The sequence below is a fragment of the Saccopteryx leptura genome, chromosome 6, assembly GCF_036850995.1.
Source record: "Saccopteryx leptura isolate mSacLep1 chromosome 6, mSacLep1_pri_phased_curated, whole genome shotgun sequence".
Taxonomy (NCBI): domain Eukaryota; kingdom Metazoa; phylum Chordata; class Mammalia; order Chiroptera; family Emballonuridae; genus Saccopteryx; species Saccopteryx leptura.
Window position 1 is genome coordinate 172,896,278 of NC_089508.1, and position 65,511 is coordinate 172,961,788.

Genomic DNA, 65,511 nt, shown 5'->3' on the forward strand with positions numbered 1-65,511 from the left:
CTTTTTTTTTTTTTTTTTTTTTTTTGGTGGGCCATTTGCTTTAATCCTAGCTTGCACCCGGCGGGCAAGAAATACACACAGTGGGAAAACACTTCCCTTTCCATTCAGGGCTCCCAAAGCCACTGACTTATCTGAGTTTCCTAGAATAAGAGGTTTCTAGCTCACCAGACTTACTCACCTCTGTTCCCCATCTCCTTTTCCCTGCACAAACTGGCTTCTCCCTCAGCACTCCACCATCTTGGCTGCTTCTACTGGCCTCCTCCACGTGGACTTTCTCTGTTCTCCTCTCTAATGCTAATCTCAGGAACCGAGAGAGAGCAAGCTCCCAGTCTGCCCCACTTTATAGTGTAGAAATCAAAACCTTTAATCCAACATACAAACAAGGAAGTCTCTGATACAAAGTCACTTATCTGAGGCATAATGGGATTCCTCATGAGAGTGCACAACCTCACATCATGCAGTCAGTCCAGCGTGCGGGGAAAAGCTTAGTCTTAAAACTAAGCCTTAGGCTGTAACCACCCTGCCTGCTTACAGCCTGTCCCCACACCCAATGCAAACTATAAGTGAGCAAACATATATATCATATTTACAAACTTATTTGACCAACAACCTCTGTTCCCCATCTCCTTCTCTCTGCACAAACTGGCTTCTCCTTCAGCATTCTGCCATCTTGACTACTTCTCCTCTCCTCCACATGGCCCTTCTCTACTCTCTTTTCTCTGCTCTCTTCTAATGATAATCTCAGGAACCGAGAGAGAGCAAGCTCCCGGTCTGCCCCATTTTATAGTGTAGAAATCAAAACCTTTAATCCAATATACAAACAAGGAAGTCTCTGATATAAAGTCACTTATCTGAGGCATAATGGGATTCTTCATGAGAGTGCACCACCTCACATCATGCAATGAGTCAAGAGTGTGGGGTAAAGCTTAGTCTTAAAACTAAGACCCGGCCTGCTTACAGTCTGTCCCCCACACCCAATACAAACTATAAGCGAGCAAACATATATATCATATTTACAAACTTATTTTACCAACACCCCTTACCCAGTTTGAGTTGGGAATTTTGTTCTTTATGTCAGTGTTGTTTGGTTGCTGGTCGGCTGGCATCAGTTTGTAGACAAGCAGTTGAAAACCACCGCCTTAACTCAAGGATTACCCTCTTCCAAAGAATGCTCAGGGCAAGTCTGGTTTATAGCTTGATTTAACCACTCCACAGTCAATAAGGAAGGGCACCACGTTGCTATAAAAACACTGAACACTCAGTCTGGACGCATCCTTACCCTCCTCAGGTTAATCTAGATTTGTGAGCTTTGAAACAGAGTCAGTGGGATAGTGTCACTCTCTCCTCACGAAGGGTCATAATATATCCAATGCCAAGAGATTAAAATAGAGCCCTTCACTCTGAGAACCAATGGCTTTGAGGGCTTCCTTCTGTTGGAATCCATGGGAGCCCGGAATGACCAGAGTAACAGGCTTTATTGAAAGGAAGAAAGGAACCCTGCCAGACACTTCTCCAGGGAGAAGGACACCAGTACAGACTAGGGGGAAAATTTTTATAGGGTTTGGGAGAGCCTGAGGAGGTACTGAGTCAGAAGTTCTGGTATGTCCCCTCCTGTGGATTTATAGTTTCGGCTTTCTGGAACGCTCCTCCTTAGGGTGGTTGACCAGCTTCTTGGAACTCTTCCGCCTCCGGGGCGATTATCCAGTAGGTAAGGGTGAGGTCAGGCAGTCAGGCAGAACAACCAAAGGGCAGTTGGAGTTTCTGGTAAATTCATATATCTATCATTTCTCAACTCTTCTGGTCTGGCAGGGATTCAGGACAGGGTTAGACTGCCGGCCAGTCAACCTACAATTGCTTGTCCAGGCTTCATTTGGACAGCAAAGAGGGATCGTCCAGGCGGTTAGTACCCTGTCCCAGGTTTCGGCACCAAATGTTGGAATGCATGGGAGTCTGAAAAGACCAGAGTAACAGGCTTTATTGAAAGGAAGAAAGAAACCCTGCCAGGCACTTCTCCGGGGAGAAGGGCCTGTAAACCTACTTTTGCCCACTTTGTCCTTCAGAGTTTTTTTTGTTTATTTGTTTGTATTTTTCTGAAGTTGGAAACGGGGAGGCAGTCAGACAGACTCCCGCATGCGCCCGACCAGGATCCACCCGGTGCGTCGCTCTGTTGCATCCAGAGCCATTCTAGCGCCTGAGGCAGAGGCCACAGAGCCATCCTCAGCACCTGGGCCAACTTTGCTCCAATGGAGCCTTGGCTGCGGGAGGGGAAGAGAGAGACAGAGAGGAAGGAGAGGGGGAGGGGTGGAGAAGCAGATGGGCGCTTCTCCTGTGTGCCCTGGCCGGGAATTGAACCTGGGACTCCTGCACACCAGGCCAATGCTCTACCACTGAGCCAACTGGCCAGGGCCCCTTCAGAGTTTTTTTTTTTTTTTCCCTTCAGAGTTTTTATGAGGAGGAATGAAAAAACTATGCCTAGCACCATGCTGTCACGTATTGGTGTTTGATACATGCTATATTATTTGATATTATTTGGACTTGAAGTGTCGTCTCTTTCCTAAGCGACAGGAAGTGAGGGCTCCTATGTCTGCATAGGAGCAGCACAGTATGTGCTACAAAAAACCTCTCACGATGAGCTTTGACTGCAGATTACCACATTTTGTCATGGATCCCAAAACTCTCAACTACCTGAAAAGCTGTTTATACAGCATTATCTGGTGGTTTGCCTGAGCGAATGAAAAGTCCCAGCTTCTCAGGGGTTTCTGAGGAGGGCATACCCCCTTTCCTTGCTTGGGCTATACCCTGCTTCCTGGGCCAATAGGCAAAAGAATATGGACTTGAAATCAGGGAGTCCTGGGTTTTAGCCCTAGCTGTGTGACCTTGGGCAAGTTACTTAACCTCTCAGCCTGTGTCTGAGAAATGGGAAATAAGGTTGTTGTGAGCATTAAATGAGATAATCTTTATAGAGAACCTTAGCAAGTTGCCTGGGTCATGGTCAGCACTCCATAAAATGTAAGGACGTGCTGTGCTTGCTGTCCATGCCAAAGGAGGAAGAAATCCAATTAGGCGTGCCTTTCTAAGCCCTCAGAGGGTCTCTTTGGATCTTTGTAGGAGTTTTATATGGTAAGGAGCAAAAGGAGAAGAGCTTAGCAGTCTGGGAAGAAGACAGGTTAAAACTTGGATGCCTCATTTTCAAAATCCCTTGTATATCTAAAGGGGTAATTTGGTATTTCATTGTGTTTTAAAGATCAAAGTCTCCATATTTGTAGTTCTTCATATTGTTAATGGCAAATGGCACCAAATGTTAGATCTTGAGTTTTTTTTTAAACAGGGTTTTTATTTTTTATTTTTTTTATTTTTACAGAGACAGAGAGAGAGTCAGATAGGGACAGACAGGCAGGAATGAGAGAGATGAGAAGCATCAATCATCAGTTTTTTGTTGTGACACCTTAGTTGTTCATTGATTGCTTTCTCATATGTGCCTTGACCGTGGGGCTACAGCAGACCGAGTAATCCCTTGCTCAAGCCAGCGACCTTGGGTCCAAGCTGGCGAGCTTTTGCTCAAACCAGATGAATCTGCACTCAAGCTGGCGACCTCGGGGTCTCAAACCTGGGTCCTCTGCATCCCAGTCCAATGCTCTATCCACTACGCCACCACCTGGTCAGGCTAGACCAGGGGTCGGGAACCTATGGCTCACGAACCAGATGTAGCTCTTTTGATGGCTGCATCTGCTCACAGACAAATCTTTAATAAAAAAATAATGTTGCCTGACCAGGCGGTGGCGCAGTGAATAGAGCGTCAAACTGGGATGCGGAAGGACCCAGGTTCGAGATCCCGAGCTCTCCAGCTTGAGTGCGGACTCATCTGGTTTGAGCAAGGCTCACCAGCTTGAGCCCAAGGTCGCTGGCTTGAGCAAGGGGTCACTCGGTCTGCTGTAGCCCCGGTGGTCAAGGCACATATGAGAAAGCAATCAATGAACAACTAAGGAACCGCAACGAAGAATTGATGTTTCTCATCTCTCTCCCTTCCTGTCTGTCTGTCCCTATCTGTCCCTCTCTCTGTCTCTGAAAAAAAAAAAGAAAAAAAAAGGAAAAAAATAATGTTAAAAATATAAAACATTCTCATGTATTACAATCCATTCATTTCCTACTGCTCATGTTCATGGTTGCGGGTGACTGGAGCCAATCACAGCTGTCCTCCGGGACAACACCAAATTTTTATTGGATAATGCATAATGTACATGGGTCAGTCGTTGTATGGCTCTCACGAAATTATATTTTAAAATATGTGGCATTCATGGCTCTCTCAGCCAAAAGGTTTCCCAACCCCTGGGCTAGAGCTTGAGTTTTGGCTAAGAAAGAATTCAGAGCCAAGACTCAAATACAAGCGGAAGTTTATTTATAAAGTGACAGAGGTGGAAGAAGTGAACCATAGAAGAAGGGACCCAGTTGGGCTCTGAAGACTCAGAAAACAAGTAACAGAGGCAAAAGAAGGGCTCTTGGAAGGAGTGGGAAACACGCCGATGAGACAGAGAGAGTGAGAGCGCACGCATGTGCACTGGGCCTTCATCTTAAGGGCTTTTATCTGGAGGTCTCAGAGGAGACCTCCAGTTAAAACTTTCATCCACTTTCCAGGTGTGTCTCCTCAGGGTCGGGTCTCCACTGATTGGTTGGCACCAGGACAGCTGATCCTGATGTCAGCCGCGGCATCACCTCGAGGTCCCACCCTACAATTGTGTGTTACTAGGCACCCGGGGCTTTTTACCTTGGTGACCTTCTGTATCTGGCCTATCGTTCCTACTCTGCTCATGTTTAACTGCCTATTGTATCAATATCACTACTAAAATCTATATTTAACGTTGAATTTTATTTGAAAAATCGTACAGTATTGAAGAGTACAGAATGAAAACTAAGCCTTTCTTCTACCCAGGCCCAAGTTCTCCTCCTGGCCAGCAATCATTAACAGTTCTTTTTTTTTTTTTTGCAAGAGAGATAGAGACAGACAGGAAGGGAAAGAGATGAGAAGCATCAACTCTTAGTTCTGTCACTTTAGTTGTTCATTGATTGCTTCTCATATGTGCCTTGACTGGGGGCTCCAGCTGAGCCAGTGACCGACTCCTTGCTCAAGCCAGCCACCTTAGGCTTCAAGTCAGTAACCATGGAGTCATGTCTATAATCCCATGCTTAAGCCAGTGACTTTGGGATTTAGAACCTGGTCCTCAGTGACCCAGGATGACCCTCTGTCCATGTGTCACCACCTGGTTGGGCTACAGTTTCTTTCTTTCTTTCTTTTTTTTTTTTACCTTGTTGCTGTCTTCCAATCACCAGCTAAGGAGCAAGCAGGGAATGGAGTGGGTAGTGCTGCCAATCATGAACAGTGTCTTGTGATTCCGTTTAGACATAACCTGTGCATGTACCTCAGGACCATACAGGAATGTGTATAAGCAACTAGCAATACAGTATGTCAGAATAGAAATAACTGCCCCATGATATCCCTCCCGCTCTTTTACTCTTCCCATTATTCTGCACTTCGTTTACATTTATCAGTATTTCTTAGAGATCATTCCATAACTGTACACATGGATCTGCCTCATTTCCTCTATGGTTCATGATGGTCCACTGTAAGTGTGCACTCTGCTGTAGTATTGTATCTAACCAGTCCCATATAGCTTGACAGCCGGGTTGTTTCCTGGCTCTTTCTACAACAAGCAATGCTGCAATGAATATCACTCACTAGGTCTTTGTTCTTAAGTGGGAGTTTAATCATGAAAGTTACATACAGACACATATGTATATTTATAATCACCTGTCGTGAAGGATTAGCTATGTTTGGGAAGCTGATCTAGAAGATATCCTTAGAATAATTCCTTACCAAATATTTCTCACCACCCTCTACTCCCCCCCACCCCACTAGACTGTATTTTCTGGGGTTTTGGCCAGGTTTCTTCCCACTCTGATTTTCGGAACTTTGGGGAGAATTGGCAGAAAGAGAAGGGTGAACTAGCGTCCGGAGGAGTTGCAGAGCTTGGCAGTGGGAAGACCAAAGGAGGCGAGTGGGACTCTTCCTTAATGACTAAGATAACTAGAAGGTACTCTATTGATTTTTTGGCTAGATCATTGTTTGTCACATAGGGCTCTCCTGTATGTACCTAGCCTCTGCCAACCAGATGCAAATAGCCCCTCTATCAAGTTGTTGGCCATGTCTCTTGGGGCAGAATCTCCCCTGCTTCCCCTACCTTGAGAACCAGTGCTCCTGACAATTCGTTGGTGAATTACTTATTGAACATTCACTAAACATCGAACATTTGGATCGTGAGGGTTTACAATGTCAGTAGGGAAACGACCATAGGAAGATGTCAACTTGCTCTCTCCTGTGGAAGACAGCAACAGCCACCTGAGGTCTTGTTCACATTTTACCTCTGGGATTCCCTCTCTTCTTCCCATTCTTCCCTCCCTCCTTTTCTCTTCTTCCCATTAACCAACACAGTACTCTGAACAGTCTCATTGTAAAACTTGCAAATAATACATTATCCTTATTGCTTCCAGCCTAGGGGATTCCCTAGGTAGGGGGAATGACTGTTGTTTTAAATCTAGACTTCTTCCTATGCACTTAGATACTATTTTAACCTACAGACATCAGGAGGGTTTGTGTATGTGTGTGTGTGTGTGTGTGTGTGTGTATTGTATTTTTCTGAAGTGAGAAGTGGGGAGGCAGGCAGACAGACGCCTGCAAGTGCCTGACCGAGATCCACCTGGCAAGTCCACTAGGGGGCGATGCTCTGCCCATCTGTGGCATTGCTCCACTGCAACTGGAGCCACTTTTTTAGTGCCTGAGGTGGAGGCCATGGAGCCATCCTCAGCGCCTGGGACAGACTTTGCTCCAATGGAGCCTTGGCTGTGGGAGAGGAAGGAGAGGGGGAAGGGTGGAGAAGTAGATGGGCACTTCTCCTGTGTGCCCTGGCTGGGAATCGAACCTGGGATCTCCACACGCTAGTCCAATGCTCTACTGCTGAGCCAACCAGCCAAGGCCTTGTTTCAGTTTTTTTTTTTTTTTTTTTACAGAGAGAGAGTCAGAGAAAGGGATAGACAGGGACAGACAGACAGGAACGGAGAGATGAGACGTACCAATCATTAGTTTTTCGTTGCGCATTGCGACACCTTAGTTGTTCATTGATTGCTTTCTCATATGTGCCTTGACCGTGGGCCTTCAGCAGACCGAGTAACCCCTTGCTCGAGCCAATGACCTTGGGTCCAAGCTGGTGAGCTTTTTGCTCAAACCATATGAGCCCGCACACAAGCTGGAAACCTCGGAGTCTTGAACCTGGGTCCTCAGCATCCCAGTCCGACGGTCTATCCACTGTGCCACCGCCTGGTCAGACACCTTGTTTCAGTTTTTAACACGAATGAGGATTCACTATATTTTGTTGAATTTGATTTTTTTTTCAATTGACAATCCAATTAACAACTGGGGACCTATCCACCTCTGTACAATTCTCATTCTTTTAAAAACTGTTTCACTCCTGGAAAACGGGGCACGGCTGAAAAGGGGGCAGCCCCCTTGCCTGTCACGCAATGCACGTTCGTGGGGAACCTGGTGCTAAACCATTCGTAGACGACCTGCTTCTGGGTCGGGGTTTCGTACGTAGCAGAGGGAGGTAGCAGAGCAGCTCCCTTGCTGCGATCTATTGAAAGTCAGCCCTCGACACAAGGGTTTGTTTTTTTTAATAAAAACTGTTTCACGCATGACCTGTGGTGGCGCAGTGGATAAAGCATCGACCTGGAAATGCTGAGGTCGCTGGTTCGAAACCCTGGGCTTGCCTGGTCAAGGCACATATGGGAGTTGATGCTTCCAGCTCCTCCCCCCCTTCTCTCTCTCTGTCTCTCCTCTCTGTCTCTCCCTCTTCTCTCTAAAATGAATAAATAAAAATTAAAAAAAAAAAAAAACTGCTTCATAGTACTATATTAGGTTCATATCAACAGTTAGTTTGCAAAGCGATGAGCAATTACTCCTTCAGTTTAAATAGTCTTAACAAAGCTGACAATACTGTAATGTACACCCTGTACATGCTTCTTTTATATTAAAAAATATGGCTATCAACGAAGAAGTGGGGTATACACAATTTAGTAGAGATTGCCAAACAGCCTTACAATAAGAGCTGTAATCGCTTAAAATTAACTCCAAATGAAATTAACACTAGTCTTGACCCCTATCACAGGCCACTTGGGTTAAATTACCAACCTGTGACTTACTTTATTTATTTATTTATTTATTTTTAAAATTTGAGAGGGAAGGGAGGGAGGAGGAGGAGTGGGAAGCATCAACTTCTAGTGGTTGCTTCTCTTCTATGCCTTGCCCAAGCCTGGGGTTTTGAACCAGCAACCTCAGCATTCCAGGTCAATGCGTTATCCACTGCGCCAGCACAGGTCAGGCCCAACCTGTGTGTGGACTTTAGTTTCACCAATTTGCTCTCATTAGCATTTCAGTTTGGAGCATCATTTTGTAAAATGCAAATTTATTAGTCAAACTTTAAAAACTCTTTCGGGAGCTCTCTGCAGCTCTCAGAATAAAGGTCAGCTGGACCTGTGGTGCAGTGGATAGAGCGCCGACCTGTAATGCTGAGGTCACTGGTTTGAAACAGCAGCCTTACCTGGTCAATGCACATATGGAAGTTTTTAAAATTTTATTTTATTATTTTTTTATTTTATTTTTATTTTTTTTACAGAGACAGAGTCAGAGAGAGGGATAGAGAGGGACAGACAAACAGGAACGGAGAGAGATGAGAAGCATCAATCATTAGTTTTTCATTGCACGTTGCAACACCTTAGTTGTTCATTGATTGCTTTCTCCTATGTGCCTTGACTGTGGGCCTTCAGCAGACCGAGTAACCCCTTGCTGGAGCCAGCGACCTTGGGTTCAAGCTGGTGGGCTATTTTTTGCCTCAAACCAGATGAGCCGCGCTCAAGCTGGCGACCTCGGGGTCTCGAACCTGGGTCCTCTGCATCCCAGTCCAACACTCTATCCACTGCGCTACCACCTGGTCAGGCTTTTTTTATTTTTTTATTTTTTTTTATTTTTTCACATATGGAAGTTGATGCTTCCTGCTCCTCTCCCCCTTCTCTCTCTCTCTCTCTCTCTCTCTTCACTAAAATAAATAAATAAAAGGAAATAGTTTAAAAAAATTTTTAAAATTATGTGTTGCGGTAAAAAAAATTACTAACATATGAAGCTAAACTCCTTTGGTGTTTAGGTTTATTCTGAAAATTGTTTTGTTAAAAAAAAAAAGAATAAAGTTCAAATTCTTTAGCAGAGGTAACACGATCCTGGAGGCTCCAGACTCCAGCAAACCAACAGCTTCTCTCCTCCGTGCGGAGTTCCCTCCGGTGTCTTCACAGCCACAGACACCTGTTCCCGGATTTTGGGAGCTTCCGGCCCAGCGCAGGGCTCTCCTCCGTGGAATGGGTGACAGCGAGCAGGGACAGAATCTTGATCATCCCTGATTCCAGTCCCTGGAGCTCAACAAATGTTGAAAAGAGGGATGCCGCTGCAGGAGGCTTGGTGGGGGTTGGGGGACAGAGGGGCGACTTAGCTCCTGGGGCCAGGCCCGCACTGGAAGGTGAACAGGGACTCGCCTGGATGCCACCAAGCCGCTGCATGCGCCCCTTTCTCTTTCAACCGAGACGCTCCACGTGCTTCATTTCCAAATTTCTCTGCAAAACTTAACGGGAACCCCTCCCGCAGGGTCACGTGCCTGGAATGGGAACGGACTTAGGCATGTCTTTGTACAATATTTCCATGTAAAATGCTCTTGGTCACCAACAGAGGGCCCAGCAATACACTTAGAGACGTGGACTGGATCAGGCTGGAGCGCCACTTAGCCATTTAACTGTTTCGGGAATTCTGTCCACACAGGAGTTTGACAAGTTACCTTTTAAAGATGGAATGCCCTCTAGAGATAAGCCCCACTCCCACAACGATTAGAAAACTGAATGACAATGGTGGTGACGCACAGGATGCTGCCTAGAGGCCCAAGATGATCAGGGAATTTACAAAGTGCCGTCTCTTGGCAACAACAAAAAGGGAAATCCTCAGTTGACCACCCACGAGCCGACCTTCGGGCCGACCTGCACCAGCACTTGCCAAAAACGGGACAGAAATTTCTGTTCTCCAACTCAACAGCAGTTTTCACGTGCGACATTTTACAAGATCGTAGGTACACGATGGGTGTTACTTTCTCCTTTGGTTTTTCCCTTAATATGTAGTTGTCCAACCGTAGTGCTGACTAATGGTGAGAGCCAGCAAGTGCCCTTAGGCATGGAAATGAAAGAAGAACAACGGGAAGCTTTACCACTTGGTGTTCCTGGTACCAATCTGCGGAAAAGGCAGGAGAAGGGCCTCAGAGGCCAGACCCAACAAATCAGTGAAAGGAGTAAAAAAGGACATAGCCCGGGACAGGACAGTCTCAGGACCGCTCCAGAAGGCAAACGGCCCTAGGGCTCGGTCTCCTTGGTGCAGTCCAACCCCCGCGTCAATCAGCTCCTGCTCGCATTGCGATTGGACGAGGGCTTCTTTGGCCTCCCTGGCTCCCACCTTCTAGTTGCTTGGGGTTTACTTCCCCAAAGTACACGGGCCCCACCTTGTGGAGCAACCGCTCCTGCATTGGAAAACGGGTCTCCGCCCAGGGGAAGACCTTTTAACGAATGGGAGCGGCCTCACGCCTTTATTGGCTACTATGGGTATCGGTCAAAGATCTATCCGCCCTCCTTTGCATCGTACCTTTAAGTAATTGGTCTTTTTCTGTGCCCATCTGTTACTAGGGAAACGAAATCTTCACCATCTCATAGGCATGAGTCAAAGCCAATCAAGAGTCACGCCTTGATCCTGAATCAACACCCAATTGCTGTTCGGGGAGCCCAGAGGACGCAGTTGGGATTGGACATCAGTCTGCCCGACCTGGCCGCAACAAGTTAGGCTGAGTCGCAGCTATATAGACCGGCGACGGAGCACGCGTGTGTGCGGACGCAGTTACGTGAGGTTTTTTTCTCCTTTCTCCGGTCGGTGGAGCAAAGCTTGTTCCTCTCCCGCTCAGCCTAGCAGGTACGCTGGGGCATGGGCGGGGCTGTGGGGCCCGGGGTCGAGGACAAGCTGCCGCGAGTGTGAGAGGGAGGAGAAGACTAAGCGGCGCCCGCCCGGGGCGCGCCCCCGTTTCAACGGCCGCAGGCGGGCGCACGGGCGCGCGGAGGCTCTCCGCCTCCCCCCGCCCCCCAACCAGGCCGGCGCGCGTGGCCGTGTCCGCCGCGTGCGCGTGCCGCGCCCAACTGCCACGCGGGGCGAGAAGGAGCCACGGCCACCGCCCGGGTCCCTGGGGCGATCTCCGGGGCCGGGGGTCCCGCGCGGCCAGTTCGCCCGCTTTTCCCGCGCGTCTCCCCACGCTCCAGCCGAGTCTCGCCTCTGCTGCGGGGGGACTGCAGCTTGGCCTGGGCCAGAGAGGCTTGCATTTAGGGGTGGGCGCGCCCCGAAAGTGCGAAAAGGCTTTTTCCACCTGGGCTGCGGGAGCGCCGCTCTTTGGTTTTCCAGGAGGAAAGGGGGAGCAGCGAGCGCACGGGTAGCGAATGGTCCTTACTCATCTCGTTTCTAAGCCGTCATTGTGTGCCTCTCATTTACTCCCGGGACGACCTGATGAGGTAGGTTCGGTGATTTTCCTCCCTGGACAGCGGGCTCGGAAGTCCAGGGGACTGACTGCTCAAAGGCACACGCACGGAAAGGGGCAGGAATTTAAACCCAGCTCTCCTGGCTCCGGGTCCCTGGTCCCTGAGCCTGTTTCATTCTTTGTCCCATCGCCCTGCGTGGCCCCCAGGGCGCACTTGGGCCCCCGGAGCACTGGCAGTCCCTGGAGGCAGCATCAGCCTCGAAAGGCCCACCGCTGCGAAGGCTGCAGCGGCATTTGCACTTGAGCTAGTTCTGGGCTTCCCGGGAGACCGGGGTTGGACGTGGGCTAAAGACAAAGGAAAAGAAAGCGTTTGGGCTTCCTTTCTACATGTATCCGCATAGAAAGATGATGGATGTGCTGCCCCAAAAGCTTCTGGAAAAAGGATCGAATGAAATGAATTAAGTGCAAGTGGACACGGACAGTGTTCCTCGTCAGATTTGATACTCACAGCATGATGCTGGGGAAATTCCCGCCAGCAGGAAGTTAGGCTGATATTAGACCCTGAATCATTTTTCCTTTCTTTTTTAATCGGAGCAGACTTTTGAGAAAGACCTTCGAGAACATAGTTTAACTTCCTCGTTTTATCGAAGAAAACGAGGTTCAGAGCGGAGAGTTTCAGATCTCACCAGCATGTGCAGGTTAAAATTTGAAATCGGAATGGAAAGGATGGTACTCAATTACAGTATGAATTTGACTTCCGTGGAACGTAGGCCAGGTGAATTAAGGGGTAATGGAGACGTGTTGGAAATCTTACCCTTGTGGGCAGTTGGGATGTTTTGTGGCTGACAGGCTGTCCGCATTCAGCAGTCAGTAATACATTATTTTGTATTTACTGTCAAGGCTCCTATGTATAGGTAAAGGTAGAAGACACTTTCAAAGTTTAAGTTTCTATTTTTCTGGTAGAGTTATCTTTTAGTTTTTTTGAAAGCCAGTCTACTACTCCCTGGCTTAATGAAATCATAAATGTACCTGTGTTGCAGGTCCAAGTGTTACGTCTATCACAGATGTCTCTATTTGAGATAAAACTACAAAAAAAGTTTGAGACTAATTCTTCTGAATTAATTTTTATTGGAATAGCTTTCAGCTTTTTTTTTTTTTTAAAGAAATGTATCTATTTTAGGATTGGTCTTGATTTTTTGCAGTCAGGGAGAACACATTTAATCTTTGTAAGTAAGTTTAAAACTATGAGAAAGCTTAATATTTGTAAGTGTTTCCATTTACCCAGTAGTTTCTATGTTTCTTAACAGAAAGTAGCAATAGATAGTGATTGAAAGTTTGTTTCAATCAAGTTGTAACCTATGTTGGTGTTGCTACAAATGACTGATTGCTTTAGAAGGTAACGTTTTACATGGAACTTGCCTTCGTGTAGCAATTCTCACATAGATTTAGACACAGTTAACTCTTGTATTAGCATTTTAAGTTATCAAATGTTAAACACTGTAATGACCTACATTGAAACTTAAGTTGGAGTCTTAATTAATTTTGTTACTGCTTGAGGTAAAATATATCAATGATACTATCTTACGCATTAATTGAGGGAAAATTTTGTTACTTCCACCTTTTAAATACTTATTAAAAACAACAACAAAACACTGTTCTTGGCCTTAGGCAGATAGTTATTAGCTGGGTAAGAATATGAAAACTGGTATTTCACAAATTGGTAGCCCAGCTGATCTAGGGTGTATTCACTCATCAAGAACATGAATTTTAGGGAAATTGTGAAAATGTGAGACAGTCCTGATTCCCAGCCAAGTCAGAGGTTACCTTTTTTTGTTAAATCCTTTCAGTCTAAGCTTTTGTACCTCTTTGAACTGGTAGAAAAGTAGGCAGTTCTTTGTTCCTTAGTTCATTTTGCAGTTCTCAGCTGACAGTCGGCTGCGGGAGAATCAAGAGGTTTTGTAATGTTTGTGGGTGACCTGCTTTGCAGCAGTTCGCTGTAATTTGCATTATTTTATTTAACTTGTTTTAGTACTTTGCATAGAAAATTAAAGGGCAGAGGTAAGGTTTAAATTTCTCTAGGTTTGTGACATTGTATATGTTCCATAGGAGGATGGAAGGGGCCATGCATGTTTCATTAAAAGATGAAATTTAATATAAAGCCTGAACTTGTGACCTAAACCAGTATTTTTGGTTTTTGCCAGTTTAATAAAATTACCCACTTGAACTTTCAACAAATAGCTTTTGAAAAATAATATTTCATAATTTACATTGCACATTATATTCACTTAATTGTGCTTTAAGACTGCTTTGGACAAAACTGAATTGACTTTACAAAGGGAGGTAATTGTCAATGTAGGTAGGTTAAAAAACTTCGTTTTTCCCCCCCTCTGGCTAGTCAGTTCTTAACATCTACTCAGCAAAACCTTTGGTGCAATACTGTTCTTCCAGCCATGGAGTTAAATTTAGATTGAGCAACTGGAATCTCACTTGTAGGTAATCACACTGTGCCTTAACTCAAAAATAAGCTTCCTGTTTAATGATTAAATTAAAAAATTTTTAAAGTATTATTGGATATTGGTATCTGGCATTGATCAGGAAACCTAAATGGCAAGTGGGGTAATAATGCTGAAGAGCCAGGAATAATTGACACATGAGGGTGGGTTTTCTAAAGCACAAATAGACGTGGAAACTATTTCACAGGCTGTGGCCTTAGTACGTGATTAGAGAGCTCCCCTTCTGTCCTCCGGCCAGTCTCACACTGTTGCTGAGCTGTCTGGCTTGTCTGGGATATTACAGGTATTTAACAAAAAGTCACTATAACATGGTTTAGAGAAAGAAAGCTGGCTTCCTGGGTGGGACCCTCGGTGGCTGGTAAGAGGCTGCATAACGGCATTATTGCATGTTTGTATGCCCCTTCCCATATTTTATTTTATTTTTATTTTTTCCATATTTTATTTTTTTAAAAAAGATTTTATTCATTTGAGAGAGGAGAGAGAGAAGGAGAAGGGAGGCACAGGGGGGAGGAGCAGGAAGCATCAACTCCCATATGTGCCTTGACCAGGTAAACCCAGGGTTTTGAACTAGTGACCTCAGCGTTCCAGGTCGATGCTTAATCCACTGCGCCACCACAGGTCAGGCACCTCCTTCACATATTTTTAAAGTGCTTCCATATAGTTTAGGGTTTCTCGTGTTTTTACTTAAAAAATTTATAATCTGATATCTATTAGTTGTCTAAACTGTTTTGTAAAGTATGTGGTATCCCTAGTAGGAAACTGTAGATCATCAATACGTGCTAGCTGTTACAGAAGAATAGAAGGAATTGAAATCTGGAAGGTGAGGGTGTGACATCTACCTGTCCCAGGCTGTGCCTCAAGTTTGTGAACTGTGAGCTTGCTCTTAAGGTTTCCTGGAGTGCATCCACTTATGCTGTATGAGATCTGAAGAATAGGAAATTCATGTTTTTTAGAAATTTCATAGGTGAGGCATTAGTATTAACCATAAAATATTCTTTTATCTTTTTTTTGTGTGTGTATTTTTCTGAAGTTGGAAACCGGGAGGCAGTCAGACAGACTCTCTCACGTACCCGACCAGGATCCACTCTCTCATGGCATGCCCACCAAGGGGCAATGCTCCGCCCATCTGGGGCGTTGCTCTGTTGCAACTAGAGCCATTCTAGTGCCTGAGGCAGAGGCCATGGAGCCATCCTCAGTGCCCGGGCCAACTTTGCTCCAGTGGAGCCTTGGCTGCGGGAGGGGAAAAGAGAGACAGAGAGGAAGGAGAAGGGGAGGGGTGGAGAAGCAGATGGGCGCTTCTCCTGTGTGCCCTGGCCGGGAATCGAACCCAGGTCTCCCGCACGCCAGGCTGACGCTCTACCACTGAGCCAACCGGCCAGGGCCAATATTTTTTTTATCTTGATAAGAAAGAACAGATTGTTGCTTTATTGTAAACCCAGCTATTTTTTTTCAGAGAGGGAGAGAGATGAGAAGCATTAACTCATAGTTGTGGCACCTTAGTTGTTCATTCTTTTATGTGCCTTGACTAGGGGCTCCAGCTGAGCCAGTGACCCCTTGTTCAAGCCAGCATTCGTGAGCTTCCAGCCAGTGACCTCTGGGCTCAAGCTAGCCACCATGGAGTCATGTCTGTAAGCCTGTGCTCAAGCCAGATGCGCTCATGCTCAAATCAGCAACCTTGGTTTTTTCTTTTGTTGTTTGTTTGTTTGTTTGTTTGTTTTTACAGAGACAGAGAGAGTCCAAGAGAGGGACAGACAGACAGGAACGGAGAGAGATGAGAACTATCAATCATCAGTTTTTCGTTGCGACACCTTAGTTGTTCATTGATTGTTTTCTCATATGTGCCTTGACCACGGGCCTTCAGCAGACTGAGTAACCCCTTGCTCGAGCCAGTGACCTTGGGTCCAAGCTAGTGAGCTTTGCTCAAACCAGATGAGCCTGCGCTCAAGCTGGCGACCTCGGGGTCTCGAACCTGGGTCCTCTGCATCCCAGTCTGACGCTCTATGCACTGCGCCACCGCCTGGTTGGTCAACCTTGGGGTTTTGAACCTGTGTCCTCAGTGTCCCAGGCCAGTACTCTGTCCACTGTGCCACTGCCTGGTTAGGTGACTAACAGTTTTGGAGTGGGAAAGGGATGCTAAAAACCAAGGAAAGCTAGTGAATTGTTAAGTTTTCTAATTTCTGTCTTGAAGTTTTTGTCTTAGGAAAAGTTGATTTTGAGATAAATTTTAGAATTACAGAAGAGTTGCAATGCAGAGACATTTAAAAAAACTTTTTATTTATTTATTTGAGGGAGAGAGAGAGAGAGAAGCAGAAACATTGGTTTGTTCCACTTGTTTATACATTCATTGGTTGCTTCTTGTATGTGCCCTGACCGTGGATTGAACCCACTACCTGGTGTATAAAGACGACACTCTAACCAAATGATACCTTATATAGCCTCACACAGCTTCCCTGATGTTACATAATCATGTTCATTTATCAAAACTAAGACATGGATATTGATAAAATATCGTTAGCTAAATGATTATCCTTATTTGGCTAATGTCCTCTTTCAGTTCCTAGATCTGCTTGTCTCCTTAGTCTCTCTTCTCTGGTCTGTAACAGTTTGTCTTTCCTTTGTCTTTTATGACCCTGGCTCTTGATCTCAATTTGGGTGTGTCTGAGGTTAGGGATTTTGGGAAAGAATACCACAAGGTGTCTTAACCTTATTGCATCGGGGGTACATAATACCATTACTGATTGAACTTAACCTTGATCACTTGATTGAGGTGGTGTCTACCAGGTTAGAATTTATCCCCTTTGTATATTCTCCTTATAAAGCTAGTTGCTAAGAAGGAGGAGGATCTGTGGATTTATGGACATACTAAAGCTGCCGCTGTAATTACTAGCCACTTCGAAGCTGTGCAAATATTCTGTTTCTGTCAAGTTTCCCCCCAGATTTTAACATGAGTGGTCTTGCCTGTAGCTGTCGTGTTCTGAGGGCAATTCTTTATTTCCTTCTTTCTTTCTCTGCTGTAAGCAGTTGTTTCCTCTTCCCGTTTACTTATTTATTTATTTACGTTTTATTAAGACATTATTTCTTTTCTTTTTAAATTTATTTATTAATCTTCAAGAGAGAGGAAGGGAGAGAGACAGGCTGAAACATGAGTCTGTTCCTGTCTGTTCTTTGCCTAGGGATTGAACCCACAACCTTTCTGTATCGGGATGATGCTCTAACCAGCTAAGCTAGCTGGTCAGGACAGGACCTTATTTTCTTATACAGTATATTACTTTTTTTCATGGATATTTTATTTGGGTTGTAATCCGTTGCTTTCCTGAACTTATTTCTGCTGTTTTACTTTATTGTTCTAGTGTCAGCTCTTGTGCCCTCTTGATGGATCAGGATTACCTATGCCTTTTTTTTTTAAGCATTTTTTTTGTTTACCAACTGTTTCAGACTCATCTTATGTTTTTCCTGTACTGTCCTAGAATCAACCATTGCTCCAAGAAGCTGTCGGGAAGAATTTTGAAGGGAGGTGACAGGTGGTAAATGTGAGGAGTTCAGAAAGTAGATTGAACAGTAGACCAAGCGGTGGTGACCCTGCTCTTCCTCTGAGCACTGACATTGGCTCTCAGTTACAGTTTCTTAGCTTCTGGGAAAATATTTTTGTTTCTCTACTAACCCAAATTTCAAATGTTTGAATATATAGCATAACCTTGCAACAAAATGTATGACAATTCATACTCAATGTTAGTACACACAAAACCTTGTTTATTTTCCCTTAGTGTTTTTGATAAATAATTAAAATAGAGTAAAAAGATACCGCTTAAACACCATCGAATTCAGAATTGACAGTTACCGTTTTGCATCACTTTTTTATGTATGACTTTTTTTCCTCCTGTGCAGCTTCCCATCCCATTTCTTCCCCTGAGATGACCTTTCATCTTTCCAGGCTATTTTATTGGTGGGTTAAAGTTTAAAAATAACAGAGCTTAGGCCCTGGCCAGTTGGCTCAGTGGTAGAGCGTCGGCCTGGCATGCGGGAGTCCCAGGTTCGATTCCCGGCCAGGGCACACAGGAGAAGCGCCCATCTGCTTCTCCACCCTTCCCCCTCTCCCTCCTCTCTGTCTCTCTCTTCCCCTCCTGCAGCCGAGGCTCCATTGGAGCAAAGTTGGCCCAGGCGCTGAGGAGGGCTGTGTGGCCTCTGCCTCAGGCGCTAGAATGGCGCTGATTGCGGCAGAGCCACGCCCCAGATGGGCAGAGCATTGCCCCCTGGTGGGCATGCCAGATGGATCCTGGTCAGGCACATGCGGGAGTCTGTCTGACTGCCTCCCGTTTCCAACTTAAGAAAAATACAAAAAAAAAAAAAAAAAAGGCACATATGAGAGAGCAATCAATGATCAACTAAGGTGTCGCAATGCGCAACAAAGAACTAATGATTGATGCTTCTTATCTCTGTTCCTGTCTGTCTGTCCCTGTCTATCCCTCTCTCTGACTCTCTCTCTGTCTCTGTAAAAAATAACAGAGCTTTATTGAGATATAGTTGACACACACCAAACTGTACATACGTTGGGTGTACAATCGGATAATTTTGGCATTGTTTATGCCATGAAACCAGCACCACAATCAAGATAGAGAACATCCTCATTCTCCCCCAGGGTTTTCTCACACCCCTTTGTATTTCCTCTTTCTTATCCGCTCCCTCACTTCTGTCCTCAGAAATCCCTAAACTGCTTTCTGTTGCTGAAGATTAGATTGCACTTTGTGCAAATTTTTTGTAAGTCGAGTCAGACAATATGTGCTTTATTATTTTAGTGAGAGAGAGAGAAACAGGTAGGGAGAGAGAAGAGAAGCATCAACTTGTAATGGTGGCACTTTAGTTTGTTCATTGATTGCTTCTCATATGTGCCTGGGGCGGGGGAGGGGGCTTCAGCTGAGCCAGCGAGCCCTTGCTGAAGCCAGAGACCTTGAGGTTTAGAACCTGAAACGCCAGCATCCCAGGTAGACGCTCTATCAACTGCACCATCACTGGTCCGGCTTATTATTTTTAATTGTTGAGTAATGCTATTCTGTAAGCATACCATACTTTATCTGTTTACTTCTTGGTGGACATTTAGTTTGTTTCCAGCTTTTGGCTATTATAAATACAGCTTCTTAAGAAACTCCCTGGCATTTATTTATTTATTTATTTATTTATTTATTTATTTATTTTAAACATATATATTTAAAGATTTTATTCATTTAAGAGAAGAGAGCGAAAGAGAGAGAGCGAAAGAGAGTGAAAGGGGCGGAGCAGGAAGCATCTACTCCCATATGTGCCTTGACCAGGCCAGTCCGGGGTTTTGAACCGGTGACCGCAGTGTTCCAGGTTGACACTATATCCCCTGCGCCACCACAGGTCAGGTACTACCTAACATTTCTGAGGTGTTTGTACCACTTTTATTCCCACCAGCAGTGTTTGAGGGTTCCATTTCTTTGGTATCCTGGTCAACACTGTGTGGCTTTTTATTGTAAATTTTAGTCACTTTGTCAGGTGTGTAGCGGTTAACTATTTTTTTAAAGTATTTATTGATTATAGAGCGAGGAGAGAAAGAGACAGTGAGAGGAGGAGCAGGAAGCATCAACGCATAGGTAGTTGCTTGTTGTCTGTGCCTTGTGTCCAGACAAGCCCAGGGTTTTGAGCCGGCGACCTCAGCGTTCCAGGTCGATGCTTTCCCCACTGCGCCACCACATCCAGGCTTGCACACTAGTACCACTTTGCAGTTTTATATGCCCCGTGTGTTTATCGTAGATGTAGGGATTTTTATGATGTGAATAAACTACAACTTAATCCATTTCCAGTCTGGCACACATGTACATTATTATCTGCCACTTATTTTGTTTACTTATTATTTTATTTTTTTAGTGGGAGAGACAGAGAGACAGGCACAGACAGGAAGGGAGAGAGAAGAGAAGCATAAATTCTCCATTGTGGCACCTTGTTCATTGATTGCTTTCTCATATGTGCCTGGACCGGGCGGCTCCAGCAGAGCGAGTGACCCCTTCCTCAAGCCAGCAACCATAGGGTCATGTCTATGATCCTGTGCCCAAGCTGAATGAGCCTGCGCTTAAAGCTGGCGCCCTCAGGGTTTCGAACCTGGGTCCTCTGTGTCCCAGGCCAATGCTCTATATACATTGTGCCACCACCTGGTCAGGCTTTTTTTTTTTAAAGATTTTATTCATTGATTTATAGAGAGGAGAGAGAGAAAGAAAAAAAGGGGTGCGGGAGGAGTGGGAAGCATCAACTCACCATTGCTTTCCTTAGGTGCCTTGACCAGCCAAGCTCAGGGTTTTGAACTGGCAACCTCAGCATTTGCAGGTCAATGCTTTACCCACTGTACCACCACAAGACAGGACAGGCTTATTTTACTATTTTAAAATGAGAGGGAAAGAAGGGGGGGAGAAAAGCATCAATTGTTATTTCACTTATTTATGCGTATATTGGTTGATTATTTTTTGTGCCCTGACCGGGAATCGAACCCACAACCTTGTTTTATCAGGACAACACTCTAACCAATGACCAAGAAACTACCTGGCCAGGGCTACCTGTCATGTTTTAAAACTAGGGTGGCAATCAAATTCTCTTTATGTTTTGTGCCCACAGTGAGTTTCTCTTGTATATGTATCTAGAAGAGAATTGCTAGATTGATTCATCAGAATGTTCTTGCTTTTATTAGCTAACTGCAGAATAGTTCTCCACTGTGGTTGTACCAGTTGACACTCCTTTCAACAATTGTTGCAGGTTCTCTTTTCCTGACTTCCTTGCCAGTATTCGGTATTATTTCAGTACTTTGGGGGACTCTCCTGTGAGAAGTGATAGGTTTAATCTGCATTTTAGTGGTTATTTAATCTTTTATTTGTTACTCATTTACTTTTCTGATAAATCCCTGTTCTATTCCCTTGGCCTGTTTTTCTCTTGAGTGTTGTTTTTTTTTAAGCGATGTGTATGAGTTCTGTACACATTATGGATACTAACCTTTTATCATATGATGCTGCATTTGAAAAACTTTTAACCTGGCATTTACATATCATGAATTATTAAAGCATTTTGATATTTAGATTTTGTTAGACAGTAAGCTCTAATATTTTTTTTTTTTTTACTTTTTTTTTTTTACAGAGGCAGAGATAGACAGGGACAGACAGACAGGAATGGAGAGAGATGAGAAGCATCAATCATTAGTTTTTTGTTGCGCGTTGCGACTTCTTAGTTGTTCATTGATTGCTTTCTCATATGTGCCTTGACCGCGGGCCTTCAGCAGACCGAGTAACCCCTTGCTTGCTTAAGCCAGCAACCTTGGGTCCAAGCTGGTGAGCTTTTTGCTCAAGCCAGATGAGCCCGCGCTCAAGCTGGCGAACTCGGGGTCTCGAACCTGGGTCCTTCCGCATCCCAGTCCGACGCTCTATCCACTGCGCCACCACCTGGTCAGGCAGTAAGCTCTAATATTAAAAACAATTGAGGTGCCTGACCTGTGGCAGCACAGTGTGGATCAAGTATCAACGCTGAGGTCGACTGTTAGAAACCCTGGGCTTGCCCAGTTAAGGTACATACAAGGATCAACAAGTTGATGCTTCCTATTCCTCCCACCCCCACTTTTCTCTCTCTCTCAAGTAAATAATTTTTTTTTTTTTTTTGTGACAGAGACAGAGATAGGGACAGACAGGAAGGGAGAGAGATGAGGAGCATCAATTCTTCGTTGAGGCACCTTAGTTGTTCATTGATTACTTTCTCATATGAGCCTTGACGGGGGGGGGGGGGGGCTCAAACCAGACGAGCCCACCCTCAGGCTGGCGACCTCGAGGCTTTGAACCTGTACCCTCTGCGTCCCTGTCTGATGGTCTATACACTGCGCCACCGCCTGGTCAGACATAAAATCAGTCTTTAAAAAAATTAGTTTAGATGGATTATGGTTGGTTTTTATCATGCTTTTTGGCTCTTAAAACATACATAAATGCTTATAGCTCTTTAGAGGAAGCACCTTTAACATTTCTCTGTGAACTTGTGCAAAATTATTGATGAGACTTTTTTTTTTTGTATTTTTCTGAAGCTAGAAACGGGGAGAGACAGACAGACTCCTGCATGCGCCCGACCGGGATCCACCCGGCACACCCATCAGGGGGCAACGCTCTGCCCACCAGGGGGAGATGCTCTGCTCCTCCAGGGCGTCACTCTGTTGCAACCAGAGCCACTCTAGCGCCTGGGGCAGAGGCCAAGGAGCCATCCCCAGCGCCCGGGCCATCTTTGCTCCAATGGAGCCTCGGCTGCGGGAGGGGAAGAGAGAGACAGATAGGAAGGAGAGGGGGAGGGGTGGAGAAGCAGATGGGCGCTTCTCCTGTGTGCCCTGGCCGGGAATCGAACCCGGGACTTCTGCACGCCAGGCCGACGCTCTACCACTGAGCCAACTGGCCAGGGCGAGACATTTCTTAAAAGTTGTCATGCAATCTAGTAATTTGGGACTAAGTGTAGACATTTTAAAGATTAAAGAGTATTTCATATCAGGGTCAATCCAACAAAAATAAATCAGTGATTACGTTACTCTGAGGTATCCTCGGCATTTCCATGTGTTTGTTTTTCTAGACTAGCTCTTATTTTTTTTTTAAATATTTTATTTATTGATTTTTTTAGAGAGAGAGGAGTGAGAGAGAGAGAGACAGAGAGAGAGAGAAGGGGGAGGAGCAGGAAGCATCAACTCCCATATGTGCCTTGACCAGGCAAGCCCAAGGTTTGGAACCGGCGACCTCAGTGTTCCAGGTCAACGCTTTATCCCACTTCACCACCACAGGTCAGGCCTAGACTAGCTCTTATTGATGATACTGCTTTACAAGTTAGGTAAGAAATTAAAAAAACTATCTTCTTCATTCCTTTTAGGTAACTAATAACCAATTTCTGTTGTCTCAAACTTTTTTTTTTTAATTTTATTTTTTTTAAGATATTTACAGAGACAGAGAGAGGGATAGATAGGGACAGACAGATAGGAACGGAGAGAGATGAGAAGCATCAATTATCAGTTTTTCATTGCGACACCTTAGTTGTTCATTGATTGCTTTCTCATATGTGCCTTGACCACGGGCCTTCAGCAGACCGAGTAACCCCTTGCTTGCTTAAGCCAGCGACCTTGGGTCCAAGCTGGTGAGCTTTGTTTAAACCAGAGGAGCCGGCGCTCAAGTGGGCGACCTCAGGTTCTCGAACCTGGGTCCTGTGCATCCCAGTCCAAGGCTCTATCCACTGTGCCACTGCCTGGTCAGGCACAACACCTTAATTGTTCATTGATTGCCTTCTCATACATGCCTTGACCGTGGTCCTTCAGCAGACCGAGTAACCCCTTGCTTGCTTAAGCCAGCGACCTTAGGTCTAAGCTGGTGAGCTTTGTTTAAACCAGACGAGCTCTCGCTCAAGCTGGCGACCTCGGGGTCTCGAACCTGGATCTTCCGCATCCCAGTCCAACGCTCTATCCACTGCGTCACTGCCCGGTCAGGTTGTTGTCTCAAATTAAAAAAAAAAAAATTTATTGATTGATTTTAGCAAGGTAGGATGGGGTGGAGAGATAGACAGGAACATAGAACTGTTCTTGTACGTGCCGACCGGCAATCGAACCTGCAACCGCTGTGCTTGGAACAATGCTCCAACCAGCCAGGCTCCCTGGGCCAGACTTTTATTTTGTATTGAAAACTATCTTAATCATGCTTTCATTGTTTGCTTTGAGGAATCCTAAAGCCAACACAAAGTGATACCACTGGAAAAATTATAGTATCATAAGCCAAAAGCAGAGTCTTTTTTTTTTTTTTTGCAGAGTCCTTTCTAAAACTGAAAAATGTCATCTGAAAATATTCTGATGAAATCTTTTAAAAAAGCATAGTAGGTAGATACTTTGTTTTAAGACAAATTTAAAAGTACAATTTTTTAAAAGAATTTTTTAGGAGAATGATTAGCTCTGAGACCTTTGCCTTCAGAGTTGGAGAAAGTCATCAGGCAGAAAACTTTCTGCAGTGTGAAAAGTTGAAATTGGGCTACCCACACCTGATGCTAAATAAATACAGCCCGGAGATGTTCTGTGGTCTGCAGATCTGGTAAAGTACCCATTTGTACTAATTCAAATGTTGTACCTGCTATCATAATCTCAATTCTGCAAACCTTGACAGTTCAACCTGACAAATGGATGGGGAGAAATTCATTTTGCTAATATAAAATTTTAACCACCTCCTTTTGTGTGAGAATGTTGAGTGAAAGAAAACTTATTTCCTGTTGTATGTCAGATACTATTAAGTTTTAGGACTAGAAAATTACTTAGAAATGATTTCTTCTACTCTTTTTTTTTTTTAAATTTTATTTATTCATTTTAGAGAAGAGAGAGAGAGAGAGAAAGAAAGGGGGGGGGGAGCAGGAAGCATCAACTCCCATATATGCCTTGACCGGGCAAGCCCAGGGTTTTGAACTGGCAACCTCAGCATTCCAGGTCGAGGCTTTATCCACTGCGCCACCACAGGTCAGGCATTTTCTTCTACTCTTAAGAAATGTAACATTTAGGAAAAACCTTGCATTCCTTTTTCTTTTTTCTTTTTTTCTTTTCATTGAATTTTTTTGGGTGACATTGGTTAACAAAATTATATCTAGGTTTCAGGTGCACAATTCTACAACACATTATCTGTTAATTGTATTTTGTCTTCTCCACCCCCAAAGTCTGATCTCCCATCTATCACCATAGTGATTTTAGCACCTCCCACTTCCCCCCCATCCTCTGGCAGTCACCACACTGTTGTCCATGTCAGTGAATTTTTTCTCTTTTTTCCTTTTTGGCTCAATCTGTCTTCCGTCCCCCCTCCCCCCAGTTCCCTAACTTTACTGTCTTTGACAGCTGTCAGCCTGCTCTCTATGAATCAGTCTCTATTTTGCTTGTTAGTTCAAATCACATGGTATTTGCCTTTCTCTAACTGGCTTGTTTCACTGAGCATCATGCTCTCCAGGTCCATTCATGCTGTCGAAAAGGGTAAGATTTCCTTCTTTTACTGCCAAATAGTATTTCATTTTATAATTGTACCACGGTTTTTTTATTCACCCATTTATTAATGGACACTTGGACTGCTTCCAAATCTTGGCTATTGTAAATAATGCTGCAATGAACATAAGGGTGCATATATTATTTTGAATTAGTGTTTGGGCTTCTTTGGCTAAATTCTGAGAAGTGCAATCTAATCTCTGGGTCATAAGGCAGTTCCTTTTTTTTATTTGAGAGAGAGCGAGACAGAAAGGGAGAGAGATGAGAAGCATGAATTTATAGTTGTGTAACTTTAAAGTACATTTATTGCTTCTTATATGTGCCTTGACGGGGTAGGGGCGTGGGGGTGGTGGTACTCAAGCCAAGCCAGCGATTCCTTGCTCAAGCCAGTGACCTTGGGCTTCAAGCCGGGGACCATGGCATCATGTCAGTGATCCACGCTCAAGCCAGATGAGCCCGCATTCAAGCCAGCGAGCGACCTTGGGGTTTTGAACCTGGGTCTTCAGCATCCTAGGCTGATGCTCTGTCTGCCGTACCACCGCCTGGTCAGGCTGTGGTTTTGTTTTTAAAGATACAAATATTTCTCTGACTTAGTTTGACTACAAATGTGATAGTATGTGCCTATATGTCTAAGTTATATTTATTGTTTCATTTTATCACCCTTAAATAACATACTGCTCATAAAAATTAGGGGATATTTTTTTTGTTTTTTATTTTATTTTTATTTTATTTTTATTTTGGAGAGGTGGGAGGGGAGGAGAGAGAGAGAGAGAAGGGGGAGGAGCAGGAAGCATCAACTCCCATATGTGCCTTGACCAGGCAAGCCAGGGTTTTGAACCGGCAACCTCAGTGTTTCCAGGTTGATGCTTTATCCACTGTGCCACCACAGGTCAGGCAAAATTACGGGATATTTTTATAGCTTCATATTCATTTTGAAATATCCCCTAATTTTTGTGAGCAGAATAATCTCATAAATAAGTATATGTTTGTAATTTTACTGGAACACTCTTAGTTGGGTTTAATAACTTAGGAAAATTATGATAGGATGAATCTTAGAAATACATACCTTTGGGGTTCTTATATTCAGTTTAAGGAAATTGAATATTGGGCATAATGATGAATTAATTCTTCATAGTGATATTTTTCTCCGAGTATTTATCTGATTGCAGTAAATTTGAACGGAGAGAGATGAGAAGCATCAATCATCAGTTTTTCATTGCGGCTCCTTAGTTGTTCATTGATTGCTTTCTCATATGTGCCTTGACCGCAGGCCTTCAGCAGACTGAGTAACCCCTTGCTCAAGCCAGTGACCTTGGACCCAAGCTGGTGAGCTTTTGCTCAAACCAGATGAGCCCGCTCTCAAGCTGGCGACCTCGGGGTCTTGAACCTGGGTCCTCCGCATCCCAGTCTGATGCTCTATCCACTGTGCCACTGCCTGGTCAGGCTGTGGGCTTTTTTTTTATAGTTTTTTCTTTTTCTTTTCCTTTTTTTTTGGGGGGGGGGGTGATAGAGACAGAGAAAGAGAGAGGGATAGAGGGACAGGAAGAGAGAGAGATGAGAAGCATCAATTCTTTGTTGCAGCTCCTTAGCTGTTCATTGATTGCTTTCTCATATGTTCCTTGACGGGGGAGGGGGGGGGGGCTACAGCAGAGTGAGTGACCCCTTACTCAAGCCAGCAACCTTGGGCTCAAGCTGGTGAGTCTTGTCAAACCAGATGAACCCGCGCTTAAGCTGGCGACCTTGAGGTTTTGAACCTGGGCCCTCCGCATCCCAGTCTGATGCTCTATCCACTGCGCCACTGCCTGGTCAGGCTATAGTTATTTCTTTTTAAAACCAAGAATTTCTCAAGAGATCTTGTCTTACTTTGAGTTGGTTTTAACTAAATGACTGTCTTCTTCTTTGCCAGTTTTTCTCTTTTGTACTTGATCTTTCTGTTTGAACGTATTTAACTTCCCTTTTCCAGGTTGAATTGACCAAAGCAATGGTTATGGAGAAGCCTAGTCCCCTGCTGGTCGGGCGGGAATTCGTGAGACAGTATTACACACTGCTGAACCAGGCCCCAGACATGCTGCACAGGTAGAGGTTGTTCTTCCTGCAACAGATGCTGTGTTTTAGTATGTGGGTCCTTATCCTGGAGATCCTCTAATTCATTGTACACCTGTAGAGTTGTTGTATAATAGTGATTTGTATAAGTACCAATAAATTATAGTTGCTAAAATGATAGAATTTTGAATAGAATATACAAATATTATTAAAAATTAGACTTAAGTAATTAAAACTTCTATATTATCAGAAAAATAATGCTTGAGTATTTACAGGTATAATATTCATGCTTTGGCTTTTGTTTTTTGTTTTGCCATTTTTGGTGAGTTATGAATTTTTTAGTAAGATTGTATTGAATACTGAAGACTATTTTTGTAATAACATACTTTTGTGTTGATGTGCTTTATTTTTTTTTAGTTTTGTTCTTTTTCAAATGAGAGGAAGGGAGATAGACTTCCACATGTGCCCCTAGTGGGGTCCACCCAGCAACCCCCATCTGGGGCTGGGATTGATGCTCTGCCCATCTTGGGTCATGATTGCAACTGAGCTATTTTTAGCGCCTGAGGTGGAGGCTCTACTGAGCCATCCTCAGTAGCCGGGGCTGATGTGCTCGAACCAGTCTAGAGATGGCTGTGGGAGGAGAAGAGAAAGAGCAAGAAGGGTGGGGGAAAAACAAGTGGTTGCTTCTCCTGTCGTGCCCTGTCTAGGAATTGAATCTGTGACTTCCACATGCTGGGCCGACTCTCTACCACTGAGCAAACCACCAGGGCCTGTGTTGATGTGCTTTAAAAAATTGGGGTTATCTTTTTAGTGGATACTGCACATGCTTGTTATAGATTAAAACATTATGAAATAAAAATGAAAGTAAAACCATGCTAACAATTTTTCTATGTATATGCAAACATTTCAATTCACTGTCTTAGCATTTTTATTTGATTATCTGGGATCATTTTACATGGGTAATACATATTTAACTTTAATTTTAGTATCCACAAAGTTTTTATTTTATAGAGATGTAGCATATTTTAATCCCCTGATGAGTTGCTTCCATTATTTTCCCTAATAAACAGTGCTGCATGATACATAAGTCTTTTAAGTCTGTTTATATGGACTTGTTAAAATTCTTAGAAATTCCAAAATATGTATTTGCTGGACAAGAATTATTTTTCCTCTATACTTTGACCAGTTTGCATATTGGATAACAACACATGGTTATTAGATGCAAAGGAAAAATTATAAATTTTTACACTGTATTAAGTTTTTAAAAATTAAATTTATTGGTGTAATGTTGGTTAATAACATTATGTAAATTTCAGGTGTATGACTTTATAGTACAATATCTGTATACTCCATTGTGTGCTTACCACCCAAAGTCTAGTCTCCTTTGTTACCATATATTTGACTTTACCATCTTCTTCCCACTCCCCTTACCCTCTGGTAACCACCATTCTGTTTGTTTTTATGAGTTAGTTTGTTCATTTGTTGCTTTCTGTGTTACATCCCACATATGGGTAAAATCATACTGATCTTGTCCTTTCCTTTCTGACTTATTTCACCTAGCATGATACTTTCAAGATCCATTCATGTTACTGTTGATGGCAGTATTTTATATTTTTATGGCTGAATAGTATTCTACTCTGTATATACATACATACCACATTTTGTTTTTATTTATTTATTTATTTATTTATTTATTTTTTCTGAAGTTGGAAACTGGGAGGCAGACAGACTCCCCCGCATGTGCCTGACTGGGATCCACCCGGCATGCCCACCAGGGGACGATGCTCTGCCCGTCTGGGGGGTCGCTCTGTCGCAACCAGAGCCATTCTAGCACCTGAGGCAGAGGCCATGGAGCCATCCTCAGCGCCCGGGCCAGCTTTGCTCCATGGAACCTTGGCTGTGGGAGGGGAAGAGAGAGACAGAGAGGAAGGAGAGGGGGAGAGGTGGAGAAGCAGATGGGCGCTTCTCTTGTGTGCCCTGGCCAGGAATCGAACCCGGACTCCTGCTGCCAGGCCGATGCTCTACCACTGAACCACCTGGCTAGGGCACATACCACATTTTGTATATCCAATTATTTGTCAAAGGACACTTAGGTTGTTTCTATGTTTTAGCTATTGTAAATAATGCTGCATAGAACTCAGTGGTACATAATAATCTTTACAAATAAGTGTTTTCAAGTTTCTTGGGTAGATAAATCAGAAGAGGGATTACTGGGTCACATGGTGGTTCTAGTTTTAATTTCTTGAGGAACCACCATAGGGTTTTCCACAGTGACTGTGATAGGGTTACCTTTTTTTTTGTTTTTAAAGATTTTTGTTTATTGATTAGAGAGAGGGAGGGAGCGTGGGGGCGGGAAGTGGAAGGCATCAGCTTGTAGTAGTTGCTTCTCATATGTGCCTTGACAGGGCAAGCCTGGGGTTTTGAACTGGCGACCTCAGTGTTCCAGGTCGATGCTATATCCACTCCACTACCTCAGGTCAGGCAGGAGGGTTCCTTTATAAATTCACTTTGAAACCTTATTCTGAAAATGGAAAATCTCTCTATCTTTAAGACTTGACAGTTTCCAAAAACACTCACCTTGATCTTTTCCAAATCTTTTTAGTAAGACATTGTACAAGAGTTAACCTCATTTTGCAGATCAAGATGCTAAGGAGATAAAAAAAATGGCTAGTATTCATTTGACTGTTAGTGATAGAAAAAGTCTCAAGTTTATTTTTCTTTTTGTTGTGTTTTAGGTCAAAATTTTATTCTGTGCCCTTAGAAATTATGTAAATTTGAATTTAAGAAGGAGCAGGAGTTGGAAGAAACTAAGTACATTCAGATATTTCTTGTCAATATTGTTATTTATTGATTATAAGACATCTTTTTGTTCCCACATTTCATCTCTGAGGTACATCTTAGATATAATGAAAAGTGGCTTAGGCAGCAGTGAACTGATTTCACTGGCTGATATGCCCCCCTTTTAATAACTAACAATTAAAAGATATACTTGGGGTCTTGTGGGCCCAGTTCTTTCCCCTTTTAGGAGATGGGGAGGTGGAGTCCAGATATTAAATGGCTTATTTGTGAAATATTGTTTCCCCAGAGTACAGATAGCAAGAAATCCTTAGACCTGACTGGATAGCTCAGTTGCTTAGAGTGTTGTCCTGAAACACTGAGGTTGCTGGTTCAATTCTCAGTCAGGGCACATACAGGAACAGATTGATATTTCTGTTTCTCTGTCTCTTTCTCTCCCTTTCTCTCTCTCACTAAAATCAGTAAATAAAAATTGAAGAAAAAAAAAATCTTTAGCCCTGACCAAATATCTCAGTTGGTTAGAACTTCATCCCAAAGCACAATGGTTGCTGGTTTGATACCTGGTCGGGGCACATACAGGAATAGATCGATGTTTTCCTGTCTTTCTCTCCCTTCCTCTCTCATTAGAAATCAAATTTAGAAAAGAATAAAAATAAAAAGAGCCTGACCAGGCAGTGGTACAGTGGATGTCAGACTGGTGGAGTGTCAGACTGGGATGCAGAGGACCCAGGTTCGAGACCCCGAGGTCGCCAGCTTGAGTGCGGGCTCATCTGGTTTGAGCAAAAGTTCACCAGCTTGAGCCCAGGGTCGCTGGCTCAAGCAAGGGGTCACTTGGTCTGCTGTAGCCCCTGGTCAAGGCGCATATGAGAAATCAATGAACAACTAAGGTGCCGCAATGAAGAATTGATGTTTCTCATCTCCCTCCCTTCCTGTCTGTCCCTATCTGTCCCTCTATCTGACTCACTGTCTCTGCCACAAAGAAAAAAAAAAGAAAAATTCTTACAGCATGGTTAACCCTGGGTTTGCTTTCCTGATTCAGTATAGTATTGTAATGAAAACAAAGCAATTGAGGATAGAGAAAAAGGAAAGCTTTGGGAAATCAAATCTGCAGCTTACATTGCATCAGCAAAAGTGATTAAAAACTGCTGCTAAACCCCACCTGCATGATGTGTTGTTGGGTTTTAATGGGAATTCCCCACATGCATTCTAAGATGCAAAAGGACTCTCCAAGTCTGTGGCAAGTATAAATGTCCTCATCTATATCAAAACTGCCTGCTTTCTTCTTGAGAGAAAACAGGAACTTTTGTTTTATTTTAAGTGGTCTTCCTGACATGAACTACAAGCTCCTTCCCAACATGATATCATCCTACCTTAAAACCTGGAAGTTGTGACTTGTAAAGTAAGTCTTCTGCCTTATTGACCAAAGCCATTCCCCTTCCGCAGCGTTAACTGACATGTGGAGTATGGATCAGTGATTACATATAAAGATGGAGAAGGAAAGACATTCCTGCCTCCAAGAATCTGCCATCGAGGCAGTTAGATACCAAACATGAAAAATAAACCTGGTCTTGGGCTACTTGAAGATGACAACTAAATGATATTCCTGTTTTACAGATTTTATGGGAAGAACTCTTCTTATGTCCACGGGGGTTTGGACTCAAATGGAAAGCCTGCAGATGCGGTCTATGGACAGAAAGTAAGCAAACCCAGCTTTATGTAGGCTGGTAATCAGCTAGAAAATAACTCATTGAATTGAATTAAATGGATGCTTAGTGGATTTGCTGATATTTAAAGATCAAGTTTCTCAACTTTTTAGAAATTTAAGTATTCAGTAACTTTGGTAATCTGATAGTTATTGAAATGCTTTGGTGTTGCATTTGCTCATTTTGTATGATGTATTCTGAAGGTTTTTGTGTATTCAGAGATAATTGGTTTTAGCATGAGACTCTTCTGTTAAACATTTTTAGGTACGTTATTTGTTTTTTTCTTTTTGTATTTTTCTGAAGCTAGAAATGGGGAGAGACAGTCAGACAGACTTCCGCATGCGCCCGACCAGGATCCACCCGGCACGCCCACCAGGGGCAACACTCTGCCCACCAGGGGGCGTCGCTCTGCTGTGACCAGAGCCACTCTAGCGCCTGGGGCAGAGGCCAAGGAGCCATCCCCAGCGCCTGGGCCATCTTTGCTCCAATGGAGCCTTGTCTGCGGGAGGGGAAGAGAGAGACAGAGAGGAAGGAGGGGAGGGGGGTGGAGAAGCAAATGGGCGCTTCTCCTGTGTGCCCTGGCCGGGAATCGAACCCGGGTCCCCCGCACGCCAGGCCGATGCTCTACTGCTGAGCCAACCGGCCAGGGCCAGGTATGTTATTTGGGACAATATTTAAAATGCTCGAGGTGGTCCCAAAGAATATACTATATTGAGACAAATTAAGGGAGCGTTTGAGATCTTGCTCCCTGATGTGTCATCAGTCTGGCTCAAATAAGTGTGTGTGTGTGTGTGTGTGTGTGTGTGTGTGTGTGTGTGTATGAAATCAGAGTTGGATCTGTGTGGTGTGTAGTTTAAACATGTAAATTCTCTACCTGTGTTGTGTTGGGAGGGTTTTTTTTTTTAATTTTTTTTGTTGGAGATTATGTAAATTTTTAGGAATTAACCCCATGCCTCTGTGTCTTAGGAAATCCATAGGAAAGTGATGTCACAAAACTTCACCAATTGCCACACAAAGATTCGCCATGTTGATGCTCATGCCACTCTGAATGATGGTGTAGTGGTCCAGGTGATGGGGTTGCTCTCTAATAACAACCAGGCTTTGAGGAGATTCATGCAGACATTTGTCCTTGCTCCTGAGGTATGAAAAAAAGAAACAATGAATGGTCGTGCATCTCTTTAAAAACTATTCATTTTGAAAAAAAAACAGTGAATGGTATGCATCTCTTTAAGAACTATTCATTTTGAAATTTCAAATTTATAGAAAAGTTGTAACAGTGCAGTAACTCCCACATACTCCTTACCTAGTGCTACTGTAATCACTTGTCCATACGTTTATAATTATTTTTTCTGTTAAAACTATCCTTTTAAATTTCAAACGATTTGAGAATAAGTTGGAGATATCATGCCTATCTCCTCAGATACTTGACTGAGCATTTTCTGAGAATAAGAAACTCTCCTCTGTAACCAGAGTACAATTATCAAATTCATGAAGTGTTGATGTAATACAGTTATCAGTCTGTAGTCCATATTTAAATTTGGGTTATCTTCCCAGTACTGTCCTTTATAGTAATTCCCACGGCTCAAGATTGAGTCCAGGAATATAAGTTGTATATAGCTGTGATGTCTCTTCTTTTGGTTTTCATGACATTGCCATTTTGAAAGAGCATGACCCAGTTACTTTTTAAGTGCCTCAGTTTGAATTGTCTGGTTCTTGTGATTAGATTTAGGTTGTACACATATGTGTCTTTCATTGCCTCACATTAGGGACACTCTTGATGTCATTCAGTCCTATTATTACTGATGTTAACTTAATCATTTAGCTAAGGCAATGGTCAAAAGGTTTTGCTGCTGTGAAGTTAGTATTTTTTTATTTATTTATTTTTTTGTGTGAGAGGGACAGATAGGGACAGATAGGGAAAGACAGGAAAGGAGAGAGATGAGAAGCATCAATTCTTTGTTGCGGCATCTTAGTTGTTAATTGATTAATTTCTCCTATGTGCCTTGACTGGGGGGCTACAGCAGACCGAGTGACCCCTTGCTCAAGCCAGTGACCTTGGGCTCAAGCTGGTGAGCCTTCCTCAAACCAGATGAGCCCACGCTCAAGCTGGCGAGCTCAGGGTTTCGAACCTGGATCCTCCGTGTTCCCTCTGTCTGCTCTAACCACTGTGTCACCGCCTGGTCAGGCAGTATTTTTACTTTTCTATTTAGTAAGTAAATTGTAGGTGATTCTTTGAGACTCAGTAAATAACACTGTTCTTTATCAAACATCTACAAGTTTTTTTATTCGTTGATGATTCTTGCTGGAACAACTTGATTGTAGCCTCTGATGGTTATAATTGATGATTTTCTGATCCTGCCATTCTATATTTATTAGTTGGTATTGTACTGTAAAGAACTTTGCCTTTTTTTCCTGTTATCACTAGTGGAGTCTTTGTTTATATAATGGATTTAATGATTGCTAACTTTACACTGATGTCTAAAATGTTGTAAACAGATAGCTTTGTGCAGTGGCAATATTGTAGCAATGAGGTTTATCTGAGGCATGGTTATTAATAATTGAAAATGTTTTCTAAAATGTCTCAGAAATGGTGTGAACCCTTTTTTTTTACAGAGACAGAGAGAGAGTCAGAGAGAGGGATAGACAGGGACAGACAGACAGGAACAAAGAGATGAGAAGCATCAGTCATTAGTTTCTTGTTGCACATTGCGACACCTTAGTTCATTGATTGCTTTCTCATATGTGTCTTGACCGTGGGCCTTCAGCAGACCGAGTGACCCCTTGCTTAAGCCAGCGACCTAGGGTCTAAGCTGGTGAACTTTGCTCAAACCAAATGAGCCCACGCTCAAGCTGGCGACCTCGGGGTCTCGAACCTGGGTCCTCGGCATCCCAGTCCGACACTCTATCCTCTGCGCCCGTGGTGTGAACCCTTTTAAGCTGGCTTCTATCTATGTGTATGTGTGTGTGTACATATATATGTATATATGTGTGTGTGTGTGTGTATACATGTATTTTTTTGAGTACTTGGTCACCTTGTCACCCACAATGTTTTAGACTCATTTTGCATTGCTTCTGTTCCGCCCCATAACCTCAGCCCCAAAATCGGCTGTTTTCTTCAAGGATTCCTGGTTCTTTTTGTTGTCATGCTTATCATGAATAGACCACAGATTTATGTTGAATAATTGCATTGGTACTGTTTTCCCAACTAGTCCAGACTGAACCACAGCAGGAAGCCTATTTGCATGTGAGCATGTGGAAATAGCTCAGTAAAGACTTGCTGATTAACTGTTTTCTCTAGCATTACTGTTAAGATAATTTTCTGTTTAGGATAGTGAATCTAAAACCCCTAATATTTTACTGTTTGAATATAAAATAATTCGGTCGTCTTTGAAAACTGACATGAGGTCATTTTAGTCATGCTTTTTAGAGGAAGGCCCAGAATACAGTTTTACATCTGCAATGTAAAATTGTAGCTGGACTTCTAAATGTGCACGGGGTTATGGAGGGTATGAAAGGGAAAATCTAACATCACTTAGTTTGGTGCATTATTACTATCTCATCTAATACTCAAAGCTCTAAGGCAGGGGTCCCCAAACTACAGCCCGCGGGCCACATGTGGCCCCCTGAGGCCATTTATCCGGCCCCCGCCACACTTCTGGAAAGGGCACCTCTTTCATTGGTGGTCAGTGAGAACAGCATAGTTCCCATTGAAATACTGGTCAGTTTGTTGATTTAAATTTACTTGTTCTTTATTTTAAATATTGTATTCGTTCCCATTTTGTTTTTTTACTTTAAAATAAGATATGTGCAGTGTGCATAGTGATTTGTTCATAGTTTTTTTTTTTAGTCCGGCCCTCCAATGGTCTGAGGGACAGTGAACTGGCCCCCTGTGTAAAAAGTTTGGGGACCCCTGCTCTAAGGTATATGTTGGTATCCATTTTTATAGATGAGGAAACAGTCTTAGAAGTTTCTTTCCTATTTATGTTTATTTTGTTGATTTTAGAGAGAGAAAAAAGGGGAGGGGAACATTAATCCATTTCTGTCTGTGCCCTGAGAAGGGTTTGAACCGGCAACCCCTGTGCTTTGGGATGATACTCTAACCAACTGAGCTATTTGGCAAGGGCAGACTAGTAGTTTAGCAGAATAGTAGTGGACGTAGTTGGATTTAGACTTGAGTGTATTAATTTTTTTTTTTAAGATTTTATTTATTGAGTTTTAGAAAGGAGAGAAAGAGAGAAGGGGGGAGGTGAGGAATGGGAAGCATCAACTTGGAGTTGTAGTTGCTTAAGTGCCTTGTCCTGGCAAGCCTGGGGTTTTGAACTGGTGACCTCAGCATTCCAGGTCGACTTTTTATCTACTGCGCCACTGCAGGCCTGGTGGTGTAGGCTAGTATTTCAGCTACCACCTTTGAGTCCTTGTATCAATAGTATTAGATACAGATTCAGGAATTTAAAATATTTGCTGCAGTTGACAATAGGTTATCAGTTGCTCAAGAAATGATTTGAGGTGTAGACTGTGGCATCTTATATACTTAGAGCTATATTAATTTTTCAGGTATCCATCTGGTGGTGTTTGTATTTTTCTGAAGTTGGAAATGGGGAGGCAGTCAGATAGACTCCCGCATGCGCCTGACCGGGATCCACCCGGCATGCCCACCAGGGGGCGATGTTCTGCCCATCTGGGGCGGGACCAGAGCCATTCTAGCGCCTGAGGCAGAGGCCATAGAGCCACCCCCAGCGCCCAGGCCAACTTTGCTCCAATGGAGCCCTGGCTGCGGGAGGGGAAGAGAGAGACAGAGAGGAAGGAGAGGGAGAGGGGTGGAGAAGCAGATGGGCACTTCTCCTGTGTGCCCTGGCCGGGAATCAAACCCGGGACTCCTGCACGCCAGGCCGACGCTCTACCACTGAGCCAACCAGCCAGGGCCCATCCGGTGGTGTTTAAGTGTAGTTTCTAATAGCCATATGTGGAGCAGGGTCTTTCAACCTGGGCACTATTACTATTTTGGGCCAAGGGAGTCTGTGTTGTGGCTGGCTGTCCCCATGCATTGAAGGATGCTGTGCCTTGTCCTGCCCTCTGCTCAGCGGTTGTCAGTTGCATTCCCCAGTGCGAAAACTGAAATGCTTGCTTGGCTCCGGGTGGGGGAAGGAGGGCAGTAATGCCCTCAGTTGAAAACTGCTGGTGCAAGGTGATTTGGTGTTTTAAAAGTCTGCTGAATAAGTAAAAACTTTCTGTTGGCATTGCAGGGCTCTGTTGCAAATAAGTTCTATGTTCACAATGATATCTTCAGATACCAAGATGAGGTCTTTGGTGGCTTTGTCACCGAGCCTCAGGAGGGTAAGTTACTTGCTTAAATTTTTTTGATGGTATTAATTGACCTGAAGAGAATATGGGTTTCTTGAATGTTTTTATTATACTGTTTATTCTTCATTAAGAACTTTTCATTGTCAAGATATATGAAGGCCTAAGTTTTTAACCTGTTTGAAGCAAACAGGTTAGTCTACTTCATGGATATTGGTAGAAGACATAAAACTGCTAAGGCAGAAGTAGACAGGTTATTATAGCAAAAATAGTAGCATTTTTTGTCAGTTCCCACAGGACATTGATGTCTAAATGATACCTGCATGGCAATGGCATGCATTATAAGAATGGAACCTTAAGTTTAGGAAACCTAAATCATTTAGAATGGGCAGTAAACATGCCTATTCTTTGCTCTTGAAGAAGATATTTTCCAAGGTTGTTATGTAAATAAATATTCTTAAAAGATAGTCTGAAACAAAGGGTAGTCACTGTGTCAATTGTAAGATGTGTGAAAACACAAGAGACCCATGGAGAATTGTCTGAGAACAATTCTTGTATGGCTGAGATGGTTCTAACTGCTTTGTATTTATTCTGTAGTACAACAGCCTTATAGATAAGTACTTACGGTACCATTCCCATTAAACAGATTAGAGCATTACAATACTAATAACTAATTTGCATGATTTTATATTGTTAGGTAGTAGGGCCTGTATTGGATTTCTAGCAATATAACCTCAGATTCTGTGCTCTTAACCTGACACTACAGTTGCCTTAATTCTGTCCTTAAAGCCTATGCTGTGATTACCAAATTGCCTTATTTTCTTTTCCTTTTCCTCTCTTTTCTTTTCCTTTCCTTTCTTTTTCTTTCTTTCTTTTTCTTTTTCTATTTTTTTTTTTTATTGAGTGAGAGGAGGGAAAGCAGAGAGACATATTTCCATATGTGCCTCTATAGGGATTCGACCAGGATCCACCTGGCAAGCCCCCATGGGGCAATGCTCTGCCCACGTGGGGCCCATTGCTCAGTTGCTCAGCAGCTGAGCTATTTTTAGTGCCTGAGGCAGAGGCCACAGAGCCATCCTCAGTGCAGGGAGCCAACTCAATTGAACCAACCAAGCCATGGCTGTGGGAGGGAAAGAGATGGGGTAGGTTGGGGTAGCCTCTCCTGTGTGCCCTGACCAGGAATCAAACCCAGGACATCTATATGCTAGGCTGATGCTCTACCACTGAGCCAACTAGCCAAGGCTGAATTGCCTTACTTTCTTTTTAAATATATATCTGCTTCTCTTATTTTGTTGCCTTTTTTATTATGATGAACATTGTAAAAGTGATTATATTTGTGAATTAAGTAAGCACAAATTACTTTAAATTTCTTTTCTCATTTAGAATCCGAGGAAGAAGTTGAGGAACCTGAAGAAAGACAGCAGACACCTGAGGTGGCACCTGATGATTCTGGAACTTTCTATGATCAGCCTGTCAGGTAAGGAAAACTTTGTCCATCTGTCTAGAGCTGCCTGGTCTTTCCCTTTATTGGAGAGCAATCACATATTCTCAGAATTATCTCAGAAAATAATAATTTCCCAAAAGAAAGTTTTTATTTTATTTAATTAATTTATTTGTTTTTGTAATTTTGAGCTTCCAAAAATCTATAATGTGTTTAATATAGTTTGTACTAGGAGAACTACTTAAATATATAGTACCCACCAGTTGCTTTCTTGGTTTAGTTTTTTTCTGGGTGGAATATTTTACCAAGTAATTAAGACATGAAGCCACTGCATTGAGTGCTTTGTAGGGGTGGGGATTTAAAGTGTACAAGGACTTATTTAGAGGTCAGACATAAATCGATAGAAATTCAGATGTGATTTGTAGTAGTAAAGAATTTCATTAATTAATTCAGGCTATAAATGTGAGGCTGTATCTTAGGTGTTTTCTTTTATTCTGCAGCCAGAACAGAAATGTGTTTGATACAGTATTTATTTGTTGCCATGTGATACCAGTAATGTTACTGTTTAGTGGTTAAAGGATATTTCCAAATGTTTCTCAAGGTGCACTGACGAACTAATCACAGCACTCACTTGGGTTGCTGGTTGAAAATGATTTGTTGCTCCACAAACCTACTGAATTAAAATTTCAGGGGACAGATAAATATCTGCAGCTGTACCAAACTGATTTATATGGAAGTTTAAGAACTATTATTCTGAATCATAGCTAATGTCTTTTTTCTCCTATTTATTATAAGAGGGTTTTTTTTGTTTTGTTGTTTTTTGGTGGTAAAACCACATTACAAAATTTACCTTCTTAACCCTTTGAGTAGTACGAATGTTTATGTACGTCCTCGTGCCTCCTGACCATCCAGAGTACGATCGATTTATTTTAAAAATGTGTAAGCCAACATTAAAAAAGGCAAATGTATGTTCTTCTTGTTTCCATAAGTTGGTTATCAAACAAACATGATTTTAAGTTATTAAAACTGGAACTAGAACTAATTTCATGTTTTGAAAAAAAAAACTCACTCCTGGGTCAGCAAGCATGAAAAAAACGCACTACTCAAAGGGTTAACCATTTTTAAGTACACTGTAAGTAGTGTTAACTATATGCACATGGTTGTACAACACATCTCTAGAACTGTGTGTGTGTGTGTGAGGGAGAGGGACAGACAGACAGGAAGGGAAAGAGATGAGAAGCATCAATTCTTCCTTGTGGCACCTTAGTTGTTCATTGATTGCTTTCTCATATGTGCCTTGACCTGGGGGCTACAGCAGACCGAGTGACCCCTTGCTCAAACCCATGATCTTGGGCTCAAGCTGGTGAGCCTGCGCTCAAGCCAGCGACCTGGTCGTTTTGAACCTGGGTCCTCCACATCCCAGTCCGATGCTCTATCCACTGCATCACCGCCCGGTTGGGCTCTAGAACTTTTCATCTTGCAGAGCAAACTACCTTTTTTTCTTTTTCTTTTTTTTATATTTTATTTATTGATTTTGAGAGAGAGAGAGGGGAGAGAGAGAGGGGAGAGAGAGAGAGAAAGAGAGAGAGAGAGAGAGAGAAGGTCGAGGAGCAGGAAGCATCAACTCCCATATGTGCCTGGACCAGGCAAGCCCAAGGTTTCGAATCGGCAACCTCAGTGTTCCAGGTCGACTCTTTATCCCACTGCGCTACCACAGGTCAGGCCGCTAACTACCTTTTGAACAACTGAACTGCCCTTTTTTCTCACAGCCTGTTAAGAGTTTTCTGATGTGTGATAGGTAAATTATAATAATTTGGGGATTCTGAGAAACTGGTTTTGTTCATTTTGATCCATTTTGATGCATTTGCTTATGAGAATTGAACCAATCTAACTGGAAAGATTCGCTCATGAGTGCTTTTCTAAAATGTTGTCTTGTTTTAATACTTGGACATTTATTTCTTAGATCTGTTTTGGGTCCAGGTAATTAATAAATACCTGGGAATTTTTGCTAAATCAGTGGAGGCTGAATGATATTTCTCAAATTTTCCTGTGAAAGCAATGACTTGGAAGAACACTTAGAAGAACCTGCTGCTGAACCAGAGCCTGATCCTGAGCCAGAGCCAGAGCAGGAGCCTGTACCTGAGATCCCAGAGGAGAAGTGCGAGCCTGTGCTGGAGGAGGCTGCTCCCGAGGACGCGCAGAAGAGCGCCTCCCCCGCCCCTGCCGACGTCGCGCAGACGGCGCAGGAGGACTTGAGGGTGCGCAGCGTCTGCGTTCTTATTCTAGTTCTAGTTTATTTTAAAATCTCTCTTCTTTATGATTGCTTGGGTGAACTTCTTTTGGTATAGTTTTATATTGGTGGCTCAGGGAAATAGCTTACATATTGAGCCATGCCTCAGCTAAGAAGATGGCATATTGCTTTATGAAATAAAAAATAATTTTTTCCCCCTCTAAGAAAAATTGATTAGAGAGAGACATCAACATTGGTTTGTTGTTCCACTTATTCATGCTGTCGTTGGTTGATTCTTTTTTATTTTTTTTAATTTTTTTTATTTTTTACAGAGACAGAGAGTGAGTCAGAGAGAGGGATAGACAGGGACAGACAGACAGGAAGGGAGAGAGATTAGTTTTTCGTTGCGACACCTTAGTTGTTCATTGATTGCTTTCTCATATGTGCCTTGACCGTGGGCCTTCAGCAGACCAAGTAACCCCTTGCTGGAGCCAGCGACCTTGGATTCAAGCTCGTGGGCTTGTGCTCAAACCAGATGAGCCCGCCCTCAAGCTGGCGACCTCGGGGTCTCGAACCTTGGTCCTCTGCATCCCAGTCTGATGCTCTATCCACTGCGCCACCTCCTGGTCAGGCCGTTGGTTGATTCTTGTATATGTCCTGACCGGGGACTGAACCCGCAACCTCAGCATGTTGGATGACGGTCTTGACCAGCTGAACTGCCCAGCCAGGGCTGAAACTCGAATACTTTTTAGACCAGAAATTCCTGATGCTGTTTTATCACCATATCAGCAACCCCTCATCTTTTTAATATTTCATCTTTTAAATTGCAAATTATTACATGCTTGTTATGATGAACAAATTGTAAACGTATCTTTAAAAAATAATATGAGCCTGACCAGGCAGTGGCGCAGTGGATAGAGCGTCGGACTGGGATGCAGAAGGACCCAGGTTCGAGACCCCGAGGTCGCCAGCTTGAGCGTGGGCTCATCTGGTTTGAGCAAAAGCCCACCAACTTGAACCCAAAGTCGCTGGCTCCAGCAAGGGGTTACTCGGTCTGCTGAAGGCCCGTGGTCAAGGCACATATGAGAAAGCAATCAGTGAACAACTAAGGTGTTGCAATGCGCAATGAAAAACTAATGATTGATGCTTCTCATCTCTCTCCGTTCCTGTCTGTCTGTCCCTGTCTTTCCCTCTCTCTGACTCACTCTCTGTCTCTGTAAAAAATAAGATAAAAATAATAATAATATGACATAACAGACTCTCCTGCCTTTTTCTCTGAAATCTAATTGAGGCTAACTTTAGACTAGGAGTAGAAACAAATTGCTGAAATGTAACTTCTTTTGTAATCAGAATACCTTATTTCAAAAATTTGCAGCTTTTCAGTTACTCCTAAGTCACATCAAGATGATGTTAATTGAATTCACAGAACCTTTATTTTTGATACTCTGAAGAAATATGTTTTTGGGTGGTTTTTATCGGGGGGGGGGGGGCGTCAAGGTTCTTAAAATATCATTTATGTGTGTCTGACAGTTAATTCAAGTGTCTAGGTGGTAGGAATTGTTCTAAGTATGGTACCTAACTGTATAATGGATAGGGTTCTTGGTCTCCCCTTTAGCTAGGAATTGAGTAGGAAAGAAACTGATGACTTTAGCTTGTGGGCAGAAAAGTAGGTTGGCTGGATTAAGTGTAGATATAGGTGATTATCATAGTAATACTACTGGAGAGAGGTAATGATATTTGGATTAGGGCCATGGCGGTGGAGATGGAAAGAAGATAATTTAGAGTGAACTAACAGGCCTATCATGCAATGCACGTTCGTGGGGAACCTGGTGCTAACCCATTCAGACCTGTTTTTGGGTCGGGGTTTTCTACAGAGCTGAGCTGTTCCCTCATTGCGATCTAGTGAAGGTCACCCCTCTACACAAGCATTTGTAAAAAAGGGGGAAAAAAGCTAAAAAAAACAAACAGCAGTTGGTGATTTTGATATGGATTCAAAAGGTATTTAAGGTAATTCTAAAGTTGGTGTAATTGGATCAGTGTTTGTGTTGTCAATGTATAAAACCAGAGCGTCCTGGCCAGAGCTCGGGTGGTTAGAGCACTGTCCCGAAGCGCAGGGGTTGCCGGTTTGATCACCGGTCAGGGCACAGACAGGAGCAGATTGATGTTCTTGTCTCTGTCTCTCTCCCCCTCTCCCTTCTTCTCTCTCTAAAATCAAAATGAACATTTAAAAAAACCCCAAAATACTAGACTTTTTAAAGAATTGTTTATTTGAGCCAACCTGATGACAATTGCTGGGAAGCAAAATCTCAATGGCTTGAGAAAAGGCTCCAGAGGAAGGCAGTTTCACCACTTATTTTATACATTAGAATCAAAGGGGAAGACTTAGGGTGTAACATTGGTGAGAGATTAGGGAGGCAGGAGAAAGCAAAGGGAAATCCCTGGCCTTGGATACAAAGTAAACTGAATAGACACATACTTCTACATGTGTGGGTGTAGGATAGCTAAATAATAACAGCAGTGAGGGGATTTGTGGTCTCTGCTCTAGTGGCTGTGCTTTGATATTTCAAAGAGATGTTATTAGGTACGTTATCTTAGATGCAGAAAAAGCCAACAGACAGGCTCAGTTAAGGTGAAGACTGACCTTGTTAGGGAAGATACCGGCTTAGAACATGACTACCTGCCATTTTCTGGTTAGAAACTTTTCATTTCAGATTATCCTATGTGGTTACTCTAGTTCTCTTTTTTTTTTTTTTTAATTTTTATTTTTTTACAGGGACAGAGAGTCAGATAGAGGGATAGATAGGGACAGACAGACAGGAACGGAGATGAGAAGCATCAATCATCAGTTTTTCGTTGCAACACCGTAGTTGTTCATTGATTGCTTTCTCATATGTGCCATGACCGTGGGCCTTCAGCAGACTGAGTAACCCCCGGCTCGAGCCAGTGGCCTTGGGTCCATGCTAGTGAGCTTTTTTGCTCAAGCCAGATGAGCCCATGCTCAAGCTGGCTATCCTGGGGTCTCGAACCTGGGTCCTTCCGCATCCCAGTCCCACGCTCTATCCACTGTGCCACCACCTGGTCAGGCACTCTCAGTCTCTTGAGTTTGTGAGGCTGCCATGGCCTCCCCTGAGCTTGTCAGATTTAGTATGTGACCCTTGTTTTTGCCCACAGTATCATAGCAGTCCTAAGAAATTTCAGTACTAAGTTTGTAAGTAGAGGAGGAAGGACTCCTAAGATACTTATCAACTCCATCCTGCCTATGAAAATGTGATGCATATGTTATGTACCAGAAGTTAGAGCTTGATAACCTTTATGTTGTTTTGATGTATGGTGTAACCAGCTGGTGTTGGTGTTATATTACCTTAGACATTTTCCTGGGCATCGGTGACTAGTAAGAACCTTCCACCCAGTGGAGCTGTTCCAGTTACTGGAATACCACCTCATGTTGTTAAAGTACCAGCTTCACAGGTGAGTTTCTAAGTAAGCTTATATATTAAGGCACTTTCACTTGTATTTTCTGACGAGATCGGGCGCGTTCAGGGTGGTATGGCCGTAGACGCCTTCACTTGTATTTTCTAGTTTAAACCTTATTATTAGCTAAGACATTTCACAAGAAAAAAGTAAGCTTGCTTTCTTTTTACACAAAAGTTAACATAAACTTTTCAGCCTCGCCCAGAGTCTAAGCCTGAATCTCAGATTCCACCGCAGAGAACTCAGCGGGATCAAAGAGTTCGAGAACAACGAATAAATATTCCTCCCCAGAGGGGACCAAGACCAAGTAAGAGCTCAGAAGGGTGACTTTCCTAGTTTAGGGGATTTTGAAGTGAGCTTGTTTGGGGTGTGGTGCTTGATGTTTGTTAACTAAAATTAAGAAATTGTGGAGTTGGCGTTATTTTTATTTAGAGTAGAGAGAAAAACAATAGTCACTGAAAGGTGTCTTTGTCTTTCATTGCTGTTTTGTTTTCTCTTCAGTTCGTGAGGCTGGTGAGCAAGGTGATGTTGAACCCCGAAGAATTGTGAGACACCCTGATAGTCACCAGCTCTTCATTGGCAACCTGCCTCATGAGGTGGACAAATCAGAGCTTAAAGATTTCTTTCAAAGTAGGTGATTGAGTTTAACACTAGATTCATCTGATGCTTCACTACCCAGTAGAAATAGAAGATGAGCCACCTATTATCATTTAGCACAGTGACTCTAAACCAGGGGTCTCAAACTCGCGGCCCGCAGGCCGCATGCGGCCCACCAACAATTTTGTGCGGCCCGCAGACTAATCCACGAAGTTCAAGAAAAGTGTTGCGTAACAGTTGCCTTTTGTAGACCTAGTGCGGCCCGCCGAACGGCTGTGATCTTGCTCTGCGGCCCACATGCTGAGCTGAGTTTGAGACCCCTGCTCTAAACCATCATTTCAGCCTGTAAGAAACATATTAGAGATGGTATACATGTTTCTGTATACCATATTAGAGATGGTATACTGTATACTCAGTCTTGGAAGTCATGTATCGTTACACTTGTGGTACATCCTGTTTTGGACTAGCCACATTTCAAGCGCTCTATTGCCATGTCATGTTGAATAGTGTGCATGTAATGTTTACAAAAGTTTTTTGAGACTTTGTATTTCACTTGCAGATTATGGGAATGTGGTGGAGCTGCGCATTAACAGTGGTGGGAAGTTACCCAATTTTGGTTTCGTTGTATTTGATGATTCTGAGCCTGTTCAAAAGGTCCTTAGCAACAGGGTAAGTAGTTTTTCATCTTGGTTTTAAAAAAAAATACATATATTGGCTCTTTGAATATTCATTTTTATAACTATGTTTTAAATGTAAAATGCAATTATTCCACTATGTTTGGGTAGTATATTTAATTATGTTCAACCATTAGTATCAGAAGAACTGCCTGGGAGTTCAGAAAAACAAAGCTTCTGTCTAAATGTAACTTAGTTATTAAATAAGTGAATGATAATGAAATAACTAATAGTTACCAGTGCACTGAGCTTTATGCAAATTCTTTTTCTTGGTGGTGAACATGAAATACAATGTTCCTATTAGCTAGGATAACCATCCTAAGAGCCTGTTCGCCCAGAGCTGCCTGGGTTATATAATAATGAGGAGCTTCTTTCATTCTATAGATTGTCTCAGTTTGTAATCACCAGACCTGGAAGCACTTTTAATTTTCCATTTAAAGTTTTTTTTAAACCCTGGCTGGATAGCTCAGTTGGTTAGAGTATTGTCCTGAAGCCCAGAAGTTTGCTGATTTGATTCCTGGTCAGGGCACATACCTGATCTTCCTCTCTAAGATCAATAAAATAAACATTAAAAAACATTTTTTTAAATTTTATTTAGAAAATGAATTTGAACAAGGTGACATTGATAAATAAGAGTACATAGGTTTCAGGCAAACATTTCTATAGCATTTGAACTGTTGATTCTGTTGTATACCCACATTACCCAAAGTCACATCATTGTTCATCACCTTATATTTGTCCCTCTTTAAATATATTGTTAAAAATTTTTAGTGAGAGAAAGGAAGAGAGACAGAGAAACATCTATTTGTTGTGTCACTTATTTATGCATCATTGGTTGATTCTTATATGTGCCCTGATGGGGGATTGATACTGCAACTTGACTTATCAGGACAGTACTCTAACCAACTGAGTTATCTGGCCAGGGCTTGGAACCACTTACTAACATTACTGTTAGTCTGGGCCCCGGCTGGGTAGCTCAGTTGTTTAGAGCGTCGTCCCCATACACCAAGGTGTGGGTTCAACCTGGGCCAATGAATGCAATGAGTGAGTGGATGGGTGGAGCAACAAATCAATGTCTATCTCTGGAACCAGTAAATTAAAAAAAATTTTTTTTAAAGTGTAACAACTCTGTTTCTCATCCTTGCTCTCTCTCCAATCAGTACACATTACTGTTAGTCTAATTACGGAGGGATATGTAGGGTCAGAATCCTTTTACTGTGTAGTTCCTTAGGAACGTTTTTCTCCCATGTCTTTCATTAGCAAGAAACACTTCTTGTGTTAATAGTAGAGAAGTACAAAGGGGTAAATAATTGTTAATATACTGAGATGGGTGTGGGATCTTAAAAACTCCATTTAAAAAAAATTTAGGTGAAATTTATATAACAAAATTGTCTATTTTTTTGGTTTTTTGGTATTTTTCTGAAGTGAGAAGAGGGGAAAGGCAGACAGACTCCCTCCCACATGTGCCTGACCGGGATCCACGTGGCATGCCCACCAGGGGGCGATGCTCAGCCCATCTGGGGCGTTGCTCCACTGCAACTATAGCCATTTTTTTAGTGCCCGAGGCAGAGGCCATGGAGCCATCCTCAGCGCCTGGGCCAACTTTGCTCCAATGGAGCCTTGGCTGTGGGAGGAGAAGAGAGAGATAGAGAGAGGGGAGATAAAAGAAGGGTAGAGAAGCAGATGGGTGCTTCTCCTGTGTGCCCTGGCAGGAATCGAACCCAGGACTTAACACTCCAGGCTAATGCTCTACCTCTGAGCCAACTGGCCAGGGCATCTTCTTATTTTTTAATGAGATTTGTTTTTTACAAAATTTTCTTTTCAAGCTAGGGGAGGTGAAGGACAGACAAGGACAGACAGACAGGAAAGGTGAGAGATGAGAAGCATCAACTCATAGTGTGGCACCTTAGTTGTTCATTGATTGCCTTCTCATATGTGCCTTGACTGGGGGGCTCCAGCCAAGCCAGTGACTCCTTGTTCAAGCCAGTGAGCGTGAGGTCATGTCTGTGATCCCATGCTCAAGCCGACGACCTCAGGGTTTCAAACCTGAGTCCTCAGCATCCCAGGTCAAGTAAACGCTCTATCCACTGCGCCACTGCCTGGTCAGGCTGAATTGACTTTTTTGAACTAGCCTGCGTACTCCTGCACACCTAACTACCTTTCCCTGTATTTGGTATTAGGAACATTATAGGTTCTGAATTTGAAAAAATAATTAAACTCTGAGAACGTGGTTTGTAGGCTTCTGGTTCTTTCAGTAGCCTGGTTTTAACTAGGATGGTTGGTGGCCCGTCAGCACTGTGTGTAAGTCTTCTCACCTTGACTCCTATAGCCCATCATGTTCCGAGGTGAGGTTCGTCTGAATGTGGAAGAGAAGAAGACTCGAGCTGCTCGGGAAGGGGACCGACGAGACAGCCGCCTGCGGGGACCCGGAGGCCCTCGAGGTGGGCTTGGTGGAGGAATGAGAGGCCCTCCCCGTGGAGGCATGGTGCAGAAGCCAGGATTTGGAGTGGGAAGGGGAGTTGCTCCGAGGCAGTGACTTGCTCCTCACTGGTCTTCACGCAGCAGTACAAACCCGCTCCTGCGAATGGTGAATCCTCGACCACCCTTGATATCTTGCAGTGTGACCCTGCTCTCCTATAAACTGCTTAAGTTTGTACAATTTTACTTTTCGTGTTAATGGTGTGTGTTCCCTCTTCACCCTCCCCTCTCCTCGCCTTTTATTCCTTCACTTCCAATTTTGTGGAATGATATTTTAGGAACAATGGATTTTTAAAGAAGAAGAAGAAGAAAAAGACTGACTATCCTTGCTTTACTTTGCATATACAGACTGGATTATTTTTTAACAGCCATTTCCCCAAAGGAATGTGTCTTGCTTATTACTGACATTTGGTATGTTTCATTCATTGGGATATTTCTTACTTATTTTCTACATGTTTCAAAAGCCTTTGAGAAATACAGGATTTGATAAACATTTTGAAGGTAGAAATACCCAAATTGTTTCTTCTGAGTGTCATGACTGCCTTCTGGTGTGGAGAAAGTGCCATTGGGAAAATTGACAATTTTGAATCTTGCTGGTATGGTTAAAAATGGAATAACAGGTGTTAGTGAAGCTTTTTCCTTTTGATATGTGATCACAAAACAATTTTAAAATTTACGGGTTTTGCCACTGAAATTTAAATTGTGAGATAGGTTTTAAATGTCTAGAATGCAACTGCTTTGCTTTTCTTGAATTGTTAGGTGTTGTTTTGAAGCCAAATTTTTTTTCATGTTTAATTTGTATTGGTAAAAAACCAACAAAAAAATACCAGCCCCTCTCCCCAACACAAAACCAGAGCAAAACTGTTGTGCCTTCTATTTCTCTTTGATTCCAGTCTTCGCGATTGTTTAAAGAAAAACAATAAAACAAAGTCTAGATTTGTTTTTTTTTTTTTTTCAGGTTCAGAGTATGTTGGGAATTGTAGAGTCCCTCTTTCGTCTTGTATGTCTTCTGTTCATTTGTTATGCCTTATTCTGAAATTGAGTCTCAAACTGGAATGCCTTTGAGGACAGATGCTTCTTCTATAGAGGTCCTTTGACCTAAGTAGTTCAGCATTTTACTTCAGCGTCTACTCAGAATTCTGATCAACCCACAAGAAGGAATGTGATTTTAATATTGGACTCTGACTCTGCTGATGTGCTTGAGTGTCTGCTAGTGGTTTTCCTTTAAATCATAGCCATATGGTAAATTTTCTATTTTGTTAATGGTTCTCTTTTCTCAATGGGCATGCAGTGGGTGTTTCTTGGAAATGGCCAATTTTTATTAAAATATTTCTGGAAGAAAATTTAATCTGGCAATGTAGACTAATACTCGTTTTACATAGTATGTTTGTTGAATGCTGTGCTGTGTATGAGTTGGTTGAAGTTTTGTTAATAGGCTTGAAGCAAGCCTTTGTGTGCTGTCTTTCATTACTAATGGAAGGGCAATGAGGTTGTCAAATTTAGCTTAATTTATTTTCATCTTCTTAACAGTGTTCATCTTTAGGACTCTTGTTTGAGGATAGTATGAGTAAGAATAAGAATGTTTGTTTTTCTGTTACTGGGAAACTAGGTTTGCTGAAGGGTGTAGTCTTAAACTAAAATGAAATTTGATGTTATCAGTTGGTCCTCAGTACCACAAATATTTGAAAATTGGCAGCATCTCCTTCATATAAAGAAACTTATATAATTGAGTCACATGGCTGTTTTGGGGGTCAATTTATTTGGTAACCACTTCATTTGACCCAGGCCAGTGATGATTAGAAGAAATTCAGCTTGTACTTCTGTAGCTTATATTAAGCTTGTGGTGGGAAGAAAAAAAAAATTAGCCTGAGTTATTTTTGCATCAACTGTAAGGTCATAAATTATGGATAACCTAGAAACCATTTTCGCAAGTGAATACCAAACCATACATTTCAAAATGAGATCATCCTGCTTAGAGGTGTAAAAGCACCAACTAGATGCAGAGATACTCGATTTGGGGTTGTAGAGGACATTTGGAAACATGTGAGATTGGTGAGGGGGTAGTTGGAGGGGGACATTACTGCATCTGGCATTTATTGGGGGAGGGGCCAACAATGCGACATGTGCTATAAAAATGGATCAACTGCATTGAAAACACTGGGGGTCCCTACTTCTGTAAGTGTGGTGGGCAGAGTGTTGAGTTACAACTGGAGTGAAGCCTTGTTGTTTTTTTTTTTTTAAATAAAGCCTCAGATAAATAAAAAGAAGTAGGCAAATAGATATGAGATATGTCTTTCAGGAATTCTAGTAACATCTACTGTAAGTAATCTCAGTTTCCTTTGTACCAATTGTGTGGTTTTAAAGGTTTGGAGGGGTAACAATATGCTAGATGCCTTTTGAAACTTGTTACAGGGAATTTGACTCATAATCTCAGAAAACAAAAGTTTGCTTTAATAATTTCAACTCATCAAAATTTGGGTGATTGTGGAGTTTTGAATAGCATTGGACTTGTATAAATAGGATTTAGCATCTTGGTTGACACTATTAAAATCCTGTTGTCATTGTTTACATTATTATTGATGGAATAAACATGGTACCGTAGAGGTACATACATTTACATAGGTAGACAGTGCAAATTAAATAGGTTGGTTAGGATTTTTCTGTATACAGCATTTGCTTGTCCTGTTCAACCTTTTCTGGTTTTAAAATACAATTTTTCATCTGTAGGCGTGGCCTAATGTGCAGCCTTTTCTATGGAGCTTAACATCCTTCCCTCATTGACTCACCTAGTGTCACACTGAGTGGGAGTAGGCTGGCTCACTGTGCTTAGTCTTTTAAGACCTTTTGGAAATAAGTAGATCTTGGGACTTAAAAAAATACTTTTGTTTACTTTTATAGTGATGTTGGCCTTGACTTGTGTATTCCTGTGTTCCCAACTTTCTGAGCTATTGCTGGGGAGCAGTGAAATGGATAATCCATCCGTAATTATTTGACTTTGAGTAGGTTATTGCCACAGCGTTAGTTGAATTGCACTTTAGTTTTAGGTTGGAAAACTAATTTTCACAATGATAGTGTGGGTTAGTACTCCTCTCCCCAAAGGAACAGATAGAGGAGAAATGGCATCAGAACACCACATGACTGACCTCCAAGCCATCCAAGCAGCAAGGGGTCGATTGGCCTCAAACTGATGCCTTTTCTTAAGAACAAAAATGCCTAACCATTTGCGTTTGAATGACATTGAGATAATAGGACATGACCATATAATTACTACAGCATAGAGAGACCAGCGTCTATAAAACATTCATAGAAAGGTTGGCATTTCCCTTCCCCATTTCCTTTAGGGTAAACAGTGTAAGTAAACAATGGTTTTTATAGGGTTTCTTTTGATGTGCAGACTGGTAACAATAATAACTTGTTCTTAGATTATTTTCTTATCTGGTTTGATAATACATTTAGTACAATCTTGAAATCTGGATATGGAAGATAAACAATATTTTTATTGTAGCATAATCCAGGTGAGTTTATAGCAGTTGTGTTTTGTGCTTATAATTGCCATCTGATAATTTCCTTCATCCTTTTATTTGAAAAATCCTTGTATTTAATGAGTTAGTGGAAAAAGAGGCACTTTATAGAAAACAATGTTAGAATCTATATGGAAATAACCTTCCTATGAGGTTTAAATTTGTAGACAATTTGTTTATGCTGAGTGGCCTATTTCTTTTATGTACATGGTTGCATTTGTCAAATCTACTGATATAAAGATGCCTTTTATATTGAAGTTTTATTTCTGTGCTACTTAAAAAGAATCGCCGCAGGAACTGCATACAAATGACCTTTAGTTCAACAATTTTGTACCTTGAAAGAGAAGCGACTTCAACATTTATTTGAATATGAGGTCTAAGCTAACTGCCTAATATATCCCAAATGGGCATGGGACACTGAAGGTAGACTTCCACAGATATTTTAGGAATTAAATATGTTAGCAGTTTAGCAATGTCTTGTGTGAGATGAAGTTGTAGATTAAAGTTGCTGATCAGGTAATGCCCACATAGTCCTAGATAGTTATGTAAGGATTTCTGGTTTTAAAGTAGTAGTACATTTTGGGATTTGTATTTATAAACTGTGATGCTGAAGTTCTGGGGACCATAGGCAGGCTTGTGAACTCTGACTAAACTAAAGGAAAAATGGTGGCACGTGAGATAAAACTTTTATTTCCGTCCTTTTTAGTGAACATGTGTCTAGTTCAGGATAATGCAGAAATTAGACCGCTGGTGCTCTCATGAAACAGCCTCTCCTTGTGGCCGGGGTGAATACAGAGTCAGTTAGAGGTGGCCTGAGACCACTGGCTTTAGTTTAGATTTATGCTAGTACCTGGCTTAGAATCAGGGCTTTTCACTTTTTGATCATGTTACTTGTTTTGAAAACCTTGGGTAGTAGTCTCCCCTCCTTCAGATTCCACTTGAATCTGGTAGATTTTTTTTTTCTTTTTTTTTGTTCCCCGTGAGAAGAAAATAGGATTGGCACTCAGTTCCACTGTTTCCTTCCGGAAACCATGTGGCTTGTCCCACTATAGAAACTTATACATGTGTCGTACTTGAGATGTGGCCAGTGCCACATATTCCTAAGGGGCTTGCATCCATCCGATGTGTCTTATTTTCTTAAGAAAAGTAAAGTATGTTGACTTAAAATTCATTATTGAATTACTTTAACCAGAAGTCTCTCACAAACCCGCTTATGGGAAGTGTGGCTTTTCTTTTGGTAGTAATTACAGGGATGATCATATTTCACTTAACCTGGATGGAAATAGTTTTAACTATTGTTAAAATTAACTACACTGGCTACCGAAACTTCTACAGGCTTTCATGTCACCTAGTCGACTTTTGATTTGGTTTAAATTCTTAAATATTTTTGTGAAGAACATGTCTGATGTACTGATTTGGCACTGTTAGATGAAGACAACCTGAAGCTGACATAGTAGGGAGAAAAAAAGGACTTCCTTTCTTTAAAGAGCCAATGCATACGGAAGTAGATCATGTAGAACATACTTTGTTAAAAAACAAATTCATATGGGTAAATACTAGATTTTGAGGACGAGTAGGGTGAAGGTGGAACTTCGCTGATGATATTGGAATCATTTGTGATTTTTATGGAAAAATCATTATTTTAAATGAGAAATAATAGAATGTTCCTGTAAGTTGTCTCCCTGTCTGATTATTACCAGAAGATATAGGAGAGGCTCCTAGAATTCTTTGAATCCCATAGAGAACTAGTACTGGAAAGGACTAAAGTGATTCGTACAATCCCTTCATTTTTCAAAAGACATAGGTGGCTCAGAGAATTGATTATCAGTACAGAGCCCCCAGCTGGCTTGTAGAAGTAACATGGAACACCTTCAGGGGTCACTTGTCTGCCCTCGCTTCACTGTAGGGATCCAGAGCTGTCCAAGGTCAGGATGTGGGGAGAAGGGGAAGGAGCCACTTTTATATGCTCACCCAGTTGCTATTTTCATACCTAGGTTTTCTCTATTTTCCTAGAACCGTCTGAATGCCCACTTATATACCAGGGCCTGTTGTCTAAGGACATTAACATGTGCTCCCCTCAGGGATGGGTTTACTACTAGCTGTCAGAAAGCTATTGGGTATCCTAATGTGTTAATAGCTGAAACTCAGCTGTAATTTTCTCCTAAATCTGTCAGCATTTTACATTCTGTACATTGTGGTGCTTTTCCCACCTTGTATTGTTATAACTGTAAGCTCCTAAGGGGCAGCAATTTGGTCTTAGGCATGTACCCTGTTCAGTGCCTGGCAGTGCCATGTATGTATCAGGGTCCTAATCTTCCTCTCCAGTGATCTCTCCCATTCCTCCTGGACGGGACACTCCAGCCATCCTGAGCTACTTCTGGTCCCCCTAGTGAGCCAGGCAGTCCTGGCTCCGTGGCTGCAAGTGCCTCTCTCTTTCCTGAAAATAGACTTGATCAACCTTTCCCTCGTCCAGATCCCTTGCCATCAGTCATGTTTTTGAAGACCCAGTTCAAGAACTAAGAAAAGATTAACAACAGGAGTAGGGAACCTCTATTTGGTGGTTGATAGGCCACAATTTGAAGTGAGGAACAAATTCATTCTCATCTTCTTACCTCCACATTGTCCCTCCTATTTGATATTCTGTCCCAACCTTCATTTAAAAAAAAAGTGTTCCCGGGCACTTTTATACTTTTCTCCTTAACTCACAACTATGCTGTCAGCTTAGAATTAGATGTACCTGAATGTGTTTTACCACATGATTAGACCACAAGCTCCTGGAGGACAAGGACCGGGGGAGTCAATCCCTGTACTCCACCAGAAGGTACTGTGACCTACGTGAAGAGTCCTTACATGATGACTTGTTGCGTTGAGCGAATTAACATATTTCTGTTTCCGATTTCACAAGGGAGGCATGCCTAGAGAGAGGACTTAATTGAATCCATTTTGGGCACTATGACATTTGGTTTCTATGCAGAAGAATTTTATGTGCCAATTTTCATTTCTTTTCACAAACCTACCCCATTGTTCTTTGGTTGGTTGTCATGGCCCATGCCCCAGGTCGAAGTCATCCGCTTCCTGTTCCTTCCTTCCCACATGCGGTGTCCAGGAAGTCCTGTCAGTTCTACCTCAGCAGTCTGTCCCATCTCTCTTCTCCTCACCTGGGTAGTGTCCGTGGCCTCTTCGCTTCCCTCCCCACTTACCCCGCCTACTTCATGCCCAATGCTAGGTCCATCTTACCAAAATGTAGCTCTGTGTAGCCGGTGTGTGCTCTGTCTCCCCCTCTAGACTGTAAGCTCCTACGGGCAGGATCTGTGTCTGAGTCACCTCTGTATCTCCCGTAGCGCACATATCAATAAATATTTCTTGAATGAATAACATAAAGCCTCGTCTTAAGTGAAATGATATTTTCCAGATGGTACATAGGTTCCTTTGGGGGGGGGGGTGATCGCAGGATTTTAAAAGTTCTGTCACATATAAAGTTGGTTGAATAACAACTATGGATTAACCACACAGAAAATTTCAGAAAACTTTAATTTTTTTTTCCATTGGAATCAGCATGGATATGTGTGTATGGATGGTTCAATAAATATATTTTTATATACATGTATCACAGAAATTTTACATTCCATCATCAAACTGCAGAAATAGATTTTTTTTTACAAGCCAAAAAATAACTGCCATAACTTTTATGACTTCATGCAAAAAAGGGAAGAGTAAGGGGCAAAAGGGAATTTGGTTGGTTAAGGTATAGAGTCCTGTAAGAAGTAAAAATGTTACATTAAGGAAGCGATTGCTTAACACGCTGCTTAAGGTGGTAGCCAGACAAATCCTTAACTGCAGCTTTAAGGCCAGACCCAGTTTATACATATGTACAAAGGAGTTTCCATATAAAAGACATACTATCACATTTTCTTCTGGGAAAGGATGAGGAGCTTTGTGAGTAATTCTGACCCAGTTTTCCAGGCCAATTAATTAAGATTTCTCCAGGCTACTACTTAGAACTTGCCTAACTGGCTAGCTGTCAGTTACTACTGTTCTGTGGGCTTGTGACTCCTGTCGTCCCTTCGGAAGTGTGAATGATCTTGAAGGTCTTCCATCACAGGTGATCGAGCACTTTGTTGCTTAACTAGTTCACACTGCCCAGCCCACCGTCTTGTTTCGCATCTCCCTCAAGTACTGGGATCACAGAATTGTAACTTTCAGTTGTCTTACCTGTGAGACCACACAGCCAGTGCTGGCATTGTGACCTGAAGAATTACACGTGCTGTTCTGTTCTTTGGGGTTAAAAATAACTTTTTGAACAGTTGTAGTGTAATGAAGCAAAGTGAGGTTTCAGGTAACATCCCCTGGAGCTGTTGAAAGTTAATACTTGCCTGCTCAAGGCTTATAGGAGAAGCAACAGTACGAGTTCATGGTTCCTGTTCCTTTCCCCTTTTCCTTCTCTCCCCCCCCCCCCCACCGCCTTTGCCATCTCTCTCTCTCTCTCTCTTTTTTCTCCTTTCTCTCTCTTCCTCACCTCCTTTTCCCTATAAAAAAAAAAAAAGAAAGTTAATACTGAACTTCCACTCCCTGTGTGTTGTGACATAACTTAAGTTGGAAGCTATTTTTATTTTGGGGGGGGGGGGGATGAGATGCAAAATCACTTGCAGAAGAATCTTAACACGGATTTACTCTTCAGCCTAAACATCAAATCAGGTAACTTTTAAGACAAAGGGTAGGTCTTTTGTGCAAATATCTAAATGAATGAAATGGGGAAAGTGTTAAGGGTGGGTCCTTCAGAGATGACCTCCAGCTATGCAGAAATCAGTGGCTTTGTCAAGGTTGGGGTGAGACTTGAGCTTGGACACTGGTTCTGTTGGCAGAAACTTCCTTTTAGTGGATAATCGAGTCAAAAAGAAATGAATTTACTAAGTTTATGTTAAATCATGTAAATAGCCTTTTCCCTCAGTAATTGACTAAGCCTTTATTTGATGTTTTAACTCATTTTGGAATGTTCTAAATCAGAATAATAATACTTTTTTGTTAATGTTTTAGCTATGATCTGTATATCACTAGTAGCTCTGTCCACCACCAGTTCTTTACGGGGCAAATTTCTAAGTACGGCTCCAGCGTGTTCACAGTTATGGCTGCAAAGATCATTTGATCTCCTCCTATGGGTTCCCTGGGCCAGTCAAATTTGAGAAAGGTCTCTGGAAATGGCCTTCCTGGGAGAGAGGACCAAATAATTTGTCATTTGGAAGCACGTCATTATGTCTGGACACTGAGAAAGTAAGCAATCACTTTCCAGTAATGCACCAGCTGCACTTCACCTGAATGACACTGGCTATTCAGTGCGGTCCCTCCTCAGTCTAGAGAAGGGACGTTAGCCAACAGGTCATTGTGACAGATCCACACACTGAGACATGGCCACCCTTTGGCAGCCTTATGTAGAGGGCTACGTAAGGAAGGGTTTTGTCTTGGTCACTTTGTGGTTCACTTTGCACATTTCAAGTCTAATTACAGAAGTGGAAGGTGTGTATTCTGTCCAGTTTTTGAAACTTAAATGGGAGGTGGCTGAGGTCCCTGCTGTGTTTGTCTTGAAAGGAGAACTTGGCTGTATAATTTTCTTGGTTTTTTGGGGAGACGGTTGCACTACTGTTTGTGTAATATGCATAAGAATTGCGTTGGGTAGACATTTCCTCTCTGTCCAATAGACTTAGGGAGCAAGGTGCACCTTGTCAAGATTTAGCCTGCTCATTTTAACTATTGTTAGTGCTGAAAATACTATAATGGGTTAATTATTGGAAAATTGAACCATTTAATTATGAAGTAGTATGAATTTTAAGTTTATGGTATAAAACTGAAAATTTAATGCTCAGAAATGCATTATGAGAACATCTAGTTTTTAGCTCATACACTATATGCAGATGAAATGGCACGCTGAGAGCATGGTGCACACACCTTTGATGAGGTAGAAATCGCTAATGTGGAAAAAACTTGAGTTTCACAAACTACTTATTTGACATGTAAGCACCACTTTTAAAAAAGATTTGGAAAAAAAAAGAAAAAAAAGATTTGGGCAAATTATTTACTTGGGTAGGTAATACTAATCTCTTTCCCAATATTCTTCCTAAAGAGTTTACCCAGGGAAGGTAACTCTTTCTGATAGAAAACTAGTTATTTTACATACTAGCAGTGATTTGATTAAAAACCAGTTACATTTTGTCTTTTAATAAAAATTCATATTTGGCTTTTTTCCTTTTCATACCTCCCTCCCCCTGGACATGATTTCATGCTTTCAGTAGGGAAGAGGCTCTCTAGGTTGGGAGAATTCATTTTAGATGCAGCCGAAAATAAAAGGATATGCTGGACTATCTACTTCCAGGTCAGCTCTGTTTAATAATTCAGCTAAACAAAAGGTAATGGTCTCTATACCACAAGCTCTCCTTTAGAAATACCTGCTAAATATTGGCTTGCTGTTTGACCAAAGAGAAAGCTAGAAGTGACTTTCAGAGTCACTGTAGACTAGCTTAGCTCAGTGTAGAGCCGCCCCTCTCATCCCCTTTCTAGTGCCCACCTAGCACAACCTAAGTGCTTCCTATATGTTGGCTTGAATGAAGACCCTTGAAGACGTGAATTTCTAATGGGTATCTACTGAGGTGAAGGGAGAGGTAAGTTTCCTCCAAATAAGTATAGGAAAATCTAGACCAGGCTGGAAGTATCAGCTACTAGAGAGGAGATAAAATGAGCTGCTCAGCCCATGAAGGAATACCCTGTTGGTCTGTCTTTAAAATCTACCATATTGCCATTGTTCTGCAATTAAGGTTGTTAGGATGTACTCCAAGTCTCTTTCCAGCTGTGCCTACCATTTGTTATGCTTTAACCAAACTGGATAACCACTGTGCCTTGTATGTGCTGCTGGTTTTTTGCCTCCATGTTTTTGCTCATGTTGTAACCTCCCTCTGCTGGAATCCTCTCCCCCCAATCCATCAAAATCTCATTTGTTCTTGGAGGTGCTGAAATACTATAAGGCAGGGGTCGGGAACCTTTTTGGCTGAGAGAGCCATGAATGCCACATATTTTAAAACGTAATTCCGTGAGAGCCATACAATGACCTTGTATGGCTCTCACGGAATTACATTTAGGCATTATCCAATAAAAATTTGGTGTTGTCCCAGAGGACAGCTGTGATTGGCTCCAGTCATCCGCAACTGTGAACATGAGCGGCAGGAAATGAATGGATTGTAATACATGAGAATGTTTTATATTTTAACATTTTTTAATTAAAGGTTTGTCTGTGAGCCAGATGCAGCCATCAAAAGAACCACATCTGGCTTGTGAGCCATAGGTTCCCGGCCCCTGCTATAAGATGTTAAGTATTGGAAAATTGAACTACTAATGGATTAAGTATTAGGAAATTGAACTACTTAGAAAATGGTCCTTAGGTTTTGAAATATTACAGGATTTATTTTATTTTCTGCTCACTTCATGGCGCCCTCCTTTCTCCTGTATAGTTCCCGCGTCCCTCAGCCATTATTTTGGTATTTCTGTTGTCCCCACCTGTGTTGTAAGGAAAGAGGCTGTGTTTCATCCTGATGCCCTGCTTTCATAGTAAGCTGTTTTGCCACCATTGATTTAACAAATAGTAGGTGGGTGGATGACAGACAGGTGTGAGGAGGTCAAGCCCGAAGCTGAGAGTGAGACGGGAAGAACATGTATGCTGGTCCTGGCTGTAACACTGACTGTTGAGACTGCCTTCCTGAGGTTCCACTCACGACTCGGACTCTGAAAGGCTAAGCTGCTTACCGCATGCAGAAATGAGACATTTCGGAAACTAAGGGCAAGTACGTAGCAGTTACCTGGACGCCCACTGACCCTGACTTGAGGTCACTATGCAGAGTCCATTCATAGTGCCACTTAACCTCCCCAGCATCCAGAGCTGTGCAGGACTGGCCCTGAGAACAGTGGCATCACTGGTATCACTGCTGCAGCTCACAGTCCTGTCAGGCCAAAGGCCAAGCTTCTGGGTGCAGGTGACGAGACAGGGATGGGACCAAGTGGGTCCTAGGAACCGCAGTAAGCAGAGGCCTCATCCCAGGAACTGGTTGGGTTTGGTGGATTGTTATGTGGGAGACAGAAGGATGCGGACACAGCAGCAGCTTCTACTTAAATGTTGGGGTGGGGAGTCTAGAAGGCTATGTTCCATGTTTCCCTGTGAATCCATTTTTCCTCTTCATTTCCAGAGCTTGGGTGGGGTGAGGAGTCATTAGAAGGCTCTCCTTTACTGGAACTTTGGGCATGGTGCCTTTAATATTTAATACTCTAGTTTTAATGGTATCTCATGGGGAGGTGTTTCCTCTTACCCGAACACTTGCTGGAGGGAAGTAGTCCTTGTATTTAACCCTTTGAAAGGTGAGCAAGACCACGACCATATAAATCCAGCTAATAAACTGCTATGGAAAAGAACCTTTTGTCTCGAGTCGGAGCTCAACTATCCCATGCTCCAAGAGACTTTGGATTGCCCTGTGAGACGATCTCTCGCCTCTGGATTCTGTCTCGTCTGTTACTACATCTTCCCTTGAATCAGAATTCGTATCCATATCATATCTCACTTCAGTAAATTTATGTTTTGTAATTAGGGGGAGTGCTTACCTTTGGTCCCGTGCCTTGAATTATTTGTAGTAGGTTTTTAATCTTAGTTGAATGACGTTTTAGGGACTCCAGACTTAAGAAAGACTTACAGAAAAGGTCTGGTTCCTACTCTTGATTCTGGCCAAGCATAAGCCATTCCCGGCACACAGTGATGTCTTACACAAGACTATAAACAGAGTGGTTGCACGACTCAAATGTCACCGACTCCCACCCTACTTGTTGCTGACTCCTTGCTCTCACAATTCTGTAGCTAGAACACGACCCCCACCCCCATCAGCTCTAAGTCCTTCACGTACCAAAAATTGGATTAATAGGCTGACAACCCTTTAAGGTGGGCTGATAGAGTCATATTGTTTATGACCAAGTTCTGAGAAGATAAAAGACCAAGGATTGTTTGGTTTGGTTTTTGATCAAGATGTCTGATTTCCAGAGCAGTAGAAGATAATATTCCTTGGCATTTAACAGATTATATGAGTTAAGTTTTTGTATACTGGAATGTACCTAGGCAAAAGGCTCCATGTTTTTAACAGTTGTAACATTCACTTCAGTTAAAACGGATTAATAAATGTCTTGTATACATTCTGCTTTTTAATGACAAACATCAATTGTTTTTATATCCAACAATTGGCAAGATCTTTATAATAGGTGGGGTGACTAAGGTCACAGGGTGACCTTGTGAAGGGTCAAAAATAGGTAAGTGCAAGAAGTGAACATGTCATGCTAATTTCAAAATCTTGGCTTCCCATTGTCTATAGACTCATGTCCAGACTTAGGCAAGGCTTTGACTTGGGCCAGTAAAATGAACTTGAGGAGCCTGAGTGTCCTCAGTTGTAAAATGAGAAGATCCAGGGTCACTGTGGGAATGAAATCATTGAATGTAAATAGCAGTATTGTGATGATCGAGTTGATTCACAATCCTCTACTAGCTAACTCGGGAGTGACAGCTATTTGCAGAGTTAATACAGCACTTTCTATTCTATTCCGTTGGTGCGCAGATATCTGAACCAAAGGGATGTGGGTGCTCGACAAGTGTGGTTAGGACTGGAATTTCGGTCTCTGCACTGCGTGTGCAAGCTCAGAGGTGGGCATGCTGAAATTCACCAGTGAGGGACTTTTTGAGCTAGTCAGGAAATGTCACTGTCAGCTACCCTGAGGGCAGGCAGGCTTGCCTTTTGGGAGCCTGTCTCAATCCTGAAAGAAAGCTCATTGATGACCTCTTGTGGCAAACAGGAAGAAGTGACTAGAATTGCAGAGGTTGAGAAAATGAGAATGCTTTCACAGGTTACAATGAGGAGGCGGAGTTAACATTCACTATGTAACTGTATCTAGATATTAGACCTGTGATGTGGATATTATTGTCCCCAAATACATAAAGAAAGTGAGGGTCAGAGGTGTTGGTCTTGCTCATATACGTGCCTTTCTTTGGAAGCTGCACCTCCAAGCTAGTGCCCTTTCCACTGGACTGGGAAAACCTCAAATGGATTTAGGGGAAAGTTGAGATGTAAGGTGGGACCACCTTAGAGTCTGCTGGAAGTCCTGTTTATTTCCTGCAATTAAAAGACAACTGGAGAAATGGCCTTTTTAAAAAAACCAAAAAATTTCACAGCTAGGTAAACCCTTCAAGCTCAACTAATTCAATACTCCACTTTCCAGATAGGAGAATTGAGGCCCTGAGTGGGGAACGGAGGGGAAAATGTGAAAGTTTTCCCATGGCGCTCTCTGCTAACCACCTAGAATATACAGTTACCATTTTGCTGGGTTTGTTTTACTGAGCAGCTATCCATTCTACTCCCGATTTCAATCTTTTTTTCTCAGATGCTAAGAAAGAGTGGCTAGCTATACAGTAATGGTAGGACACGTTGGTTGACCATACCGTTTCCATATTATTATGGGTAATAATGCCATTTTTTTTACAGTATTAATTTTAAGGCTTCATTTTTAGCTTTTAGAACATTAATTCCAGGGTCAGATGAAGGGAGAGTGAGAACAGTTTGTCATGTCACCCTGTAAGCATTTTGAAGAGATCCCATTGATACAAAGCATAACCACATCCCTGTTGGGAAAGACAGGAGCAGTGTTTTCTGACCCTAAAGAGTGTTTGTCGGAGCTACAGGAGTGAGGGAGCAATTTCAGAAACATCACTGCCAGGGTAAGGTTTTGTTTGGGGGTGGAGGTGGGGTGGAGAGCTGGCCCAACTCCAGCCACACCTGCTATAATGTTTTTATTAGTGTAGCTGAGCTAACAGTATGAATTGAGATGAACCGCCCCAGTGGTCTGGAGCAGTCCCATTTTTTTCTGCCTGTAACTACAGCTAAGTCAACAGAGACAAACAGGAAAATATTCTTAGGTCTTGCTGGGAGTTTCTTGTCATATTTAAATTATGTATATTTGGGGGTGGGGTGGGGACTGGAGTCCTTGCAGTTATTCCCCTAGGGGGACGGCACAAGTTCTGCTCTGATGCGATTCTCTTTGATTCTTCCAGAGGCTCTGGCAGGCAGAATTCAAACAGCTGCCATGGAAACTGGGTGACAGCCTTCACAGGACATGCGTGCTAAAACCCCGCCTGCCATGTCCTGTTGGATGGGGTTCTCAGGTGAGAAGCTAGTCTAACAGGCAAGTCCCTCACTGCTGCTAGACACCGTGACTTTGATGGCGGAAGAGTTGAGACTGTCATCTCCGCGAGGGCCAAGACTACTCCTCTTTCTTAAGCTCTCCCTCCCTGCCCAGCAGAAGGGTCTGGGTGGGTTCTCAGTCCGACACTGAGAAGGGGAAAGAACGCAGCATTTGACACCACCTGCTCTTGCCCTTCCCTTCCTTCTTTTCTTTAACCCACGACAGTATCCAGAGTTGGGCTTGGAAAAGTGTCGCTCAGCTCCCTCCTTTTACAGGACAGTAAGCAGGCCGGGAAAGGTGAGGCAGTTTACCTGTGTTTCCATGGTGACCTGAGATAGTGCCAGAACAGGGCCCAGCTTCCCACCGACCTCCATCCACTTCGGGAGGCAGGTGTGTGTGTTTCTGAGGTTGCGTGAGAAACCCCGTTGAATCTGAAGAAAGCCGGGCCAGAAACGAGGCAAGGCAGGTAGCGGGGAGCAGGGTAAGCGTGAGCATGGGAGAGCCTTCTGCTTGGAGTCTGTGCAGCCCACAGGCTCTCTCCCCCCAGGCTCCTTAGCCGGCACTGCTCTGGAGCTGGAGCTGGAGCTGGTTAGTAGCCTGATGTAAAACAGCCGGGCTCTCCAAAGGGTGCATTTTTGGCTTGCCTGTCTCTCTACTCTGACTTCCCGACCCAGTGTTCCAACGTTCCAACGGCAATTTCCCAGAGCAGTGAAGTGTCAGAACGCACGGGCGAGAGGAGGAATAGACCTCACAGCCTTAAATGAGACAGGAGCTCCCAGGCCCATTCTGGTCCTCTCATCTCTCGTCCCCTCAGAAATAAACCAGCATCTCCTGGCAGAGTTTAGCTTTAAAAAAAAAAAAAAGCACAAAAGGATGAAACAGGAAATGCAGGCTGAGGGGGGAGGGAGTGGGAGGAGTGAGCAAAGGAGGAAGAAGTAACGCCTTAATGATCCTAAAAATTATTAGGCAATAATTTCTACTTTGGAACTCATTTTGCTGTTCCAAAAAATGATAAAGCACCTTAATTATTGCTTTAAATAACCACGCAGCGCCATCAAAACAGCACGAAATAGCACCCACGTATGAGCAGACTTATCTCCTGCCGTTGCTGTCTTTGCTGCCTGAGAAATCCTTAAGGAAGCAACAGGGTAAAAAACCAATGGAAGCATCATCTAGCCTGGGCCCTCCAGAGTGTCAAGTACTCGGGCCCGGGAGAGATGTTTGCAGGACGTCCTTGCTCTCCGCGGTAGCCTGAGATCTTCAGCTGAGACTATCAGAAAAAAGGGACTGCTTTCATTCAGTTTATATAGGGCTGGGGTGGGGAGGGCAGCCTGTCAGGATTTCTACAAGTTCTTTATAACCACAGGGATTGCAACCTATCCAAGGGCGTTCTTTCTTCCCATCGGAACCTCAGGATACTGTGAGCCTTTCCAACATACGCTCCACCTTACACTGACTGATACGGGTAGTTACAAGCAAGCCAGCTCAGTCAGAACAAGGCATAGTTCCTTCATTCCCTCCTGTGGCCGGGATCAGCTCCTGTTTCTGGCTTCATAAGCTGCAGGAAAATGGAGCCCTGAATTCAAGTTTCTGGAGTGGGTTTCTGAGAGAAGGGGCTAAGTGGAGAGAAAAAGCTAAGTTATTTGAAAGGCATGTTTCCTGCTTGTCTGTTCAGGGGATATTTGGTCTGGTTGGCTCATGAATGAAAGATGTTTTATATCAGGGGTAGAGATTCACTCACTCTTTCTCAACAGACCTTACCAGCCCCAGAGCGCGAGCTCTCTAGTTAACCGAGAAACAGCCCACGGAGAAAACCCGATCTTGCCGCCTCTTCAGAGTTGGGGTGGAGGGTGGGCAGAATGCACAAGGTGCACCTCGAATAAACCAGGTAGCTTCCAGCGAACAAGCTCTTGGCTTCCAGTCAGACTGGGGAATGGCTGCAATTCCCAGATTTCGACTCCAGTCCTAAAGCTGATCTACTACCAAGCCCTCTGCTCGCCAGCTTTTTCCACTAAGGCGACAGTTACTGCAGACACTGCCCACTCAACGCCCTCCAATTTCAGTGTGTTGAAATTAACTAAGGAATCAAGTTTCACAAAAGACTGCCCTTACCAGTCAGTGATGGAACCAGCTAAGCCGGGGCACCACTCTGCATCTAACATCACAGAGCCTCACAGAACCATCTCTTTTTAATGATGCTTGTAAAAATGGGTACTCCCCAGGATGAAAAATAAGCTAGCCTACGAGAAATAGTGGTGAGCTTTTTAGAGGGATACAGTTTTTATTTATTGATAGCTTAGAAGAAGAAATAATTTGGATCAAATGACCTTTGGTCTTTCTAGACCTGAATTAAGAATAGAGTTATGTTCCAGGTATCTCATGCATGCGTACATGCTGAATTTTTTTTGTTTATCCACGGTTGTCCTTGGTCACTCCCTATAGCCTTGGCGAAGAGTAGACTTTGGAATGTCTGAAAGGATCACAGGGTGGCAGAGCTGAGCCATTTATTTTGGCTGCTCTTGAAATGAATGAGGTACATTATCAACCAGTAGGTGGGAAGTTATTGGTATTATCTGTCTGCTTAATTGCTATCTCCTGAATTTGGAATAGCCGCAGTTTTGGAGGTGGGTGAAATCTCCAGCTCTTCTATGCCAGTAGAAATTCTGCCTCCGTGCAGAAATACTGGTCTCTATTGGTTTGAAAACCAGTAAACAACTCATTACACCTAAATTACCCCCCCCCCCCCACCAGAAGTGCTTGGCGTGTGTATTCCTAAGGCATGGTGTCCTCTGTGCACAAACTAAACAGGAGATTCAGAAAGTATTGTTCTATTTTCTGGAGCCACTTAA

At 42.8% G+C, this 65,511-nt stretch overlaps 1 protein-coding gene and 1 pseudogene across 3 annotated transcripts; both read left to right on the top strand.

The window, feature by feature from the left end:
- Positions 1–10,812: 10,812 nt before the first annotated feature.
- On the top strand, positions 10,813–51,500 carry G3BP1 (G3BP stress granule assembly factor 1). Of its 3 annotated transcripts, none has more exons than XM_066344021.1 (12): positions 10,813–11,092; positions 27,130–27,242; positions 31,620–31,701; positions 32,675–32,848; positions 36,952–37,042; positions 38,390–38,483; positions 40,504–40,705; positions 44,044–44,145; positions 44,344–44,455; positions 44,650–44,778; positions 45,305–45,414; positions 47,749–51,500. In XM_066344021.1, the coding sequence occupies exons 2-12, from the start codon at positions 27,148–27,150 to the stop codon at positions 47,953–47,955; spliced, it is 1,398 nt and encodes a 465-aa protein (XP_066200118.1). In that variant the 5' UTR covers positions 10,813–11,092; positions 27,130–27,147; the 3' UTR covers positions 47,956–51,500. The 3 variants fall into 3 exon arrangements, with proteins under 3 accessions (XP_066200118.1, XP_066200119.1, XP_066200117.1); XM_066344020.1 differs by lacking the exon at positions 10,813–11,092 and adding an exon at positions 11,349–11,679; XM_066344022.1 differs by lacking the exon at positions 27,130–27,242.
- LOC136377747 (U4 spliceosomal RNA) lies at positions 34,207–34,323 on the top strand (annotated as a pseudogene).
- Positions 51,501–65,511: the final 14,011 nt, after the last annotated feature.

What these genes read in the sequence shown, in the direction of transcription:
- G3BP1 (XM_066344020.1), top strand. Translation starts at nt 11,608, where the DNA reads ATGGTCCTTACTCATCTCGTTTCTAAGCCGTCATTGTGTGCCTCTCAT. An exon ending in CGGCGCAGGAGGACTTGAGG is followed by an intron (nt 40,706 to 44,043) that starts GTGCGCAGCGTC and finishes ATATTACCTTAG; the next exon opens with ACATTTTCCTGGGCATCGGT. An exon ending in AAAAGGTCCTTAGCAACAGG is followed by an intron (nt 45,415 to 47,748) that starts GTAAGTAGTTTT and finishes TGACTCCTATAG; the next exon opens with CCCATCATGTTCCGAGGTGA.